This window comes from Phaseolus vulgaris, chromosome 4 (genome assembly GCF_051622355.1).
Source record: "Phaseolus vulgaris cultivar YP4 chromosome 4, ASM5162235v1, whole genome shotgun sequence".
In the NCBI taxonomy this organism is placed as follows: domain Eukaryota; kingdom Viridiplantae; phylum Streptophyta; class Magnoliopsida; order Fabales; family Fabaceae; genus Phaseolus; species Phaseolus vulgaris.
In genome coordinates, this window is record NC_143501.1 from 21,600,062 (window position 1) to 21,672,150 (window position 72,089).

Consider the following 72,089-nt stretch of genomic DNA (forward strand, 5'->3'; position numbering starts at 1 on the left):
ATGACATTAAATATTTTAGGATATGGATATATTTAGAATTTTGAATCAAATTTTGGTTTAAAAATCATAAGATTTTGTATTTATTTAGGATTTTGAAAATCTTAGAAAGAAAGACAAAGTTTTGCAGTGTGGAAGTGGCGTTCTGCAGTGTACAAAGTTTTTATAAATTTTCATAACATCAATATAGAAGAGGTGAGATTAAAATTACAACATTTGCTAATAATTGCCTACAACTCTTCATGATACTAATACAACAACTTTTATGCACCCACAACAATTATGATATTATTATCAACAGAAATTACAATCCATGCTACAAATTCAGATGATACAATACTTCAAATGGTGCTGCATAGGATAAATAAAAATAAGTTAGGACAAATAAAAATAAGTTTTCAGTTGAAGTTGGAAAAACAAAGATTTTCTCAAAGATATTCTAACATTTTTAATTTTTTTTAACTTACAAAAAGACACTTTGTAGCATTTTCAATATTTTATTAGTTAAAATTTGAGAAGGGTATTTTCTGAATAAGAGTTGTAAGAACAAGAACGCTGTTCATCAAATCTGAAGCTGAACCTAACCTAGCAGAGCAGACACAGTACCCAGCGGAAGCTGCCGCTGCGACGTCGTTTCGATTCAATCCCTAACACTTCCGTATGTTCATCATCGTTCACACTTTACGAACAATTCACGACTGATTCATGAAGCGTCTTGCTAGAGTAGAATTGTTTTTGAGAACCACGGTTTTTGTGATTTTTTCGAATTGTTGTATGCATCAAAATTCTGTTTGAATGAATGATTTCTGTTAAGTTCGTTATGGTGTTTATCGGATAGTGTGAAAAAATCTCATTGTGAAATGTTGAGTTAATGTAAATTCAATAATGTGCTGCAGAGCTATAGATACGTATTATGCGGCTGTGGTAGGTACAATAGGGATTTCTGTGTATGGTTTATTGAGATAATTCTGTAACTACGTATAGATCCAATTTTTGTTTTTCAATTTTCTTGTGCCAAGGGCCTTTAGGGCATTTTAGTTTAGTTACAGTTATGGGCAAAGTGGTTCTTGCAGGTATATTGATTTTACTTCCTTTATGTGAATTTAAGGATGGTTGTCTTATTTGTCAATTATTGGTGTTGGTGATGAGAAGTTACATGGAATTAATCTATTAGTTTCTTAGCCTATTTGTCAGTCTATTGCCAAGCTATAGAGCACAAAGCATCAACTGAGTTATATATTTTTTTTAAGATTTGAGGCTTTCAAAGGACCAAACTATTAAAAGTTAGTTTAGGTCTACTTGGAAGATGATGTTTGCTGTCATTTATATACTATAAATTTGGTTTACCTCTAATTGATGTGAGATCTCCAATACATCTCTTATAATAGACCCAATAAACTTTCCTAGGTTAGGCTTTGATACCAATTTGAAAATGAATTTACTCTATGATTTTGATTCATATTATTTGTATACAGATACACTTTTCTTATAGTATTCTACTTCTATAAATTAGGACTAAATTAAAGAAGATCTTATACATTATTTTATAAAAATCTATAATTTAGCTAATCAAATATCTTCATCTTAACACACACAACTAGCACCCTTTATGTTTTCAGTGGGTAGACTTTAAATTCCCTTAAAATGACAAGAGAAACTGAAACAGGCCAAATGGGTGAGACATAGTGAGCCGCCTTGCCCTAGCAGGCAGAGAGGCAGAAACTGAACTAACGCAGATAAGGAAAAAAAAGACAATGGTATTACATTAGAGATTGAATTGAAGAATAAATTTGAAAATAACCCTGTACATAAGTGTAGTTTCACTTTCAAAATTGCACCAAAACCTAACAGTTCCTTTTGATGATGATATTTATATTTTCTTGTAACATTTATCAAAAGCCCCGGGACTTTTGCAATGTGAAACAGTGAGTGTTTACTTGGTGCTGTAGGTTGCAGTCATGGTGCAAGAAAATGGTAAGAGGAAGAATCCAAATATTCTGGTGACTGGAACACCAGGGACTGGAAAGACAACCATGTGCACTACTCTAGCCGAAGCCACCCAACTCCGCCACATCAATATTGGAGAATTAGTCAAAGAAAAGAACTTGCATGATGGCTGGGATGATGAGCTTGATTGTTATGTTCTTAATGAAGACTTGGTAAGCTGCCAATTTATGTATTTTCAACCATTTCTGTAGGCTTTTGTTATTTAGCTCCTCTAAAGGAAGGAAACATGTAAAGTGCAAAACTAAGAAAATAGTTTACTCGACATTGATTTAAATTGGCAGGTACTCTTATTTTACTCATCTCAATTGTGAATAGTCTAAAAGATTTTGAAATGTTCTTCTTATAAGTTCATTTTGTTTGAAGGAGGAGGTGTTGATAGTAGGTCAATAGATTCTAAATTATAACTAAATGATGATCCTTGTTAAAACTTGAGGTGGAAGATATATTGAACATTGAATTGGAGACTATCTCTTTGTACGTCATGATTCCATTGGAGCAATTAGCTAAGGTTCATGCTACTTAATGGTACAATATTCCTGGATCAGTTTCTAAAAGCTCTTGGAGATTGCTAACGAGATTGGGGTCCAAGGTACTGAGAAAAGTTGAGACTCTTCTACTCAACTCTTTAGTGAAGGTAACATCCTGAAGTAGGAGTGTTCCAGATCCTACAGTTCATAGACTCCAGTTCTGGAGTAACATATCCTTGCCATTTATTCTGAATCCCCTGATGTGTAATCCCTTTAGCTGTCCTTTATACCTTTCTCTCCTTGATAACAACTCCTGAAATTATTACTACAGTGCATAAATGTGCTGAACTTCCTGTGGTACAAACTGAATCTAATTTTTCTTCTGAATTTTCCTTGAGTTTAGTTGTTTATTTATATTATTGATTATGTACATTTAGTTGTGATTTTTAGGGGCTTTTCATTGCCAAAAGAATATGGAAGCTTCTTTCTTTTCTATTCTTTAGAATAATTGCGTTAATACTTTAGTTTGACGAAAGCCTGGATGTTACGTTGGATCACATGAAGCAATTTTAATACTATCTTCATCATTTACAGTTTCTTGCCATCATGTGTATCTTGCTTGATTTATATAGGTTTTATAATTTCACATGGTTTCTGTAGGTCTGTGATGAACTTGAGGATGCTATGGAAGAAGGGGGAAACATTGTGGATTACCATGGCTGTGATTTCTTTCCTGAGCGATGGTTTGATTGTGTGGTTGTACTTCAAACTGATAACACCATTTTGTATGACCGTTTGAGTAGGAGGTATGAAAACACTTGTTTCTGTTATTGGACGTTGAATTTGCTACTCTATTATTGGCTTCATAATAAACTTTCCCCCTATATGTAACAGGGGTTACAAAGATTCAAAGCTTTCAAACAACATTGAATGTGAAATTTTCCAAGTTCTGCTTGAGGAGGCTAAAGAAAGTTACTCGGAGGAGAAAGTGATTGCATTGAAGAGTGATAATATCGAAGACATTAGTAGAAATGTTGCATCTCTGACAGATTGGGTCAGAAATTGGTCTTTACCCCCACCAGCTTAACAAAATTATAGGAGTAGTTTGTATATACCCATTTTGGCACGAGTGTGGTGAATTGTCATGATGAACTGCTACCTTGAAGCAGATCTGCAGTGTAGCTGAATTCTCTTACAAATTTACTTTATGGGTTTTAAATTTGACAACTGAAAGGACAAATTTGACTGAGTTTTGTGATACTGGGTTTGAATTAGTTCAGGGATGTTTAATTAATCTAGATGCAATTTAGTATCCAGAAGTTGATGCAAAATCCAATAGGTTGATAGAACAAGGTATCCCCTCAACAGTTTGTCAAACACCACTGCCCACTGCCCTATTTTACCATCACTACCACTACCACTTCACCTGCATTGTTCAATGTCATATAAACCAGGCACCATCAAGCTGAGGGGGATCACTTACTAATAGTAATGGATCATAAGCATTCAAATAATCTTTTCACCCTTCTCTATATCTTTAGATTCCACAATTAAGCGCCACCATTTTTCATAATTTAATCACCCTTTTCATTTCATCTAAAAAAAAATAAAATAGTGAAGACCATTTTTGTCCATGGAAGATGAGCGTTAAGTGTTTACTCAGTATATTTAACTAGAGTTTTCTTATCAATAAAAATACATTCTGTTCTTTATTGAGACCCTTCTAAAAACAATTGTTCTATCTTTGTAAATGATGCTTTAATTTTTTTCTTCTTAAATATCCTTAATCAAAATGTTTTTACTAAAGAAACTTCTTAAATATTCAAAATAAATAATATAAAGTTGATCTCTTATAATCTAATTTGATAAACGAATCATTACATATATCAAAATCTCACTCAACTTTAGAATATGACAAGGATAAATAAATAAAAATTATTGAGCCATTATTATTTTTAACTAAATTTCTTTAAAGGGTGTAAATTAGTTAAAAGGTTCTTATGAATATTAATTTAAAGTGAACTTAAATTTAAATTCAATTATTATACGTAATAATATTTATTGCTTTAATAGATAACTTTTTTTATTCTTAAAGTTGAGTTAGCTGGAGAAACGAGTAAGACATTTTGAGCAACTTTGAATGTAGAACTCTAATGAAAAAGTTGCTTCATAATTTTAAATTAAGATTTGTCAATTTAATTTTTTTAACATTATTTCATTTTTATTATTCATATTTTAAATCAGATTAATTGATTCTAAAAATCATATTCAATATAAAGCTTATGAAACCAAACTAGTGACCAAAAATATAAGAACGGTTTCATGAAAAGGTACAAGTTTTTTTTTTAATTTTTTAAGAAATTGATTAATGGTGGATAAAATAGTAAGAAGGTTGATTAGTGATTCTTAATTATTCCGGCTAAGCAAGTTAGTTCACTTTTCAAAACTCCAGATAAAATGTTCTTTGTCCTTAATTATAAAAAAACATTTTAAAATTTTCTTATACCTTTATATGAACCAGTCTTCTAATTGTTCATCACATTAATTACCTTTTGAATCAAAATATATTTAATTATTATAGTTCATAAATGTTATATGTTACGAATTGTATCTATTTTGTTTTAAAAAATTGAAACTCCTATTCTATACATTATTTATTTAATAATTTTGAAAATATTATAATTTCATAAAATTCAACATAATATATATAATTTTGACATACATATAAATAAAGACGGAATAATAAATATAATTTTGATATACCAAATATAAAGATTTATTATAAAATAATTAGAAATCACTCAAATAACAAATTATTAAAAGTACCATTTTCAAGTACATGATAAAGTAAAAAAACCTTTACTTATTAAATTGAAACTGATAAGATATAACTAATCAAAATAATCACGAACCTACAAATGATAACAGAAAAACATAACACACTGCCAACAACATTAATCAGCATCATTCAATAAAAAAATGTGCCATAGACATGAAGCAAATATACAATAATTGATCAATAATCACGAAAAGAATTAAGGGTACAGTACAAGGACACAGTATTAAAAATAGTGATAAAAATATAATATAACAAGGTAAAATAAAGAATTGAGCAAGTACAAAATAAAATAAAAGGGGTGCAGAAAAACAAGTACATAAATACAATGAATGAAGCATTACATTTTAAAACAAGAAAAACTTGATGCATGGTAATGATGAAGCAATAATCATGACAAACAAACCCAAATTTGAAAGACAGTAAGCACTTGTCAAGACAAAGGATCCATGCAAATTGGACACCTTGCTCATGAGGGTGCACGGATAGTTTGCTACCACACAACTTTACAAAACATCATCATCAAAATTATGAAGTAAAATTTGCAGAATATAGAAAAGTATGAAGATAGTGTACAGAGTTGTGCTGCAATTGTTTAATCTAAGTAAACTTTACTTCATCAAACTGCAGCAGAAGCAGGTGATAGACATTTGTAAGTCAAGAAAGCAAGCCGTATGCACAAACATAAATGAATACAATGCAGTGGACTAGACTTAACAGGAAGGAATAAGAGTAAAGAAAACTTCTGTAGTTGAAAAAATGTCAAATAATTCTATTTTCTCCCTTTAACTTACTATTGTGCCAGAGTTACCTTGGACCAGATAACTCAACTGCATGTAGATTTTCAGTTGAGTCAACAATCCAATCAGAACTGGGATGAGGGGCGAGCTCCACTTCCTGACGCAGAACCTCCACCTTTTGCCACTCGTCCCATCTTTCTGCCAAACCGTCACCTTCAAGCATTCGCACCACTTCCGACATCTTAGGCCGGTCCATAGGGAAACCTTGTGTGCAAAGCAGTGCAACCTGAATTAACTGTTCTACCTCAGCATCTATGTAATTGTTATGGAGATCAGGGTCAACAAGCATTTCTAGCTTCTTTTCCTTCAAGAGTCCTTTAACCTAAGAACATACTCAGCTGTGTCAGATTTGGACATGACATTACTATAAAAAAGTATGCATTTAGAGACGTAAGGAATAGGTGCTCAACTATGAAATTCCTGTCCACAGGTAACATGGACTATAATTTAACAGTTGTGATTGTTTCATGGAAGATCATGACTCACCGTTCGAATAAGTACATGTCAATGTACAACATCATGCTAATCCTTCTTTTCCAATTAGAGGTATAGCCTATTATTTTCCCTTCTTTTCCAATTAGAGGTATAGCCTATTTTTTTCTTCCCTAAATCAGATCACGCTAAATTATAAAGGTAGTAACTATCTTTCAGTACTGACAGCAGCTAATGAATTGGTAACATTAATCTTAGACTAATTTTCTTAGCTTGCACTCAAAAAGTATTATCAGATAGAACTTGCTTTCTCCTGCAAGACCCAGCAGGCCACATTTGATGTCATACATACCACTTTCAATAAAAAAACAACAGTTGAAGTATTTAGAAGCACAAAAAACATTGAAATTAGTAGTGGTGGCAAGGGAAATGGAAAAATTAAAATGGAAAAATTGAAATATGTTCCGCATTCTACTATCTGCAGGCATGAATCATGATTACTGTTCCTGTGCCACCCTTATCCGTAGTAATGAAGGAAGGAAAAAAAACACTTTTAAGGGTTGAATGAATGAAACTCAACAGTAAACATAAATGTAATTAACAAACATAAGGATAGGCTTTTACAGTCAACATACCCAATCCAGCAACATAACATCATCATCATTTGCAAGACGAGCTAAGTCAAAAGCCCTTTGTCCAGTGATCAGCTCCAGAAGCATTATACCATACCCAAATACGTCAGTTTTCTCTGAAGATTTACCAGTAGATAGGTACTCTGGGGCTATGTGCCCAATTGTGCCTCGTACAGCAGTCGTAACATGGGTGTCCTTGTAGTCCATCAGTTTAGCCAACCCAAAATCCCCAACAACAGCCTCAAACTCCTCATCCAACAATATGTTTGCAGCTTTTACATCACGATGGATAATCTTTGGGTCACAATGATCATGCAAATATGAAAGACCCCTTGATGATCCCAATGCTATTCTTTTTCTTGTTGGCCAATCAAGTGGTTGTTGATGTGCCGGTCGCTCTAGAATAATGCAAATGTAAGATAATGAGACAACACAAATTAGGGAAAGATAATGTAGAGGACTCATGTTTGACATAAATAAAATATAGAACTCAGTTAGTGGCACAAGTTCAGTTGACTTGTGGTTTAAGCCAAGTCCATTTAACTTACTGTAGCATAGAATGTTACTAAACATCATGGGTCTTCCATTGTAGTGAACATACTCAATTTGCATAAATTGGGCTGAGTTTCTTTATCTTATGATTGTACTTTATTTCTCTTTTTTAGTTTTAGTGTATATTTCATACATACTTTCCACATGGAATTGTAAAATCAAGTGCCGAATCATTTTCCAAGCCAAAGGATAAAAAAATCAATTAGTGAAGTTAGTGGTAGTTAACACTTAATCCAAAAATGGGGCCTGAAATTCGGTGCTTTGATGTAGACATGAATAAACAAAAAAGAGAGCTAAAGATAGAGTGGGTTTTTTTTTACTAATTTTACCTTATACCTGACTTTTCTTAACATCATATTAGAGAAATAACTCTTAGGACTTTGGAACTAGAAGTCTCTTTGAAAGCACAGACAAGTAAACTTTTGGCAAACCACATGTGTCTACAAAATTAAACCCTAATTATTAGTATTCTTTCGACATACCAAAGCTGGAGCACTAAAACTATCTATGTCCTTTAATTGCCAGTAGCAACAGCAAGGACTGATAGAATTTGAAAGTTGAGAGGAATAACTGGCAATGACGGTAATCGAGAAAGAAGAGTGCACAACAGTTAAAAAACTAAAAAGTCAAACTGATATTATATGTAAGTTGTTGCCATGCCCTGAAAAACTGAACTCAAAGTCACTAGTATACAAAGCAAAAATAAAGTAAGGTATAAGTCATGTTCTACTTTGTTGCTATGCCAAAGACTGGAGAAAAAAGCAAATGCCATACCTCTTAAGCATGAGGCAACACTTCCATTAGCCATGTAAGGATATACAAGTAGTCTTTCAGTTGTTGTCATACAGAACCCCCGTAAACGGAGGAGATTTCGGTGCACAGCCATGCTGATCATCTCTACTTCAGTCTGAAACTGAAGCTCCCCACCAGGCGTGCGCTCCTCTTTCAATCTTTTCACAGCAACCAGTGAACCATCTGCCAAGCGTCCTTTGTACACCTTACCAAATCCACCCCTTCCAAGAATGTTCTTATTACTAAAAGTATCTGTTGCAACTTGCAGTTCCCTTAGTGAGAACCTCTTAAGCTGCCCAAGATGTACTTCAGGATCTTCTTCAGCTGAATTTAGATGTAAGGAGTCAAACTCCCTCCAAATATTCCACCAATGCACTAATAAATAGAATAGAAGGGAAAGCTCACCAGGTACATCAAAGAAAAATTCTTGTGGTTTCCTTCGACGCCACCATGCAAACGCAATTGCCGGAGCAGCAAATAACAGAGCAGCACCTGCAGCTACTCCTCCAGCTATTGCACCAGTGGCACTATTTCCTCCTGCAATTAGACAGAGGAAATCATGAAAAATAAGTGCTTCTTTTATATTGAGGTTTCCAAGAACACAAAATAACTGTAAACATGTAGCATAAATAGGGATTGAACCTATTAAAATGTATGACTGACCAGTGACTGGATAATAAAAGAATTTAATCTTCAAAACTTCACAAGACAATAAACAGTAGCAATGGAGAATGAACAATAAGTCTATGTAAATCTATACCAACTCACTAGCATGACAAAATAAAAGCCCTGACGTTCAATGGAATGAAGAAAATGTTAACACTTATAATTAAATTACAATAAACCAAAAATAGAAAAATCAGTACATGGAATATTGGCCAGTCATTATAACCACGTTATAAAAAGTTGAAATAGCCACCATGATGGGTATAGCATGGACTTCAAATTAAAACTCAGGTTAAGAAAAACTAAGAGCAACAGCTATAGAAGTTATGACAAATTTGTATATAACAGTGTTATCTAAATTTTAAAGCTCGAAATGCACAATAAAGACTACCTGGAGCTGAGATTGGGGATGGTGGTACAAAAGGAGGAGGAGGAGAAAATGGAGGTGACCCAGGACATGGGTGCCCAGTGACAGGGCCACATAGATCCAAGTTGTTGGTAAAGCTGCAGGAAGGGCAGTCCATTCAGAAACGTTTGCGGGTCAGAAGAATCACTGAAAGCAAGAATATCTCAAAGCTGAGCAAAATACCTGATGGGAGTGAATAGTGAGAAGGAGCCATTATCAGGAACCACACCTGAGAGACGGTTATTAGAAAAATCCCTACATTTCAAAGTAAATATTGAGAACAAAACATTAGCTTTGCATAAAAACATTGTGAAGATAAATAAACCACATGTTGAGGGAAATTGGCTCACAGCACTTGCAGAGCAGTGACATTAGTCAGTGACATGGGAATAGGACCAGTCAGGCTGTTGTTGTTAAGCCGGCTATCCTTAGACAAACATACCACGAAAACGGTATTAGATCTAATATTCTATAGTGGTTCAAAAAACAAGACACAGATCAACAAGCACAAGGCACCTTATTGAGCTTTTACAGTTCTAGCCTATGAGAAAAATAATAGCAATTTACATCCAAGTAATATAGTTTTCAGATTCAAGTTAATCCTTTTAAATATTTTTAAAGAAACAAGCAAGAAAAATTAAAAAAAAAATGTATTCACAAATGGAGAGTCAAGTGCACATGATTTAATTAACGATAATCAAATGTTATGTACTGGGAGGGATGAAGGAACAATTAGGAATGCAATGCTCCCTGAACGATTAACTTATCTAATTTTAACCTAGCATTTCAGTAAGCATTTTGAACCAAGAATGACACCTTTGGTTTAATTAATGATTACTTTACTTTTCATTGGCTTAAACTGTCAACTCTACTTTGAAAGACATATCTGTAATAGTTCCTAATTGGTTAACGGTGTAAAAATCTTAACAGTATCAATGTATGACATTAAATTATTATTAATAGCCAGAACACATGCACCCCAGTGCCAGTATATCTACACATCTATTATATTAAAATAATAAAACTTAAAAAAAAATTATGTGGTGCTTATTTTTAAGTGGAGAAGTTATGTAGTTACTTTTGAGAAAAGACATTGTGCAGTTACATATTTCATTAAATAAGGAAATTATTTTTATTTACTAAAGGATAAAATTGTCAGCTACAAAAAGGTGCGGAACATAGTGGTATAGATAGCCCCTAAAAAAAATTTATTGCCAAGGCGCTTCAGCATATTCATCTTTTCATTTACACTGATGGGAGTCATTCATAAATCATAATGCAAACCAAATATACTGATGATAGATAATGGAATTCAGAAAAAATATGCTTAAAAAATTCCACAATATATATATATATATATATATATATATATATATATACACACACACACATACATAAAACAAATCATCCCAACAATAAGTATACTCACAGGAAACGCAATTTTGACAACTTGCCCAATGACTCTGGGATAGGTCCACTGAAGTAGTTTAGATACAAATCCAAGCTCACCAAATTAGTAAGATTCCCCAGGTCGCTTGGAATTGGTCCACTAATGTTATTGCTATAAAGTTCCCTATTATGAAAAAAAAAATTACATGAAATAATATGAACATATCAGATATCCAAATTAATACTCTGTAAATTAGAATCTAGCTAAATCTTTTTAACAATTTCATTAAAATTTTATCACTAACTGCTAGGCTATTGCTATCATTCATTAAGAGTTATACAACTTTCAAAGTTAAAAGTTTCATTTAAAAAGTATTTAATGCAGATTCTCTGTTTTCTTCAGGAATACAACAGATGAACAAACAAGTATGGGAAATTTCTCTTGTAGATGAACTCTTAATAGGCTTTTTTTCAAATATATTAGAACATTTAGAATAAGATCCACACAATCCCAAAACACAAGAGGCCTTGGATTACCTCTTTAAGAAACTTCTGACCAAGTCAAATGCAACTGCTGAATCTCTCACAAACTCAAATAGATAGCAAAACCAAAGAGAACCTATGCACAATTATAATGCTAGTCAAACCACCCTTAGCCAAAACCATTTTCAATTTAGATAGTTTCTCAATAATCCAAAGCCAACAGTGTATAGACAAATATAAACTAGAACATTCTCAAGAGTCAAGATAACCCTCAATTCCCCCTTCCCTCCTAACATAAAAGTATGAAGAAACAAATTGTTCTGCTCAGAATCAAAACCAAACAATCACAAAAGCAAAAAGGAGTAAAGGTCCCCCTGAGAGAATCTCATATAAATTAGTGTTACCCCACTCCAAGGTTCTTATTGGCCAGTTACAAAGTGCGAGTAAATAACTCCCTTAATCAGTTGTATTCTGTTAGTTTGTTATAACTGCCATTGATTTCTCTTAATCACTCAGTTATAGCTGTCATTGTCAGGTTGATATATATATATAACTAACTTAGTCAGTTAGATGAGCTTCTCTAGACTAATATAGTAGCCGCAAACAGAAGCTCATTTTCTTGTTCAGACTATGATAATCAATACAAAGTTTTCTTTTCTCTATTTTTTTCTCAGTTATCATCTTAATATGGTTTCAGAGCCAGATTTCTCTAGGCAGAAGTTCATTACTTGTACAAACTCAGACGACCAATACAAAGGCTTTTCATATTATCTTTAATGGTACAAATATTAAGGGCTCAGATGCATTAGATAAAGTCACCAGTTACAGAAAATATTATAATTATTTTGAATAATAAACTAAATAACAATAATAAAATGCACCTATATAGTTCAGTATCTTATAAAACCTTACCACCTAAAGTCTGCATTGAAAAAACTGAATGAAATGCTATAGATAGGACATCTTCAAAAAGTGACGATAGACTATGTATCCATAAAATTGGAGATTTGATTACAAACATTGCCCATGACGACAGTCTTAAATACTATACTCTTTTGCTCTACATTATTGGAAAACCTTTCCTATGATAGTATTGAAATAGAAAATTAAACTGGCAAATAAAATATTCACAAAAAAGGAAACAAAATATGGTCATCCATTAACCAAGTTCATAAAAATATTATAAAAGGAGAACTAAAATATTGAAACACCAAAGGATGAGAGTATAACATACAAATACTGTAAGTTTTTGAGCTGGCCAAGCTGTGGAACAAGTTGACCAGACAAAGCAGCATTTCCCAGATCACTGATATTAGCATAGGAAATAAAAACACGTTAAAAAAGGATGAAATCAGGCTGTAAAAATACAGAACAAACATAAATGCTACAGATATCAGGGGGCAAACAGCTTACACTCTAATGACACTATTGTCGTTGTTGCATGTTACATGAAACCACGTGCATGGATTCACCAATGTAGGGTCCCAACTTTGCAAAACATTGTTAGGATCCTGTAAATTTGTCCTCAGGTTATGTAAGGCGTCACCTGTTTCATAATACAAGGACAAAAGATCAGGTGCTTTAAAGATTATCAACTCCAAAAATATTTGCTAGACACTGCATCTAACAAAACAACACCCTTTTTGATTGGATTGAGCAATACACCCCCCACCCCCCAACACACACAAACTGAGAGAGAAAAAAATAAATAAAAGAAAAAAAAAGTTCAGCAGTAGTTGAAGTATGTGAATCAGAACATTAGAATCAGGTCCCTATTAGACAAACAAGTACAAACAATTGAGGGACAATAATGAACACTGTTCATATTCCCTATGAGTGATCACTCAACACTTCGTTTATATTCCTTACTAAGGGATTTTAATAGAATCTTGTGGATACACAGAGGAAATGCATTGTCATCAAATGTTCTTTAACACAAAACCCATAAGGCTATTGGGACAAAAACAGTAGATAAAATATCTCTCAGGACGTTTGTACCCAAAACAAACTATGATCCCATCAAAACCATTCCAGCACTTAACATTGCACAACCACTAGACAAAAAGCATAACACAAACAATGAAACACCAACCAAAAGTTCAACCCAGTTATCTAACTCAAACACAACCAAAGCTTAAACTCCTCAGTAAATGAGCCACAAAGTAAAAAGAGCTTCAACACTCCCAAAAAAAAAATACAAACCTTCCATGTTAGCAGAAACCAAGCACAATGGGTGAACTAAGAACACCCACCAGAAGAAAACAAAACCCCACAACTCTCTCTCCATCAAAAACTAAGTCACCAGAACAAACCTCAGATCCAAATGGTAGCTCACCCCCCAACACACCATCACAAAACACCAACAACCCAAAATGCCATAAAACCCTAACCCCCAAAAAATCTCACATGCAAGTAACCACCATTACCAACCATCAGCACACCCAGAACCCGATCCCATCAAAACCAACCTTTTCAAAAACCACCTCCCAAAAAATCAAAACCCAAAATCATAACATTTTCCCACATTCTTCTTCTTTTTCCAAAAAAACAAAAATAATAAACTTTGCTTTTAACTTTTTCTCTCTTTGCTTATGAAAGAGCACACTTTATTTTTAATTTTTAATTGATTTCTGTTTTCTCTCTGTGTATTTATTTATGGTGAAGCGTGGTGAGTGTATTTGAGTGAAGCGTGGTGAGTGTGAGAAATGAGTGAGTGAGACTGCCCGAACGGTGCTGCCCGCTGCCCGAATCCAGTCAAAACGCCTTCGCGCTATATCGCGGAAAGCGACATGAGGCAAAACCCCTCCGTTTTGGGGTCAAAGAGCGTGTGACTTTTGTGGGTCCCACACCTCTCGTTTTTATTATGCTTTCACAATATCTTTAATATTCCTATATAATAATAATAATAATAATAAATTCTTCTTCTTATTATTATTATCATTATAATATATATCGATATATATTATATTATACTACATGTGATTATTGATTACAGTGACTTCTCTTTGACTCTTGGGGTTGATAATTTAGTTTACTGTTTTTTATTTGAACTAGCTTTTTTATTTTTCTTTTACTTTTGTTCTTGTATGTTGATTTATTTATTTTTTGTAGAAATTTACGTTTAAAATTACTTCCATTTGTACATGGACCATAGGTAAAAATTGGTTTGTTCCAGTTAAAAAAGATTATTTATGGTATGATGTATTTAGTTTTTTCTGGAAATTATTGTTTTTACTTTTAAGTTTATCTTGAATTAGATTGTTTTTAAATATAATTTTTTATGAGAATTACAATAACACAGTAATTAGAAATATTTGTTTATCATATCAATAACTAAGACTAATGTTAACCATAGACTTTAAGTATTTAGGTTTAAGCAATAAAAGAGAAAGCTTTTTAATTTGAATGCGAAAAGTGTGTCATTCTTTAGTTTTTTTTAATGTATTTTGTATGATAATAATATAAAATGAAGAGGATTTTTTTAATTGAAATGTAAAAAGAGTGTTTTATAATTTTTCTAATGTGTTTAATATATAATGAATATTTAACATTTTGATGTAATTATTTATATTTCAATTTTACTCTTAATTATATTTTAGAATTATAAAACTTATTATATTATAATAAGGATTTCTATTTTTATGAATCTATTTTATATTTTTATTTTATTTTGAACAATATTTTGAAATTAAAAAAAAGAATTATAATTTATAACAATATATACAAAAAAATACATATTTAATATTTCTATTTTAATTTTAATTGTATTTTAAAATTAAAAAGGAAAAATGACTTATTAAAATTAACTGTCATGTAATGAATAACTACTATTATTAATATATTTTTAATATATAAAGACACGGTCTTTTTCTACTAGTTTATAATAAACAAAATCATTTTCAATTATTTAACCAAATAGGTGATAAAGGAAATAAATTGGATAAATTATAATTCAAATTTTAATAAACAGGATAAAATTAAACTATTAGTTTATTTTGGTCTATTAAAATATTAAGTAAAAAAATGATTTATTCTTATCCATTTAATAAAATATATCCAAATTATTTATCAATATTTTTTCATAGATATTCAATCTATCCAAAAACTAATATTATCTTAATATATATATATATATATATAAGAAACAACTATTTAATTTATGAATATTTGTCAAAGTAATTAAAGTGATTGATTTTAATTAATAATAATGTTATAAATTTAAATTTTACTTCTAAGTAATCATAAAATTAAATATTATGTAAGAAACAAATATCTAATTTATGAAGACTAATCAAAGTAATTAAATTTATTCATTTTGAATTAATAACAATGTTATAAATTTAAATTTTACTTCAAATGTAATCATAAAATTAAATATTATGTAAGAACAAATATCTAATTTATGAAGACTAATCAAAGTAATTAAATTTATTTATTTTAAATTAATAACAATGTTATAAATTTAATTTTTACTTCAAAGATAATCACAAAATTAAATATCTTAAGCCCTAGTTATATTTAATGATACTATTTTATAATTCAATAATTTTTTTCAACAGACAAAAATGACTTATATAATTAATGAACTAATAAATACTTTCACAATAAATGAGTATATGTTCACAATTCTCATTAACTAATGATGAGCTTGCAATGCGGGCTACTCTGGATCCTATTCGTTCGGCTGGGCTGGAAATGGCTGCCTCACTAAAAATTTAAGAATTATACAATTAAAAATGTTTATATATTTGGCAGGAGAAAAAAAAATGCTCCTATTTGTTCATTATTATTATAGGACTCAAAGTAGTATATTTTAAATTTAATTATTCTTATTTTTAAGTTATTATTTATTTGAAATTTATTGAAATCTTATGATTTTGGTGTTCTTTGTTAGTTGTATATTTTGTAATACCCTCACAAAATTATATACTTTATTATAGATTCAAGAGAAGATCTTTAAAAAAAATATAGTATTTTAAATTACGAATTAAATATAATATATATAGATGCAGTTGGTAAGAATTAATGTCTTAAACAAGAGGGGTGAATTGTTTATCAAAGATTTTTGCAAAGATTGATTAGGAATGAAACTTTAACACAATGCAATCAAGGAATCACAAATAAAAGCAATTAAGGAAAGCAATCAAACAATGATTAAGAATCTGTTTGCAGAATTTCAATCGGTTGAAAATACGTTTTAACCGGTTGTTTATAGTAACAACAAAAGTAGAATTAAAACAAACAGTTATAAGGAGTGAGAGAGAGAGAGAGATTTACACAACCAATTTTATACTGGTTCACTCAACCTTGAGCTACATCCAATTCCCAGAACAACCACTGGGTTCCCCTAGTAATCACTCACAGTTTACAACAACACAACCACAAAGAGGTGACCTTGAAAACCACAAGACCCACTCACCCTCTTTGCAACCACACACCTCAAGTCAGAACACCCTCTGACTTTGCAGGATTTCACACACACTTACAAGTTTATAAAAGTACAATTACAAGAATCATGAAAGGAATAGAAAACACTTGAGATAACAGAAACCAGGAAACTCCTATGAATTAGACCTTGTACTAGTGCACAGCTAAACAACAATCTTGTAAAACTTTTGAAAAAACTTCTTTCAAATCAATCTCAATCTCACTTTGTTTGATGTAAAACTTGTGTATTTTGTTTTGAAAGAAAAGCTATATTTATAGCACACAAACTAGTCGTTCAAGGCAACATTTATTGCCAAAACAGTTTTGATTCACATCCAAAATAGATTAACAGGTTTTCAAAAAGTTATTATGAAATGTTACAATCAACCGGTTGAAAAGTTGTTTTAACCGGTTGAATCAGTTAGGCAGTTACATAACCAAGTCAAAAACAATTTTAAAACCTTTAAACAAGCCAAGTGACAAACAACCGATTATTTTGATAATTCAACCGATTGTTTTTCTCTTTTCTTAGAAAAACACTTTTCTTTGACAAAACAGATTGAGTAAACTTTGTGCAAGGGACTAGGAAAGATCTTACAAAGATTCTAAACACCCTAGACTAAACCCAAAACAAAGAGCTGCACAACTTCAAGCTTCATCATGGATTTGAAACATCAAAGCTCACATGTTCAACCTCATGTTCAACACAGTTGGCTAAAAATGGAAGGTTGAATGGAGCTGTAAATTCTTTTCACAACAGATGATGGAAGAGGCCCCAACACCCAAAAGAGCGTCTAAGACCAACCTTGCATGAAAGGCAACCAAGAGAGTGTCTAGGACCAACCTTGCATAGAGGGCACCCACAAGAAGCGTCTAGGCCACACAAGGAGCGTCTAAGAGATTTGACATCCTAGAAGGGTGACATCCAAGAAGGCCCAACAAAGTTTAGCTTAGTCTTATTTGTGGTGTAAATAGCATAACCTTATGAACCTTTGTTTAAATTCTGCAAATTAGGATTTAGGAGGAGTTAACCTAGATTAGCTATGGTTTCTAGAAGCTCTCCACTAATCTAGGACGTCCATGTGCAAGTTAGGAGGCCATGTGCACCCATGTGCCATGTGCTCCATGTGCCTCCATGTGCTCCTTCATTTGCATGTCATTTAGATTACATTTCATTTGTATTTGGCTCTCTAAATTCCAGCCCTCTAAACACTATAAATTGAGGTGCTTGGCTCATGTATTTGCAAGATTAAATTGAGTATTGTTATGCTGCCAAACTTGAGCCATACTTTACTCCCTCGGCTAAGATTTAGGTTTTAATCTTCAATACTTTCACCTTCCAAAGGGGCTGGCCGAACCTCCCTAAATTCCCTACTCTTCCTGCACCTCCAAGGCAGCCACACCTCCTAGGAGGGCCTTGATCCATCAACAAACCACTAAGCTTCCGCAAACCACCCAAAAATCACAAAAGAGAAGAGCTTAATGCCATCATTTGGTATCTAGAGCTATGGTTCTTCAAAGATGAGTATCTCTTTGCAATTTTCTTTTTGAGTTCTTCTTATTTCCTAGTTGTTCATCTTGATTCCAAGTTGTCTTGCTATTTTTGTGTTTTAATATGATTTGAATGCTTGTTTATTCATTTCAATTGGTGGGTTTGTTCAAAATTGTGTTTGAACATCTATTTTCAATTTTGTGTAGGATTCTTGATATCTTTGTGTTGCTGTTTTTATTTTTAGGTATTTGAGTCTTGCTTGAAATTTCATTTGGGTCATATGATGTTCTTGAGTCTTTTCATTTTATGAATCCATAAGTTTTGTCTAAGTCATGTGTTTCCATATTTGTCAACAAAACCTAGTAGTACTTTTCTTGGTTTATTTGTTTCTTGTTTTTGGTTTGAATGCTTGATCTGAAATCTGATGTGTTTTGATCCTTTGGTGCTTTTTTATTTTTAGTTTGAGTTCATATTTGTGTGTTAGATCCACACAAATTCCATTACACTAATTCCATTGTGTTTTTGTTGGTATATCATTCTGTTTTTGTTTCCAGATTTTCAGAATCCTCTGTTTTCCACCATTCTGTTTTGGCTGATTTTGCTTATGAAAATTAAATACAACATAAGAAAATTCCGAGCCTCTGGATTTCACTAGATTGAGGTGTTAGCAAAAGATCAAAAAAAGAATCAGTTGAAAAAATAAAATAGAAAAAAAAGATAAATATTACAAAAAAAGTGTGCAATCTTGACGCTACAACTAGCAGTTATAGGCACTGATTTTAAAAACATTATTAAAACTAATTGGTGCATGCGTTTGGAGTGAAACCAATGCCAAAAATTTGTTAAGATCTTGATTTGTTTGAGTATCAATTTTCAGAAGCAAATATTAAAGAGCCAGCTCAGCATAAATCTATGAAAGTCACGCATTCTGGACCACAACATTTTTGTTTCAGTGGTGCTGTTTTTGGTTTTTAAATCAAATATAGTGCTATTCCATAGGTTCCTTTTTGTGTGCCCTCCTTTCTTTGAGTGCCTTTTTATTTGCTTGTCTAATTTCATTTGAACTCTTTCTAGTTGTGTCACATTTAATTCCATTTGTGTGGTACTGTGTTTTCAAATTAATTTGTTTCTTGCTTTCTTTCTTTGACCTCTAAGCTTTGTGGTGGATTAAATATCAATTGGTAATTGTTGAGTGGGAATTGACTTAAGGGGAGTCTAGCTTTGCTTAATAGGTGCTGGATTGAAGAATTTAATTACCTAATTCCAAGAGGATCAAAGGCAAGGGGCAGCAACAAACACATACTAAATACACCACACACCTTGGAAGGCCCAACAAAAGAAGAAACAACAAAGGGAGTGCAATTAGAAAAACAACAAAGGGAGTGCCATTTAATTTCTTTGCAATTTAACTCTTGCTAATTACTTGTTAATCACGCAATTAGACGGTGAGTGTGTCTTCAAGGGCTCCAAGTGTCCAAGAAGCCTCACCTAGGGCCGACTAGCTTAAACTTTCAAGCTTAACATTTGTTAATTGCTTTAATTACGCCAATTGCTTTTGTTTAACTTCGCTTAATTGCTTTTGTTTAGTTTTGTTTTAAGCTTTGATAATTTTGCTTGGGTTGTTAGATAGCTTGCATTGTTTCTTGCATTAAAAATTTGATTTCTACATCCTCATTGTGTTTTAAGTGATTTACCTAAAGAAAGATTTGTGTGAAGATCTCGAGTGATAGTTTTTGACTAAGGAAAAGACTTGGTATTTAAGTAGTCCATTGTGACTCACCTCTCTTACCTGGAAAACTACCTTCATTAACTTCCCTCATCTTTCTTAAAGTAAAACATTTCTAAACACAAAGTTTTAGTCATGTCTTCTCACTCCTCTAAATCTCTTAAAAGTGATGTGAAATCCTTGAAATCTCTTTTAAAACAACTTTCCAAGGATATTCAATCAATTTCATCTAAACAATTGGAGAATGAGATCAAAACTAATGAATTGACTAAAGCAAAGGATGAAAAGTCCCACATTTCAAAAAAATTACCTTCTCATGCATCTATCTCTAAAGATCGTGATTCTTTTGGGGAGGGAAGCCTTAGAATAAATGATTATTATCAAGCATCCCCTAGAAGACATAGAAGAGATAGAAGAGAACAAGAAAGCCCAAGAGAGGTTAGGGTAGACCAACCCCATTTCTATGGAAAAGAAAATGTAGAAGCTTGCTTAGATTGGGAAATGAGGGTAGAAAAATTGTTTGCTTCCCATAAAGTAAAGAAGGAAAGAAAGATACAAAAGAAAAGAGAGGAAGACGAAAGGGAAGCTAAAGAAAAAGAAAAAGAAAAACCAAGTGAGGGGTGGTGTGAATCTAGAAAGAATGAGGAATATCTTATAACACCCCTTACAAGCAAATTAAAAATAGAAAATCAAGATAAAACCCTTGAGAAACAAAAGGCGTGGGAAAAGAGTGTTCCTTCCCACAAGGTCCTTCGACAAGAAAGAAAATTTGAAAATACCTTTGAAAACATGCTTCTTGTTGAAAAACCTAGCCTTACCTTTTGTGAAGGAACACTTGCAAGCATAGTCACAAAAGAAGAAACCTTAAAAGAGGCTTGCATAGATAAAGATGAGATAGATTATTTCTCATATGTGCTAAGATATCACCAAGTGAAGGTCAAGTTATCTATAGGCATCTACAAAGACAAATTTTTATGTGAGCTAGTGCCTAAAGAAACTTGTCATGTCTTATTGAGACAACCATTTCAAAATGTACAAATTCTCATAAACAATGGTTGTAACAACAAGACTACCTTTACACATAAGAGAAAAATTCTTCATGAAGGAGAACTCATGGGCCAAATTAGAGTTGATAAAACTCTAGAGCTTTTAAAAGGAAAACTTTTGTCACCCATGAGAAAGGAGGTTCAAAGACATTACCCTAGATACATTTCTTGTTTTAAAACTACACCTAAGGCAATGTCTCATGAACTCTATACTCCTTCACCTTTTGCAAATGATCATTGGGAAGACACAAGCCTAAATTTCATATTAGAGCTTCCTAGGACAACAAAAGGTTTTGATTCCATTTTCATGGATATGGATAAACTCTTCCTTAGAGAAGTGACAAGTCTTCATGATTTATCTTCAAACATAGTGTTGAATAGAGCTCCAAAATTTGAAAACCATCATTTGAGGATTCTCTTGGGAAAATTTGAAACTAAATTGTTCTTTTCGAAGTCTTATCATCCTCAAAAGAATGGTCAAAATAAAATAGAAAACATAGCTCTTTCTACTATGCCTAGAGAAATCATGAGAGACAACTACAATTCCTGGGATGAGTATCCTTTTCCTATTGAGCATGCATACAATGGAGTAGTCCACAAAATTACTCATCTTTCTCCATTTGACGTTGTATGTGAACATAGTCCTCTTTCCCTTTTTAAGTTGTTACCACCTCCTAAAGGAATTATGCCTAAGGAAAAAGTAACTACTATTGGAGATTTTATAAAACATAAGAGGATTAAAGGACACATACAACCATGAAAAGGGAAATATTGTGAAAAGTTGCCAAAAACAAAAGAAAAACAAAAATGGCAACTTCACACAATTAAGTTTTCTCCAATTGCTCACACTAACTCCTTTGTTTTGTTTCAAGATTCCCATAGATGGACGTTTGATCCAGGAGGACAAGCCTTGACGAAGCAAGAGGCTGCTATTCGAGATCAAGTCTGTAGATCTGAGGATAGATCTTCTCAAGAAGGAGGAGATGATGGACAACATCCAGCCACACTCATCCCCCTAATTGATGAAAAAGCATTGGATTTGAGGACAAATCCTTTTCAAGAGGGAGGGGATGATGGAAGAGGCCCCAGCACCTAAAAGAGCGTCTAGGACCAACCTTGCATGAAAGGCAACCAAGAGAGTGTCTAGGCCACACAAGAAGCGTCTAGGCCACACAAGGAGCGTCTAAGAGATTTGACATCCAAGAAGGGTGACGTCCAAGAAGGCCCAACAAAGTGTAGCTTAGTCTTATTTGTGGTGTAAATAGCATAACCTTATGAACCTTTGTTTAAATTCTGCAAATTAGAATTAAGGAGGAGTTAACCTAGATTAGCTACGGTTTCTAGAAGCTCTCCACTAATCTAGGACGTCCATGTGCAAGTTAGGAGGTCATGTGCACCCATGTGCCATGTGCTCCATGTGCTCCTTCATTTGCATGTCATTTAGATTACATTTCATTTGTATTTGACTCTCCAAATTCCAGCCCTCTAAACACTATAAATTGAGGTGCTTGACTCATGTATTTGCAAGATTAAATTGAGCATTGTTATGCTGCCAAACTTGAGCCATACTTTACTCCCTTGCCTAAGATTTGGGTTTTAATCTTCAATACTTTCACCTTCCAAAGGGGCTGGCCGAACCTCCCTAAATTCCCTACTCTTCCTACACCTCCAGGCAGCCACATCTGCTAGGAGGGCCTTGATCCATCAACAAACCACTAAGCTTCCGCAAACCACCCAAAAATCACAAAAGAGAAGAGCTCAATGCCATCAAATAGGCTAATAAGAACCAATCAAATTGTCTAGGTATATAATCTAATTGATCATCTAACAAATCATTTAACCAAGAGAAGAGAGTAAATAACAAAGCATGAACAACAACAAGAGTAACAAGAGTCACAAGCAAAATTCTAATATCTTCCAAATGTTGCTCCTGTACATGTAACTATTTATGCTCATGTACATAGTATAGTTATCACAAATCACAATACAAATAACAATATACAAGGATAAGGTATTGAAATAAATTTTCAATGTAAGAAAATGTATATAAAGAAAATGATAAGTGTCAAATTTACTTGTCCATATACTTAATTTACATCACTTTGAATATTTTTATGCAAAAAGAACTTTGATCCGCTCTAAAAAATTGAATATGTACTTTGCTTGATAGAAGTTACTTGAAATGTATGGTTTTATGTTCTATAGGTTTGGGTGCAACAAAAATAGTTAATTTAGTTGATCAATTGGGTAGATTTGGGCTAGCCCTGGAAGTTTTGCTCAACACAGGAGAATGGCGTTGAGCATAATTTAGACAGAGCGCAACCCTAATGGAGGATCACCCACAAGTTCCAAGTCACCAAATACAAAGACTAAGAATAGAAGAATGTACATCATAAAATATTTGTTTTAGTTTGTAAAAAGTAGTATAGTTATTTTAGATCTTGTATTACTGGACCATTTTCTATAGTAGAATTAAATAAAACAATTACACTCTAGAAACCCTCACTTGATATACAAGCAAGGGTTTCTAGAGCACAAGAACACAAGTACTCACGACACATTGCCTTGGTTAAAAGCTCCAAAAAGCTCACCATGGTTAATAATGTTAACCAAGGTTAAGGTAACTTAAACCCTAAGCTACCTTAAGCAATGAAAGCCTATATAAAGGAGCTTCTTCCTCTTTGTAATTCAGATTTGAATATTATACTGAATGAGCATTTTGAATTCAAAACCATTATCTCCCAAATCTCTCTTTGATAGTGAACCTAGAGTCCTCGTGAAACCTTAAGGAGTTGGTCAAACCTCTCCTTACCTTCAAGCACCTCAAACATAACTGAAATCCTTCATCATTCCATTCGGTGCGACTCTTCCAATTTCTATTCCATCTTCACTTTAATCCATCCAAGGCACACCTTGGACTACATCAGGTGGATCAGAGCACATAAAAATCCGACCATGCTTCATCCAACTAAGTCAAAATCTAAAAAAAAATTCTATTTAGTCTTGTTCTTCACGATTTCTTCATTGTTCTTGAGTTTTCTTCTATAATTCTTTGTTTTCCGTCGTTTATAACCACTTTATACTATTTAGAATCATTTTCCACCGATTGAAATCACTTTTCTACCATTTATTTTCATTCAAACCTTCATCAGACACTTTTTAATGTTTTCCATTGCACAACCTACTTAGTTCCACTTTGTTTTGACTTTTCCTGTTGTTTTCTACCATTTAATCGGTTCAATTTGTGTTTTAATTGTTGTTTCACCGTTTAAACTCTCTTATATACATTTTAAAAGATTAATCTTGTGTTTTGTTTGGTGCAAATTGATTCATCGTGCTTCATAGACGTTCCACAAGAAAAGCTACCAGAACCGCATCTGTTCATTTAGTTTTTAATTTGTTGTTCTTTAATTCTTGTGTTTTAATGTTTAATTCACTTTTCATTTTCATTTAGGTGTTGTATTTTGTTTCTAATCCTTGCATGTAACTTTTTACGTTTAAATCTTGCTTTAATTATCCACATTAATCAAAGTATTCAGATGTATGCAATGTGTTTGATTAAATGATTCTAATGCACATACAGTGTTTGTGAAAAGTCTTTTGTGTTAAAAATTGAGTATAAGCTTTTATGCATTTTGTTTTTCACATTTTAGAGTCTCTATACTTTGTATTAGTCCATTAGTAATTTCTTTGCTTCAATTTTATTACTCGTCTTGATGTTTTTTTTCCTCATTCATTGCAAATTTAGGTTTTCGTTGAGTTTCCAGATTTGTAGTAATTTTACCTAGTTTTGCAAATTTATTCTAAACGCATCCTACATCCAAATATTATAAAAACATTTATGTAATAGCCTTAGTATGTTTACAATATCCAGTAAAAAGGCAAGTCCTAATATCAAATACAAAAAAAGTTATAAATCACAAAAATCAGGACGCTATTGTTGTTTGAAAACACAAATTCAGTGAATTTTTGTTATCGATTTCATTTTATTACACATATTTAGATTAGTGTTTCGCTTTGAAATTTTTACCACATATTCATTAGTATGTTACCTTGATCTATTTAAAATTTCATTCTCTAATCCACAATACAAAAATTGTAATAAGTTTTACAATCAATTCTGCCAGCGCTAGAATTACATTGTTTTCTAGTGACCATAAGCTTGTGCTTTGTCTCAACTTGTGTGATTTGTTTCTCAGTGTATACATATCCATTTGACCTAAAATTTATGGCATTTTATCACTTGTTGAGTTGAGAATATAACATAAAAATTTCAACCTCAAAACACTGTGAAAAAAATTAATACAAATTATGGAATAGTCAGTGTCAGACCACTCTAGATTTTCATTTTTTTAATCAATTCTAGAGCATTTCATAGGTTCCTATTGTTTGTGCATGCCTTTATTTTGTAGACTTAATATTTGGTTGTCTTTTTTGGCTTTCCCTTTCTGTTTTTCATATTAATCTCCATTTGAGTTCAACTTCCAAATTTTTTAGCTTTTCTTACTTTATTCCACGCCTTCCTTTTGGTACAAAATTTAGTGCTTTGTGGTGTTAAAGGTTGATGTGAGTTGATTTTAGAATTTCGCATATTTTTAGGATTTTCACTTGGATTATGATTTTGATTGCCAATAATAAGTGAAACTCAGTAAGGATTGACATTGGACACGAACTTAACCAAGTGATTAAGTAAGTGTGAAGGTTCTCTTCAAAAGAACAAAGAGAAAATACAATTAAGATGATGAAAACGAAAATAAAAGCAAGATAAGAAGAAAATAAAGGGCGAAAAACAATAAAAGAAAGGCACCCTATTTATAGCCTTTTGTGACTTGGTGGGCAAGAGAGAAAGGAAAAGGGCGACACATGTAAGGAGAATTCTAGAAGCCAGGGTAAGTGAAGGGTGTTGCACATGCTTAGGAATCCTTATAGAGAATAGGTTAAAAATGACCTTTCTAGAAGCTAGGTTAAAAGAGAAGAGATCATGGGTGGCACATGGGTATTTTCTAGAAGCTATGTCTTCTATAAGCCTTAAGCTAGCTTATTTCTTCTTCTTGGGCCAAAGTAAACCCAATTACATTTTATTCTTGTCTTGTAAGAAGATTAGAAGGAAGAACAATTAATATTCTGGTTCATGTTCGGGTGTTCTGCTTCTGAGAATCTTTTGAGGGATGGTAGGGCCTTGACTTTTCTCCTGAGATGACTGACTTAGGTGTGAATAGTCTTGTGTGCCCTTGGTCATCTGCTTATAAAGTTGAGTTGTATCAAAGGTGGTGCAAAAAGGAGTAATTGGACTTAACTTTTTTTGGGTGAGACACTCTGACCTTCAAGACTCTTTATCAAAGGGAGACATAATGATCAAAGAGAAGCAACTTTTTAGCCTCATTCATCACATATTCAGTGCCGAGACACCAACACATTTCAAGAAACACCTTGTCTACCAATTTTATATACTTTTTGTTATGTTTTCTTGTATTACAAACTTTTGAATAGCTTGTAATTTTTTTGTTTCGATTTGTCTTTACTTTTCATTGTTTGGGAAAATTCTCTAAAGACAATCCCTATAAACATTGTAATAATTCCCATGCATTAGTGTGCCAGTGTGTCAATGAACTCTAAGTGTTTATTGCACTGTCACTTTAGGATTCATCTAGTTTTAGTTTTCACTTGCATTTCTTTCCTTGCTTTCTTTTTCGTATTATATTCCTTTCTTTACTTTTATTGTTTTTATGTCTCTATGATACCTAGGAGTTTTATTACGAATAATAGACCTTCCTTTCGTGTTAGGATCATTTGAGCATTCACACACACACTTTTTTGTTTTCAAATTGTTTTGAAGTTTCTCGAGGAGACTTTTGTGAGACCTATTTGAGGTAAGCTCTAGCTAGGCAAGATTTAGTTCTTAAGTAGTTCATTGTGACTCACCTTGCTTACTTGGGAGTGAACTCAGAGAATTCTCACTCTAGATTCCTTATCTAATTTCACCATAAAATATAAAAAAAATATTTTATAAATTTTGTTTGGTGATTCACTTCTGTTGGATTTTCAAACCAATTGTGAAAAAAAAAATCATTCAACCATGAGTGATCCATCTCATCATTCTAATGTAAATGGGACTCTTAATGATCAAACACAAATCAATATCAATTTAAGACTAAACCAATATGAAAAAAATATTGTTGAAATAAAAGATCTTCTAAACAATTTTGTTATAAATAGGGATAGAAAAACTCATTGGTCTAGGAGTAGACACGGGGAGGGTTCTAAAAAACATTTAAGTATTCACCATTATAGTACTCCTCATAGTAATGATGATTGTAGTAGTCACCATAATACTGACTACTATCAAAACCCTCCTAGATATCATAAACATAGATCCTAATATGTGCTTAGAGAGCCTAAGATCGACCTTCATTCTTTCTATGGTTTAGCCAATATAGATGATTAATTGAGTTGGTAGATGAAGGTATAACAAATTTTTGAATGTCACCAAGTAGATCATGAGAAGAGGGCCACATTAGGAACCCTTAATTTTCAGGATGTTGTCATGACTTGGTGGACTGCATACACTAAAGATATTAGTCTTCACCACAACCCTCCAATTAAATACTAGAATGAATTAAGATCTACCCATAGGAAAATATATATACCATCATATTATAGGGATAAAGTTGAGTTCCTTCTAGACTGGTCTTAATTTCGAAAATGGGAAAAAGTTGAACTCCTTCCATATAATGATTTTAATGATTTAGTGAAACTTTGTGTTAGGGTAGAGGAATAGATAAAGAAAAAAATTAAGTTTTAGACGAACCTCTTCATCTATTTATCCCCCAAAAGAATATAAAAGAAATAATTTCTCTCATGACAAAGAATGACCACAAGATAAAGAGAGGGATAGGGCACAAGCTAAATATACACATAATTATATTGTTCCTTCTAAAGAAGTTAAGACTAAACAAGTTTAATGTTTTAGGTGTCTGGAAAAAGGACATTATGCTTCTGAATGTTCTCACAAGAAAACTATGATTTTAAAAGAGAAGGACACTCAAATGCTTGAGACTTCACCTTCTTCCTCTGAAGAAGAAGAAGTCATAGCTTCTAAAGAAGAAATTCAACCATGTACAAGTGATTTATTCAAAGCCATCCCCTAGAATTAGATCAATCACAATGAGAAAACCTATTCCACACACGATGTGATGGATTTCCTATGAGCTCTTCTTGGATGTTTAGTTGAAGATGGTGCGAAAGCTTATGGATGAGAGTGGGCAAGGTCCTCCTAAGAGGTGTGGTGACCTTGAAGGTGCATGAAAGGTAGGGAAGATGGGAGTGGTTCGGCCAACTCCATTTGGGGTGAAGGTTTGAAGATTAAAAGCCTATTCCTAAGAGAGTTTAGGCAAAGAGTGAGAATGGCACAATTTTGGCAGCATTTCACTATTCAATTAATCTTGAAAATACAAGGTGTAGGCTCCTCTTTTTATAGGCTAAAGAGGACCAGATTTGATGACCCAAATGCTACACAAATGTAAGCCAAATGAAATGTAAAGAAGTGGCACATGGAGGCACATGGAGCACATGGCACATGGCACATGGGTGTACATGGCCCTCCAACTTACACATGGCCGAACTTGATTAGTGAAGGCTTTTAGAAACCTTTAGCTAATCAAGGTTAACTCCTCCTTAATTCTAATGTGCAGAAAAATAAACATTTGTCCACATGGCTATGCCACTACAAGAAAATCATGAAATAGAAACCAATTTTTAGAGACCAAAATAATTAGTTACAATAAAAACTAAAATAGAGACTATTTTAGAAACTAAAAAAAAATTGGTTTCTAAATTAGTTTCTATTATTTTCTATTATTGTTAAATAGTTTCTAAATTGGTATCTAATTAGCAACTAAGGTTTTAGATACCAATTATTTAGTTTCTAAATTTAGTCTCTAAAACCTTGGTTACTAATTAGATACCAATTTAGAAACTATTTAACAATAATAGAAAATAACAGAAACTAATTTAGAAACCAAATTTTTTTTTAGTTTCTAAAATGGTCTCTAATTTAGTTACTATTGCAACTAATTATTTTGGTTTCTAAAAATTGGTTTCTATTTCATGATTTTCTTGTAGTGTGCTATTTACACCCCAATTAAAACTAGGCTACACTTGATGGGCCTTCACGGAACATGTACCAATATGTCATTCTCCCATTCATAGCTTGATCCAAGTCTTCTTGTCCTAGACGCTCCTAGCTTGGTCTTAGACGCTCCTAGCTTGATCTTAGACGCTCCTAGCTTGGTCTTAGACGCTCCTAGCTTGATCTTAGACGCTCCTAGCTTGGTCTTAGATGCTTGGCTTGGGTCTAGACGCTCTTGACTTGGGGTCTAGCCTTTCATGGGAGGTTGTGCTTGGCCCTCCTCCATCATCCCCTCCCTCTTGAAAAGGATTTGTCCTCAAATCCATTTTTTTTGCTTCCTAGGGGGATGGTTGTGGCTGGATGGTGTCCCTCATCTCCTCCTTCTTGAGAAGATCTATCCTCATATCTTCAGACTTGATCTCGGATAGCAGCTTCTTGCTTTGAGAACTAGGATTGCTCTCCCGGGTCAAACGTGTACCTACGGAAATCATCAAATAAAGCAGAGGTGTCAGTTTGAAAATTAATTTCACTAAGTTGCCATTTTTGTTTTTCTTTTGTGTTTGGCAACTTTTTACAATATTTCTTTTTTGATTGTTGTATGTGTTCTCTAATCATCTTATGCATTTTAAAATTTTCAATTGTGGTTACTTTCTCCTTAGGCACAAATCCTATAGGAGATGGTAACAACTCAAAAGAAGAAAGATGATTTAGCCCACATACAACCTCAAAAGTAGAAATATAAGTAGTTTTGTGAACTACTTTATGGTGTGCTTGCTCATCTCTAGAGTTGTGTTTGTATTTTATGATTACTCTAGGCATAGTGGAAAGAGCTATGTTTTCAATTTTATTTTGACCATTCTTTTGAGGATAAAAATTTGAAGAGTACAACTTAATTTCAAGTTTTTCTAAAAGTATCCTCGAATGATGGTTTTCAATTTTTGGAGCTCTATCCAACACTATGCTTGAAGATAAACCATGGAGACTTATCACTTCTCTAGAGAAGAGTTTATCCATATCCATGGAAAAACCTTTTGTTGTCCTAGGAAGCTCTAAGATAAAATCGAGGTTTATGTCTTCCCAAAGATCATTTGCAAAAGGTAAAGGAGTATAGAGTTCATGAGACATTGCCTTAGGCGTATTTGTAAAACAAGAAATGTATCTAAGGTAATGTCTTTGAACTTCTTTTCTCATGGGTGACAAAAGTTTTCCCTTTAAAAGCTCTAGAGTTTTATCAACTCTATTTTGTCCCATGAGTTCTCCTTTATGAAGAGTTTTTCTTTTATGTGTGAAGGTAGTCTCGTTGATACAACCATTGTTCATGAAAATTTTAATGCTTTGCAAGGGTTGTCTCAATAAGACATGACAAGTTTCTTTAGGTACTACCTCACATAAAAAATTGGTTTGGTAGTTACCTATAGATAACTTGACCTTCACTTGGGGATATCTTGGTATATATGTAAAATAATCTATGCAAGCCTCTTTTAAGGATTCTTCTTTTTTTTCTATGCTTGCAAGTGTTCCTTTACAAAAGGTAAGGCTTTGAGGTTGTTCAACAAGACACATATTTTCAAAGGTATTTTTAAATCTTTTGTCTTGTTGAATGACCTTGTGGGAAAGAACACTCTTCTCCCACGCCTTTTGTTTCTCAAGGGTCTTCTCATGTTTTTCTTTTTCTTTAGCTTCCCTTTCGACTTCCTATCTTTTCTTTTGTATTTTTCTTTCCTTTCTTTCTTTATGGGAAGCAAACAATTTTTCTACCCTCATTTCCCAATCTAAGCAAGCTTCTATATTTTCTTTTCCATGGAAATGGGGTTGGTCTACCCTAACCTCTCTTGGGTTTTCTTGTTGTTTTCTATCTCTTCTATGTCTTCTAGGGGGTGCTTGATAATAATCATTTATTCTAAGGCTTCCCTCCCCAAAAGAATCATGATCTTTAGAGATAAATGTATGAGAAGGTAATTTTTTTTAAAATGTGAGACTTCTCATCCTTTGCTTTAGTCAATTCATTAGTTTTAGCCTCATTCTCCAATTGTTTAGATGAAATTGATTGTATATCCTTGGAAAGTTGTTTCAAAAGATATTTCAAGGATTTCACCTCACTTTTAAGAGATTTAGAGAAGTGAGAAGACATGACTAAAACTTTGTGCTTAGAAATGTTTTACTTTTAAGAAAGAGGAGGGAAGCTAATGAAGGTAGTTTTCCAGGTAAGAGAGGTGAGTCACAATGGACTACTTAAATACCAAGTCTTTGCCTTAGCCAAAAACTATCCCTCAAGACCTTCACACAAATCTTTCTTTAGGTAAATCACTTGAAACACAATGAGGATGTAGAAATCAAATTTTGAATGCAAGAAAACAAGGCAAACTATTTAACAAACAAAACAAATAATCAAAGCTTTAAACAAGACTAAACAAAAGCAATTAACAAAACAATTAACAATTGCTAAGCTAGAAAGTTCTAAACTAGTCGGCCCTAGGTGAGGCTTCTTGGACACTTGGAGCCCTTGAAGACACACTCACCGTCTAATTGCGTAATTAAACAAGTAATTAACAAGAGTTAAGTTGAAAAGAAATTAGATGAACTCCCTTTTGTTGATTTTTCTATTTGCACTTCTTTTGTTGTCTCTTCTTTGTTGGGCCTTCCAATGTATGTGGTGTATTTAGAAGGTGTTTGTTTCTGCCCCTTGCTTTTGTTCCTCTTGGAATTAGGTAATTAATTCTTCAATCCAGCACCTATTAAGCAAACTAGACTCCCCTCAAGTCAAATCCCACTCAATCAAGTACCAATTGATAAATAATCCACCACCAAGCTTAGAGGTCAAAGAATTAAAGCAAGAAGCAAATTAATTTGAAAAACAGTACCACACAAAAGGAATTAAATGTGACAACTAGAAAGAGTTCCAATGAAATTAGACAAGCAAATAAAAAGGTACTCAAAGAAAGGATGGCACACAAAATGGAACCTATAGAATAGCACTAGATTTGATTTCAAAATCAAAAAACAACACCACTGAAATAATTGTTGTGGTCCAGAGAGCGTGATTTTCACTGATTTATGCTGAACTGGCCTTTTAATATTTGCTTCTGAAAATTTATATGCAAACAGATCAAGATCTTAACAAAATTCTGGCGTTGGTTTCACTCCAAACTCATGCACCATTTGTTTTTAATAAATTTTCTAAAATTAGTGTTCAGTTACGCCAGTTGTAGCGTCAGGATTGCACACTGTTTTTATAATATTTATCATTTTTTTTCTATTTGTTTTTTTGAACTGATTCTTTTTTTGTCCTCTTGCTAACACCTCAATCTTGCAAAATCCAAAGGCTCAGAATTTACTTATGTGTAAATTAATTTTCATAAGCAAAATCAGCCAAAACAGAATGGTGTAAAACAGGGGATTCTGTAAATCTGAAAAAAACAGCAAGATATACCAAAAGAAAAACACAATGGAATTGGTGAAATGGAATTTGTGTAGATCTAAACACAAATATGAACTCAAGCTAAAAATAAAAAGCAACAAAGGATAAAAAACACATCAGATTCAGATCAAGCATTTATACCAAAAACAAGAAACAAATAAGCCAAACAAAGTACTACTATGATTTGATGACATTTTTGGAAGAAACATGACTAGACAAAACATATATAGATTCAGAAATTAAAAGACTCAAATGAACATAATATGAACCAATTAAAATTGCAATAAGGACTCAAATACCTGAAATAAAAACAGCAACACAAACTATATGGAATCCTACCAAAAATTGCACAAAGATTGCTCAAGAACAATTGAACAAGATGCACCGATTGGAATTTCCAAACAACACACCAATTCAAAACAAAAATTAAAAAACAGCAAGACAATATGGAAGATGAAGAACAACATGGATTTAAGAAGAACTAAAAAAGAAAATGACAAAGAGATACTCATCTTTGAAGAACCATAGCTCAGGATACAAAATGATGGATTTCCTATGAGCTCTTCTTGGATGTTTGGTTGAAGATGGTGCGGAAGCTTATGGATGAGAGTGGGCAAGGTCCTCCTAAGAGGTGTGGTGACCTTGAAGGTGCATGAAAGGTAGGGAAGATGGGAGTGGTTCGGCCAACTCCATTTGGGGTGAAGGTTTGAAGATTAAAAGCCTATTCCTAAGAGAGTTTAGGCAAGGAGTGAGAATGGCACAATTTTGGAAGCATTTCACTATTCAATTAATCTTGAAAATACAAGGTGTAGGCTCCTCTTTTTATAGGCTAAAGAGGACCAGATTTGATGACCTAAATGCTACACAAATGTAACCCAAATGAAATGTAAAGAAGTGGCACATGGAGGCACATGGAGCATATGGCACATGGCACATGGGTGCACATGGCCCTCCAACTTACACTTGGCCGAACTTGATTAGTGAAGGCTTCTAGAAACCTTTAGCTAATCAAGGTTAACTCCTCCTTAATTCTAATGTGCAGAAAAATAAACATTTATCCACATGGCTATGCTATTTACACCCCAATTAAAACTAGGCTACACTTGATGGGCCTTCACGGAACATGTACCAATATGTCATTCTCCCATTCATAGCTTGATCCAAGTCTTCTTGTCCTAGACGCTCCTAGCTTGGTCTTAGACGCTCCTAACTTGATCTTAGACGCTCCTAGCTTGGTCTTAGACGCTCCTAGCTTGATCTTAGACGCTCCTAGCTTGGTCTTAGACGCTCCTAGTTTGATCTTAGACGCTCTTAGCTTGGTCTTAGATGCTTGGCTTGGGTCTAGACGCTCTTGACTTGGGGTTTAGCCTTTCATGGGAGGTTGTGCTTGGCCCTCCTCCATCACGATGTATGGTTCTTGATAACATTTGTTCATTAACTGTGGATAGTGGTTCTTGTTGCAACTGTTGCAGCTCTAAATTAATTCAAAAGTTATCTTTAAAAACACATCCAAACCCTGCATTATACTGATTAGACTAGATTAATCAACATGATGGTGTAGTTTTCAAACATCAAGCAAGTGTGCCAATTCACATAGGATCACACTAAGACAACATTTTATGTGATATTATTCCTATGAAAATTGAACACATTATACTTGGTTGACCTTAGCAATTTAACCATAATACTTTCTATGAAGGTCGTACAAATAAAATCAATTTTACTTTCCAAAGTCATAAATTCACTTTATGTCCTCTTACATGATGGAAGAGGGCCAAGCACCACTTTAAAGGAAGGCCAAACACAAAGACATATTGGGCCAACTACAAGGGCAATGGCTAAGAGGCTTGATGAAGATTGGGACACTGCCACTGATGGCAGAGAAACTTACCTTTACATGTTCCAAGAGGTCCAAAATCAAGCGTAGCATAGTCTTTAAATTCTTGTCAAAGTAGTATAGGAATTTTCTTTTGTAAAATGTAATTAGGATGAATTTTGGTTCTTAAAAACCAACCTAAGTTAGATTAAGGTTACTAGAACCTTCTATCTAACTTAGGCCGGTCACCTAGTGTGCGCTTGAAAAATCACTTTGGCTCACGCTTGCCATGTGACTCTTTAGGCGTCACATTTGCATTTCATTTGGCTAGCATTCCATTGTCATTGACTCTTCATTTCCGGTCCTCCAAGCCTATATAAGGAGGAGCCTCCCTCATGTATTCTTAAGATTAATTTGAGTAATGAAATGCTACCAAAATGTGCCATTCTTACTCCTTTGCCTAAATTCTCTTAGGATTTAGGTCTTTAATCTTCAAACCTTTCACCTACAAAGAGAGTTGGCCGAACCTCTCTCACCCTCCTACTTCTCATGCACCTCCAAGGCTACCAAAACTCTTAGGAGAGCCTTGTTCCACCAACAATCCATTGAAGCTTTCGCAAATTCCACCTAAAAAACGCTAGGATGAAGAGCTCAAGCTATCATTTGGTATCTAAAGCTATGGTCTTCAAGAGATAAGTGTCTCTTTTCATTTTTCTGTTTGAGTTCTTCTTATTTTCATGTTGTTCATCTCTTTTTCACGCTGTCTTGCTGTTTTTACATTTTTAATTTGATTTAGATGCTGTTCTAAGCATTTCAATCAGTAGAAATTGTTGAAATTGTTCTTGAGCACCTTATTTTCAATTTTTGTGTAGGAATCTATGGTGAATTGTGTTTCTGTTTTGGTTTTAGGTTACTTGAGTCTTGTTTGAATTTTTGTTCGGTGCAATATGATATTCTTGAGTCATTTTATTTTCTGAATCTATATGTTTTGTCTAGTCATTTAATTCCAAGAATGTCAACAAATCTTAGTAGTACTTTTCTTGATTCATTTGTTTCTTGTTTTGATTTGAGTGTTTAAATTGAATTCTGACTTGTTTTGTTCCTTTGGTGCATTTTTCCTTTTAGTTTGAGTTCATATTTGTATGATAGATCCATAAAAATTCCTATAACATTCACTCCATTGTGTTTTTGAAGTTTCTTTTTCTGTTTTTAATTTCAGAATTAGGATTCCTCTGTTTTTACAAATTCTGTTCTGACTATTTTGTGTTATGAAAATTAAATACATTGAAAGAAAATTTTGAGATTCTGGATTTCAGTGGTTTGATGTGTTAGAAAAAGAAGAAAAAAAGAATTAGTTGAAAAGGCAAAATAGAAAAAAAAAGATAAATCACACCAAAAAAAGTGTGCATTCTGGCGCTAAAAATTGACGGTAATTGGACAGTGAATTTGAAAAATTTATCACAATTAATTGGTGCATGTTTTTGGTGTGATTCCAGCGCCAAAAGTTTGCCAAGATTCTGAATCGTTTGTGTTTAAATTTTCAAAAGCAAATTCAAAATAGCCAGCTCAACATAAATATTTTAAGTCACGCTTTCTGAACATCATTTTTTCCAGTAGTGCTGTTTTGGTTTTTCAAATCAATTCTAGTGCCTTTCTTTAGGTTCCTTTTGTGTGCCTACCTTTGTTGAGTGCCTATTTTTTATTTTGCTTGTCCAATATCATTCTAAACTCTTTCTAGTTGTATCATATCATTAAATCCAATTGTCGTGGTGCTGTTTTTAAAATTTAATTGTTTCTTGCTTTCTTTTCTTGACCTCTATATTGTTGGTGGATAAATTTCAATTGGTGCTTGTTAAGTGGAAATTGACTTGAGGAGAGTCTAGCTTTACTTAGTAGGTACTGTTTTGGAGAATTTAATTGCTTAAATCATAAGAGGTTCAAGGCAAGGAGCAGCAACAAATACAAATACCAAAAACAAACCATACACTTTGAAGGGCACAACAAAGAAGAGCAAAAACAAGCCAAAGGAGTGCATATATTAGCAAGCTGAAATTAAATTTGTGCAATTCAATTTCTTTGCATTTCTTGAGTTGTAATTACATTTCACTTTTGTTAATTAGTGGATTAATCACGATTAGACGGTGAGTGTGTCTTCAAAGGCTCAAAGTGTCTAAGAAGCCTCACCTAGGAAGCGACTAGTTTAAGCTTTGTAGATTAGCAATTGTTAATTGTGTTAGCTAGATTATTTTACGTTAATCTTTGCTAGCTTTGCTTAAAATTGCTTACGTTTATCTTTTGTTTAAAGCTTTGATAAATTGCTTTATTTGTTAAATAGCTTTGCATTGTTTTTCCTTGCATAAAATTTGATTTTTCATTCCTCATTGTGTTCTAAGGAATTTACTTAGAAAAAGAATTGTGTGAAGTTTTTGGCTAAGGCAAGACTTGGTACTTAAGAAGTCCTTAGTGACTCACCTCTCTTACCTGGAAAGCTACCTTCACTAACTTTCCTCTTCTTTCTTGAAGTAAAACACTTTTAAACACAAAGTTTTAGTCATGTCTTCTCACTCCTCTAAATCTAATGAAAGTGATATGAAGTCCATTAAATCTCTTTTAAAACAACTTGCCAAGGACTTTCAATTACTTTCATATAGACAATTGGAGAATGAGGCCAAAATTAATGAATTGACTAAAGCAAAGGATGAGAATTCTCAAAAAAAAAAAAAAAAAAAAAAATACATTCTCATGCATCTATCTCTAAAGATCATGATTCTCTTGGGGAGGGAAGCCTTAGAATAAATGAGTATTATCAACCACCCCCTAGGAGGAATAGAAGAAGAGAACAAGAAAGCCCAAGAGAGGTTAGGGTAGACCTACCCCATTTCCATGGAAAAGAAGATGTAGAAGTATACTTAGATTGGGAAATGAAGGTAGAACAAATTTTTGCTTGCCATAGAGTGAGTGAAGAAAGAAAAGTGCCCCTAGCCACTCTTAGTTTTCAAGGAAACGCTATGTATTGGTTGACATCTTTAGAAAGAGATAGGCGTCTTCATAGGGAGCCTCCCATAGAGTATTGGAATGACCTTAGGGGAGCCCTAAGACGCTGCCATATACCCTCCAACTACAATAGGGAGTTAATGGACAAGCTCCAAAGACTCCAACAAAGAAATATGAGTGTAGAGGAGTATAGGCAAAAGATGGAGCTATACATGATGAGAGCCTCCATTAGGGAGGATGAAACCACCACCATAGCTAGATTCCTAAGTGGGCTCAATCTTGAGATAAGATATAGGGTTGAACTTTTACCTTATCAAGACTTGAATGATTTGGTTCAACTTGTATTAAATTTGAACAACAAAATTTAAGAAAAGCTTCAAGTCAAAGAGTAGGTTCATATCCTAACTTGTATCCCAAGAGAGATTTTAAAAGGGAGGGTAGCGCATCCAAAGAGATACCTTCACTCCACCCATTCGTGCTAGGGACACCAAATGTTTTAAATGCTTTGGAAGAGGACATGTGCAAGCACAATGTCCAAACCAAAGATGTTCTTAAAAGGAATAGATGAATACACTAGTGGTGAGGACGAACCTAGTGAAAAGGAAGAGGAAGGGGGAGATGATGAGAGAGTAAATCCTTTAGAGGGGGAATTATTGATGATTAGAAGAACCCTCAACAATCAACCTAGTGCAACCATGGAAACACAAAGAGAAAACATCTTTCACACAAGATGCAAAGTTTTAGAAAACATATGTTCTCTCATTGTGGATACTGGTTCATGTTGCAATTGTTGTAGCACTAGGATGGTTGAAAAGTTAAGTCTACAAGTAGTTCCTCATCCTAAACCTTACAAATTACAATGGATCAATGAGAATGGGGAACTAAGTGTAGATAAAGAAGTGGAAGTCAAGTTTTCTATAGGTAACTACAAAGACAAAGTTTTATGTGATGTAGTACCTATGGAAGCTTGCCACATCTCATTAGGTAGACCATGGCAATTTGACAAGAAAACCTTGCACAATGGTCTAACTAACGAGATTTCCTTCACCCATAAGCAAAAAAAGTTTGTACTTAATCCTTTACCACATTCTCAAGTGGTAAGCGATCAAATACAAATGAAACATAAGAGGGAGGAGGAGAAAAAAAAAACAAAAATAGAAAAAGAGAAAATCCTTAGGGATAAAAAGGTGTGGGAGAAGAGTGTTCTTTCCCACAAGGTTATTCAACAAGACAAACCTTTTGAAAACACCTTTGAAAATATGCTTATTGTTGAACAACCTAACCTTATCTTTTGTAAAGGAACACTTCCATGCACTGCCACAAACCTTGAAACTTTGATTCTACCTCTTCAAGTTAAAAATCTTTGAAGTGAATTTGATGATATATTCTCTAAAGAGGGACCCATAGGACTTCCTCCTTTTAGAGGTATAGAACATCAAATTGACTTGATTCCGGGGGCAAGCCTACCAAATAGGGCAGCATATAGAACTAACCCCAAGGAAACAAAGGAGATAGAGTCTCAAGTTCAAGATTTGTTGGAGAAGGGTTGGGTTCAAAAGAGCCTAAACCCTTGTGTTGTACCTGTCTTGTTGGTGCTTAAAAAGGATGGAAAATGGAGAATTGTTGTGATTGTAGAGCAATCAACAACATCACCATCAAGTATAGGCATCCAATCCCAAGGCTTGATGACATGCTTGATGAACTACATGGGTAAATCATATTTTCTAAAATTGATCTTAAAAGTGGGTATCACCAAATTTGAATCAAGGAGGGTGATGAGTGGAAAACCGCTTTTAAAACCAAGTTTGGATTATATGAATGGTTGGTGATGCCTTTTGGTCTTACTAACGCACCTAGTACATTCATGAGGCTAATGAATCATGCCTTGAGAGATTGTATAGGTAAATATGTAGTAGTATATTTTGATGATATTTTAGTGTATAGTAAAAACCTAGAAGACCACCTAAGCCACCTTAGGGATGTTTTTCTAGTACTTAGGAATAATAGTTTGTTTGCAAATAGTGATAAATGTACTTTTTGTGTAAATAGCATAGTTTTTCTAGGCTTTATAGTAAACAAAAAGGGGGTACATGTTGACCTCGAAAAAATCAAAGCCCATCCAAGAGTGGCCAACTCCACAAAATGTAAGTGATGTTAGAAGCTTTCATGGTTTAGCTAGCTTCTATAGACGCTTTGTGCCAAATTTTTCAAGCATAGCTTCACCTCTTAATGAACTTGTAAAGAAAGATATTACATTTTGTTGGAATGAAAAACATGAACAAGCCTTTCAAAGGCTAAAGACTCAACTTACCAATGCACCCATTCTAGCTGTACCAAATTTTGCTAAAACTTTTGAGTTAGAATGTGATGCATCGGGGGTTGGCATAGGTGCGGTTTTGTTACAAGGTGGGCATCCAATTGCTTATTTTAGTGAAAAACTTCATGGAGCCACCCTTAACTACCCCACCTATGACAAAGAGCTCTATGCACTTGTGAGGGCCTTAAAGACTTGGGAACACTATCTTGTTTCAAAAGAATTTGTTATTCATAGTGACCATGAGTCTTTAAAAGATTTGAAAGGCCAACACAAGCTCAATAAAAGGCATGCAGAGTGGATGGAATTTCTTGAACAATTTCCTTATGTCATCAAATACAAGAAGGGAAGCACAAATATAGTGGTGGGTGCTCTCTCAAGGAGACATGTGCTCTTTTCAAAACTTGGTGCTCAAATTCTTGGATTTGACAACATAAAAGAACTTTATCAAGAAGACCAAGACTTTGCATCTATCTTTGCTAAATGTGAACATAGAGCACAAGAAGGTTACTATGTGACCGAGGGGTATCTTTTTAAAGAAGGCAAACTTTGTATCCCCCAAGGTACACATAGAAAACTTCTTGTAAAAGAATCACATGAAGGGGGTCTCATGGGCCATTTTGGAGTTGACAAAACTCTTGATCTTTTAAAAGGAAAATTTTATTAGCCACACATGAGAAAGGATGTCCAAAGACATTGTTCTAGATGTATTTCATGTTTAAAAGCAAAATCTAGAACAATGCCTCATGGACTATATACCCCTTTACCGATTGCAAATGCTCCTTCGGAAGATATTAGCATGGATTTCATCTTAGAACTTCCTAGGACTGCAAGAGGTCATGACTCCATCTTTGTGGTAGTGGATCGCTTTAGTAAAATGTCACATTTTATTCCTTGCCACAAAGTGGATGATGCTCAAAACATTTCTAGACTCTTCTTTAGAGAAGTGGTGAGACTTCATGGTTTACTAAGAAGTATAGTATCCGATAGAGATCCAAAGTTTATAAGCCATTTTTGGAAAACCCTTTGGGGAAAACTTGGCACAAGACTACAATTTTCAACATCTTGTCATCCTCAAACGGATGGCCAAACCGAAGTAGTCAATAGATTTCTTGGTACTATGCTTAGGGCAATCATGAAGGGTAATCACAAATCTTGGGATGAGTACCTTCCCCATATTGAGTTTGCTTACAATAGAGTAGTTCACAAAACTACTAATGCTTCTCCTTTCGAAGTTGTATATGGATTTAACCCTCTTACTCCTTTGGATTTGTTACCCCTTCCTAATCCACAATAATTTGTGCATAAGGAAGGAGTTATCAAAGCCGAATTTGTTAAGAAATTACATGAGAAGGTTAAAATACAAATATGATCCTGCCTGTTGACCAGAACGCTGGAACCTGCCTCGTCAAAGGATCGACGTGTGCACCGCTTCAAACCTCCGTCCTTCTTCGAGATCCACCTCAAGAACCTGCAAAAGAACAGAGCGGCGCCGCTGCGGCCGATCACACTCCAACGCCCAAGTCAGTGACCGAACCACCAAATACTAAGAGCAAGAACACTCAAGAAATCTCAAGGAACCGTGCAATGTTCTCTCTCACAGTCAGCTCTAGAACTCGCAAGCGTAAAGAGTATAATCTGAACGTGCGTACCTCAGAAGGTTCGTTGAGAACTCTTATATACCTGGTCACTTTCTCTCTCCTAGCAGTTACAGACCTAGACACGTGGCTCGCATCCAGTTGTACACGTGCCATCATCTGGAGCCTCCTTGACTTGGGCACTGCTTCTGACTCTCTTTTTGGCTAAGTTACTTATGCATGGTACTGCTCAGTGCATAGCTAACTTGGGAACGCGATCTCTACTGGAATTGGCGAATTAGGGTGCTCTCGTACACCTTCCCTGTGGTCTCGCTGGCCGCCTTCATAATCTGCATCACCTTCATCTTCGGCGATGTGCTTGCTCTGGCGATCTCCAATCACTTGGTCGCCTGAGTTTACCATCTGGCGACCTCATCTTCAACTGGGCGATCGCCTGGTATGCTGGAGATCGGAGCACGCCAACTTAATAACTGGCGACTACACGAGCCCCCCGACTTCCTTCACTTCTGCGAATCTGGCGCCTTGTCGACACGCCTACACCGTAGCTTGGTGCTGCGTCATCACCTCCGACTACCAGGGCGGTACACAAGCCCCCCAGTCTTAAGCGAAGACTTGTCCAGCGAAAAGACTGAAAGAGTCACGTCAACACCGATCTACGTGGCACTGGCACAGAATTCCAAGCGGTTGTACTTTCTGCTTCTCTGATGCTCCACCAAACCCCTCACCCATCGCTCGACACGTGGCTTCATCAACGGTTACCTTCAGTTACCGTTTGGCTTCCCAAACCCACTTCAAAAAACCCTTAAACCCATTTTTCGCTCCACTGTTCCATCACTTTTCTTCGTATTCTCAAACGCTCTAACTTTCTTCTGCAAAAAAGCTCTCAGCGTTCTTCAACATTCTGAATCACCAACATCTTTCATCGCCTTCCTGATCATAAAAAGGTACTTCATTTCCTTCTTCTGCTGGTTTTTCCTGCATTTTAACCGATTCGCATCATCCTGTAACTGTCTGGTGCATACGTTGTGGGTTGTTTTTTCCATTTCTCCTTTCTCGTAACTTAGGGCTTCGTCAATCGTTGCAACGAAAATACGTTCGTTCGTTTTTCACCCTTCTCCCATGATCGAGTCAGCCTCTGCGAACCCTGATCATTTTTCCTTTTCTTCTTCCTTTGCAGCTTCGACAATGACTCGCTCAAAGATCACCCCGAATCCTCCTCCTTCATCGCGAAACCCCTCTTCTCAAGCACTCAACCCACCGCGAGCACGCGGTGCTTGGTCTTCCCAGGCTGAGAGGCCTGCACCTTCCCGCCCCAACCTGGCCCAGGCGACTCCGCCTGTCACCGGAGGAGCCCCCGTCCCCCCACCAGACTTCAAAAAACTCTATCCCTGGGCCAACTTGACCCTGTTGAGGGAAACGTCTTCCGTGAACACTGCTGGGGCAGTTTTGCGATTGACTAAGGGGGATGAGCCTCACCAAACATTCCACAAGGAGCACGATGAGAAGATGACAGTGCTACCTTGCCCCCCCGACCTGCCAGTTTGCGCCGACGATAAGGCGAGCAATGACGGGCCCTTCTGCTTCGTCTACACAACTCTGTTCAAGAAGGTGAAACTAAAGTTTCCCTTTACTCGTTTCGAGAGGGAGCTCCTCACCGAGCTCAACATCGCCGCCGCCCAGCTCCATCCCAACAGCTGGGCGTTTGTGCGAGCATTCCAAGTTATGTGCGACCACCTGGGGTTGCCAGCATCTGTAGATGTTTTCTTATTCCTCTTCGAAGCCAAGCACCCAGGAGATCGCCTGTGGGTAAGCTTGAATGGGATTGCTGGGAGGTCGATCCTCTCCATCTTCCAGCAATCCTATAAAGACTGGAAGGGGAAGTTCGTCCAAGTGCGCCCCAACGACAAGGACGCTTCCCTACTCGACGGTTTCCCCTTGTACTGGGTGAACAAGGGGAACAAAGAGTCCAAGAGCTGCTTCAGGAGACCCAGAAGTCCTGATAGCATGGGCGCCTTGGACAGAGATCTCTGTTTCTTTTGGAAGAGTGTGGCGGACGCCAACATCACCTTCCTCACCACCACACTCATCAGCTTCGAGTTCTTCGAGGACCAACTCGAAATTCGAATAGGTTAGAACGTTTAAGCTCTTGTTCTAATACTGCTTCTGTTAACTGTTTCTGGGCGTCTTGTGCGTTGGGCACAAGACTTTGGCTTTATTTTTCTGCACCCTTTATCTACTTTGCTGTTGCATACTGCCTTATGCATTTATCTTCTCTCTGAACTAACCCATGCATTTTTGCTCTATGCAGATAATATGTTGGGCCAGGGCAAACTCGCTGAATTGAGGGCGCTTGCCCGAACCCACGGGTTGGCAACGGGTTCTCAAACAGTGCCAAACTCGGTGGTGGAGATCGCCGCCGCACAGGGCCGATCGCCACCTAAGGGCCCAGCTCCCTCCGATGTCCAACCCGCCGCCCAACGCAAAAAACTTGTCCTGAAAAGGCCCAAGAGGAAAGCTCCCCAGGTAATCCACGAGGAGGAAGAGGAGGACGACGAGGCCACTGAAGATGGCCTTGTCACGAAGAGGAAGAGGGTGGCACCTTCTTCACCACCTGCACCACCTCCTCTTCCCACATCAACGCCGCCATCTAGGCCTGCTCCTCCTCCATCATCGCCACCCCCACAAGCTCCTGCTTCACCAGTCCAAGCCATTCCACTGGCAACTGCGCCACCTGCGGTTGAGGCCCCCGAGCCAAACTTCATGGAGGACCCCCCGAGCGCCTCCACGCCGTATGTATCAGCTGGAGGGGGTCCTCCTTCAAATGCCTCAGCCGCAGACGTTGCTCCAATCGGGGATGAGGTTGCCCATACCTCTCCAATTCTGACTACCGAATCCCCGACGTCGCCATCACGCCCAGAAGCGCCTACTGATGAACCAACTAAAGAAGGTGGCGACGAAAACAAACAACAGGCCCACCCGGCGCCTCTACAAGCAGCAAACCTCCCTCTTGAGGTCACGAGGATGTGGGAGCCTTTATCTGCCAAGCTGAAGACGATAGCAGAAGAAATCCCCACCATCATAACTAGAGCTGTGGAGAGCTCCACCAGGAAGCTCCAGGATGACCTCTTCAACCTTAGAACTGAGAATAGCACCATGAGGGTTGAGGTGGAGAAGTTGTCCTTCAATCTGACACTCGCGGAGATTGAACACTCCCGAGTAGAAGACGCAATGAGCACCGAGCTCAGGGTGATGCGCAGGAGGCCACTGAACTCCGCCATAAGGTGCAGCAACTGGCTCAAGAAAAGATCGAACTAGAGAGCAAGATTGTTCCTTATCGCGTCAAGGTGGCTGACCTGGAGGCTCTCATAAAAACTGACGCCGCCAAGGTGAAGAAACTGGAGCAAAGGTCAGCCGACCGGGAGATCTTCCTTGGTAAGGTGGAGAAGGCAAGGGATGACGCCATGGCTGAGCTTGCCGAGGCCAACAAAGAGAAGGGGAAGATCGCTGCTGAATTGGACCAAGTGCAAGCAGAATCCAAGAAGGTTGCTGAAGACCTTCTCCAGGCTCAAGAAATCAATGAAAAACTCAAGAAGCAAGTTGAAGAGCTGGAGCAGCAGAACAAGGGGCTGAAGGAACAAACTGAAGAACTCAAGAAGCAGATTGAAGAACTTAATCTGAGTTCTGCCCAAATTCTGGCTGCTGGATTCGAAGCTGCACGGGAACAGTTCGCCTGCTTGTTCCCCGATCTGGATCTCAGCATGGTGTCCCTTAATAATGAGGTGGTGGATGGGAAAGTGGTTCCCGCTGAAGACTGATCAGTTTACTCCATCCACTGCCTTTATACTTTCCTTTTGTGTATAACTTGTAATAAACTTTATATCTTCCCGTATGTACCGCCCTGGTAGTCGGGGGTGATGACGTGGCATCCTGCTACAGTATAGGCGTGTTGACAAGGCGCCAGGTTGGCAGAAGGGAAGGAAGTCGGGGGGCTCGTGTAGTCGCCAGTTGTCATATTGGCGTGTTCCGATTTCCCGCTTACCAGAATCGGCGATCACCAGGTTAAGGATGAAGTCGCCAGATGTAGATTCAGGCGACCTAGTCATCGGAGATCGCCAGAGCAAGCACATCGCCGAAGATGAAGGAGAAGCAGATTATGAAGGCGGCCGACGAGACCACAGGGAAGGTGTATGAAGGCCCCTAACTCGCCAGTTCCAGTAGAGATCGCACTCCCAAGTTAGCTATGCACTGGGCAGTACAATGCATAAGTAACTTAGCCAAAATGAGAGTAGAAGCAGCGCCTAAGTCAAGGAGCCTCCAGATGATGGCACGTGTACAGTTGGATGCGAGCCACGTGTCCAAGTCTGTAACTGCCAGGAGAGAGAAAGCTACCAGGTATATAAGAGTTCTTAACGAACTTTCTGAGTACACACGTTCAGATTATACTCTTTACGCTTGCGAGTTATAGAGCTTACTGTGAGAGAGGATTTGCACGGTTCTTGTTCTCTTAGTATTTGGTGATACTGTCACTGACTTGGGTGTTGGAGTGCGATCGGCCGCAGCGGCGCCGCTCTGTTTCTTTGCAGGTTCTTGAGGTGGATCTCGTAGAGGAACGGAGGTTTGAAGCGGTGCACACGTCGATCCTTTGATGAGGCAGTTTCCAGCGTTCCGGTCAACAGGCAGGATCATCAGGCGCCCACCGTGGGGCCGTGTAAAACTTGCTCCCATCCACAACGTGAGTTTTTGGAGGTTTTCGAAGTTTTCTGTGTGGTTGTGTGCTGGTGCAACCATCGTCCGCTGTTTGTTTGAGTTTCGTTCGGTGAATTCGCATTTTGTACCGTTCGTTTAACTTTTCGATCGGTGGAATGAGGTTTCCTGCTGTTTACGCGTGATTCGTTCGGTGGAGTTTGAGTTCTTTCGCTCAATCGGTTGTTCGTGGGGAATCGGTGGTTTCTGGTGAAGTTGAGGTTTTTTTTGAAGGTTTACGGTGTTCTTGAGTTTTCTTGCGCGGTTTCGCACTGTTTTCTCCGATTGATCGCTGATTCGATCGTGGTTGAAGTGTCGTTCGCTGCATTCTGAGATTCGCTGAGTTCATGAGAAAAATGAGAAGCAATCGTTCAAGTCCAGTTGCGCCTGTTGCTGACGAAGGCGCCGCCGTCATGACCATGGCGCAGATGGCAGAGATGATGCGCTCGTTGCAGGCAACTGTGGAAGCCTCGCGCGTAGAGCAGGCGAGAATGCATGAGGACCTGGTCGCCTCTCGCGCCAGGAACGAGGAGCTCAGCAAGGTGACTGAGGAGCTGCGTCAAGCTCTTCAGGAGCAGCAAGGGCGTTCTTCTGCTGAAGAGGTGGTGCCGTCATCGCCACCTCGTGTTTTCCCAATGCCTTTTGTTCAGGCGATTACCGACACGCCCATTCCTGCGAGCGTGGTTCCGGTTAAGGCTGTTTTCACCGGCGTGGAGGATCCTGAGGCTCATCTCACCATGTTCCATACGCAGATGATGCTGTCGGGAGGATCGGACGCCGTCTACTGCAAGATGTTCGTGAGTACGCTCCAGGGAACGGCGATGGAGTGGTTTGTGAGCCTGCCTAACGGCCACGTAACCAATTTTCAACAGTTCTCGAAGATCTTTGTTGAGCAGTACATCGTGAATAAGGCACCGCCCAGGGTGTCTTATGATCTGTTTGATATAAGGCAGTACCAGGGAGAGTCCCTCAGAGATTACCTGAATCGCTTTGGAGCGCAGATGGTCAGATCGCCGGCCAAGGATGAAGAAATGCTGGTCTATGCCTTCAAGAAGGGCGTGCAGCTGGGACCATTCTGCGAAGCCCTGATCAGGGCTCACCCCGCGACGTTTGCTGAAGTCAGGCGACTTGCGGTGGCTCACATCGCCGACGAGAATGAAGTCGCCGAGAAGAGAGGAAGCGTGGCTCCCGCCAGGCCACGCGCCCAGACCAGGGTTCAGCCGCAGAGGGTGCTGGAGACAGCAGCGGCGGCCAGGAAGGACCAGAGGACTCGCCATCCTTACGATAGGAGGAACAAGGGAAGGAGCCAAGCACGCCAGCAACCAGCACGCCGGGAATACAATTGCCCGCCTAAGCACAAGTTTGTCATGGGACTGGCGGATCTGATCGCCATTCCTAGCATATCTGCTAGGTTGAAAGCGCCTAAGAAGGTGGGCGACAAGGTGCTGGGGCCAAAGCCCGATGCCTGGTGTGAGTTTCACCAAGGCTTTGGCCACACTTTGGACTCGTGTTTGTCTTTGGGATATCAGCTCGACGATCTGGTTAAGAGCGGGTTCCTGAATGACTATCTGCTGGACAGGAGGACGGGGGGAGCGTCGAGTTCCCAGCCAGCAGGCGGAGAGGCCCAGCAACAGGAGATACCTATCCACGGGGAGATCCACACCATTGCAGGGGGTTTCTCAGGTGGTGGATGCACCGCATCGCAGAGGAAGAAGTACGCGCGATCGGTGATGACAGTGGATATGTTTGAAGATCACTCGTCGGAAGTGGACATCACGTTCACCAAGCAGGATCTTCGGGACGTTGTGCCTCATGACAACGATCCCATAGTCATTTCGTTGGTTACGGCGGGAAGGAAGGTCCACAGAGTTCTGGTGGACCAAGGAAGCTCGGCAGACGTGATGTTCTGGCCGACTTTCACGCAGCTGGAGTTGCCCCTTGACCAGCTAAGGCCCTATGGAGGGTGCCTATATGGGTTCGCTGGTGACCAGGTGGAGGTCAGGGGGTACATTGAGCTGAGAACCACGTTTACAGATGAGGCTGGGTCGAGGACGGAGAAAATCAAGTACCTCATTGTGAACGCTCCTTCAGCATACAACATCCTGTTGGGAAGGCCCACGCTTAACAGGATAGGCGCAATCCCGTCGACCCGGCACATGAAGGTAAAGTTGCCGTCTATGGAGGGGGTGGTGATCACGATCAAATCTGATCAGAAAGAAGCGAAAAAGTGCTATGAGAATAGCCTGAAAAACAAGAGGTCGGTGAGTTATGTAACAACTACCCCACCTCCCGGTGTGAAGCCCAAATCGGCGGTAACAGAGGAGGCCGCCGGAAGAGATGTGGAGATGGTGGACGCTGAGCTGGGGGAGAGGAATGCTGGTCTGGGGGAGGAAGAGGCGCGGAATCGCCCTGAGGAAGCGAGGGAGCAGGGAATCGCCAGGGCGGTGATCGCCAGAGAATCCAGGCCAAAGCCTGTCGAGCAGTGGCTCGAAAAGGAGATCGGAGGAAAGATCTTCAAGCTGGGAAGATCTCTGGAGGTCGAGCTCCAGGACCAGATCGCCAAGGTGATTGAGCGGCATCTGGACGCGTTTGCATGGTCCGCTTCGGACATGCCCGGTGATGTGATTCCAATAGCCACATAGAACAAGATTCTTGACACTTTGAGGAATCACCTTGAGCTGGAAAATATAGAGGCACTTTCTTAGAAGTTGGATCATGGTTCTAAAATCAAGAACTCACCAATAACAAGTACCAAATCCCAAACTCATTTGGATGAACCAAATATTGTCAAATTGAATCAACAAAGGAGAATGAAAAGAAGAGACCGAACAGAATTGAATTAAAAACAAAAGTACCGAACAGAATTAAGAAGCAAACAGAAAATAGGTGCTGGAAAATTAAAGGAACCAAAACAAAAACAACTCAAAACTCAAGGCTACATGAACAAATTGAAGAAGAAGAAAGGAAGGAGAAGAGAATGCTCATGAAGATGGAGGAATGGTTGGATGATCACGCCACTAGAAGAATGGATGCTCCTAGATGAGTGTGCAAGCCGCCACTTGAGGAAACCATGGTCCTTCAAGATAAGACTAGAGTAGAAGCTCAAAAGCTCTCCAAATGCTCACTCCAATTTTGAGTATAGTTTCTTTAGATAAAATCAAATCTAAATTTTACAAAGGAAGCACCTCTATTTATAGCCTAAGGTGCTGAAAAATAGGTGGGAAATTTCAAATAAACTCATTTGAAATTCCCACCAAAAACAAGTCACATGGGAGGTGTGACCTTTTTCTACTATGACACCTCCCAAAAACTACACCTACACCTATCTACTAATACACCCCCCTAAAGGTCCTATTTAAAACCTAAAAGATGCTATAACAAAAGAGGTTTCTAAGGTTTCCCTCTAAGCACCTTCAACTAAAGACACTACAAAAAGAGAAAATAAATGTCCTCTTGCTCCCAAGGCTTTGAACATGCTTCTTGTAATCCTTTGAGGTGGACTTTGACCTCCATGGGCATCCTCCATTTGTGCCTCCACCTCTTCTTGAGCTTGATGAGTGGCCTCCATGTTCTCTTGGGCTTGATCTCCATCATACTCCCCGAGTTGGAGAGAATTCGACCACGAATTCTGGAGACCTACAGAAAAAGGAGTTAGATCGCTGACATTAAAAGTATGACTACCTAAGAATGTATCAGGCATATCTAACTCATAAGCATTGTCATTAATCCTCTTGAGGACTTGGAAAGGTCCATCCCCTCGAGGCATTAGTTTGGACTTCCTTTGAGTAGGAAAACGATCCTTCCTCAAGTGAAGCCAAACCCAATCGCCCTCATCAAACAACAATGCTTTTCTCCTCTTATTGGCAAGTTCAGCATACTTGCCAACCTTCTTCTCAATTCTCTTCTTGATGTCTTTATGCAAAGTTTTCACAAAAGAAGCCTTTTCATCCCCATCTTTGCACAAGACATCGTCAAGAAGGGGAATAGGAAGAAGATCAAGAGGTGTTAGGGGATTAAACCCATAGACCACCTCAAAAGGAGAATGGGAGGTGGTAGAATTTACTACTCGGTTATATGCAAACTCAACATGGGGTAGTAAATTCTCCCACACTCTAGGATTCCCCGAAATAAAGCATCTCAATAGTTGTCCCAAAGTTCTATTTACCACCTCGGTTTGACCATCGGTTTGTGGGTGGCAAGTGGTAGAAAATAAAAGCTTAGTTCCAAGCTTGCCCCACAAGGTCTTCCAAAAGTGACTCAAGAACTTAGGATCTCTATCGGACACTATAGACCTAGGAATCCCATGCAAGCGAACCACTTCTTGGAAGAAGAGGTTTGCAATGTGGCATGCATCATCCACTTTGTGGCAAGGAATAAAGTGAGCCATTTTTGAAAAACGATCCACTACCACAAAAATGGAGTCCTTTCCCTTTGATGTCTTGGGTAAGCCTAAGATGAAATCCATAGATATATCTACCCAAGGCATTGAAGGGATAGGAAGAGGAGTATAAAGACCATGGGGATGCATTTTAGATTTAGCTTTGCGGCAAGCTATGCATTTATCACACAAACTATGAACATGTTTATGCATATGAGGCCAAAAGAAATGTTCATGCAACACATCCAAAGTTTTAGCAACCCCAAAATGTCCCATTAAGCCCCCCTCATGAGCTTCTCTAACAAGAGATAATCTAATAGAGCATTGGGGAACACAAAGACGTTTTCCTTTAAAAAGAAAGCCATCTTGAATAAAAAAATCTTTGTGTCCTCCCTTAAGACACTCTTGATAGAGGAGAGAAAAATCAAGGTCATCATGATAAAGTTCCTTAATGTGATCAAAACCAAGATATTGAGAGGTTAAAAGATTTAGCAAGGTGTATCTTCTAGAAAGAGCATCCGCCACAATATTTATTTTGCCTTGCTTGTGTTTGATCACATAAGGAAATTGCTCAATGAATTCCACCCACTTAGCATGCCTCTTGTTAAGTTTGTTTTGGCTTTTCAAATATTTAAGAGATTCATGATCACTATGTATCACAAACTCTTTGGGAAAAAGATAGTGTTGCCAAGTAAACAAAGCCCTAACAAGTGCATATAATTCCTTATCATAGGTGGAATAGTTGAGATGACTTCCCTTCAATTTCTCACTAAAATAGGCTATGGGGTGGCCCTCTTGAAGGAGAACAGCCCCAATACCTATGCTTGAAGCATCACACTCAATCTCAAATGTCTTAGTGAAATTAGGAAGGGCCAAGATGGGAGCATTAGTCAATTTTTCTTTCAAAGTATCAAAAGCATTTTGTTGTGCTTCTCCCCAATGAAAGACCACATCCTTTTTCACTATGTCATTGAGTGGTGCGGCAATGGTACCAAAGTTTGGGACAAATCTTCTATAGAAAGAAGCAAGCCCATGAAAACTTCGGACCTCATTCAAAGATTTCGGTGTAGGCCACTTTTGAATGGCCACCACCTTGGTTTTGTCCACATGGACCCCTTTACAACTCACAACAAACCCTAGGAATTCTATATGATCAAGAGCAAACATACATTTAGCAAGGTTAGCATACAAATGTTCCTTCCTAAGGGTTTCCAAAACTTGCCTAACATGCAACCTATGGTCATTCAAAGATAAGCTATAAATGAGAATGTCATCAAAGTAAACCACAACAAACTTACCAATGAAAGGTCTAAGAACATGATGCATGAGGCGCATGAAGGTACTTGGTGCATTAGTTAAACCAAAAGGCATAACTAACCACTCATATAAACCAAAGTTGGTCTTAAAAGCCGTCTTCCATTCATCACCCGGTTTGATACGGATTTGATTGTAGCCGCTTTTAAGATCAATCTTTGAAAAGATTTTTGAACCATGTAATTCATCCAACAAATCATCTAATCTAGGTATGGGATGCCTATACTTAATGGTTATGTTATTTATGGCCCTACAATCCGAACACATTCGCCATGTGCCATCCTTTTTTGGCACTAAGATGATAGGCATAGCACAAGGACTCATGCTATCTTGCACCCACCCTTTTTCAATCAAAGCCTCAACTTGTTGGCGAATTTCCTTGGTTTCACTTGGATTGGTCCTATATGCGGGACGATTTGGTAAAGAAGAGCCCGGTATCAAATCAATTTGGTGCTCAATCCCTCTCAAAGGTGGAAGGCCATTTGGAGGATCTTGAAACACATCTTTGAACTCTTCTACCAAATTTTCCAAGCAATGAGGACTATCAACAAGTGTTTCTATGCTAAGAGTTCTAGGGATGGCTAAAAAAAGAGGATGATGAGCCACTATTTCCCTTTCAATGTCACGCCTAGACACAAGGAGTGTAGGCTTAGAACTCTTATCTTTTTTATCTTTTTTATCTTTTTCACTCTCCCTCTTTTTCTTCATGATAACTTGGTCCTCATGGACTTCTCTTGGAGAGAGAGATTTTAAAGTAACCTTGTGACCATGGAATTCAAAAGATAATTTGTTGGTAAAGCCATCATGTAAAACTTTTCTATCAAATTGCCAAGGCCTTCCCAAAAGAACATGAGTGGCTTCCATGGGCACAACATCACATAATACCTCATCTTTGTATTTTCCAATGGAGAAATGGATGAGGACTTGTTTATTAACAATTATTTCTCCTACTTCACTAAGCCATTGTAATTTGTAGGGCTTTGTATGAGAGATAGTAGGCAATCCAAGCTTATCTACTACTCTTGTACTAGCCACATTTGCACAACTACCCCCATCCACTATCAAGGAACAAATGTTGTTTTGAATAAGACATCTTGTATGGAAAATATTTTCCCTTTGACTTTCATCAAAAGGTTGTGAAACTTGTCCAAGAAGTCTTCTCACAACTAACAAGTCCCCTTCAAGTGGACATTCACTCTCTTCCTCACTAGATGCATGAGAATGCAATGAATGCTTTGAAGAATCCGAATCATGCTCACTAACTACAATGCCCTCATGCATGTACATACTTCGTTTTGAAGGACAATTTGCAGCAATATGACCATAACCCATACATTTAAAGCATTTAGTGTTAGATGTTCTAGTGGGAGACTTAGGTCTAGATGTTGATGGCTTAGATTCCTTGGGTTTGAAAGAAGAATCTTTGGAAGGATGTTTTGAAAAAGAAGTTTTGTTTCTCCAAGACTTGGAGTAGTATCCATTATTGGAAGCATTTTTAAAAGAGTTTTTCTTAGCAAGTTGGGCTTCCACCTTCATTGCAAGATGAACTAAAGAGCCCAATGATGAATACTCTTGTAACTCAACAATGTCTTGGATATCCTTCCTAAGACCACTCACAAACCTAGCAACCATGGCTTCTTCACTTTCTTCTAATTCAATTTTAAGCACAAGCGTCTCAAGCTCCTTATAATATTCATCCACATTTAGCGTGCCTTGTTGAAACCGTTGGAGTCTCAACATGAGGTCTTTCCTAAAATGTGGGGGCACAAACCTAGCGCGCATATGATCCTTTAAAGAGTTCCAAGAGTCCACGGGAGGACCCTTGTGATAGATAATGTCCTTTACAATCCCATGCCACCATTTCATGGCATAATCACTAAACTCTAGGGTGGTTAGCTTGAGCTTATGCTCATCTTGGATCTCATGGATCTCAAAAATTTGTTCACACTTAGCCTCCCAATCTAAATACACATTTGGATCACTAGAACCATTAAAACAAGGTAGTTTGACCGAAGGAAGCTTGGACTTTGCATCATGGTAGAAGCCATTGCCGTAGTGAATTCTTTCCCCTTGGTGATGATGTCTTTGTCCATGGACTTGGGGTGGAGGTCTCCTTCTCCTATGCTCATCTTCACGGCCAACATCATTTGAAGAAGCTCTTGAAGATGGTCTATGAGAATGATGTCCATCATGGATAGAAGGAGATGGTCTAGTTTGTTTGACCTCCATCTTTTGCAATTTCTCTTCCAACCTTCTAATTGTTCTTTGAGCTTCATGTAATTCACCAAGAATTGAAGCTTTGGAAGGAGAATTCTGCTTGGAGGATGCATCACTTGAAGATCCAGCCATTTGTAATTAAAAAACAGCAAACACACAAAACAGCAAACAAGTTAAAAATTAGCAAAAACAGTGAGCTTTCCAATTGAAACTGCCGAAGTGAATTTAAGGCTGAAAAGATATCACTCTCAAAGAAATAATGTTCTTGCACCAATCTGATCTTGAGGCCTTGGAATCCTCAAATGAAATATGTCAAAGCAAGCACACCAATCTTAAGAGCAAACCACCACAAAACCAATGAAACAATAAAGACAAACAAGAAAAGGTATAAGCAAGGAAAGGTAATTGCAAAAGGAAAACTATGTGTAAGACAAACTCAAAGAGTAAGAATGAAAGACAATCAAGAAAATAAAGAACTCAATGAGAAAAGTAGGCACACAAAAGAATACCTAAGGAAAAGCACTAGAGTAGATGAAGAAAACAAAAAAAATTTAGCTACTGGAAATTTTTTTTTAATGCAAACTGTGTTTGATATTCACTGATTTAACTGGAACGTTGTAGAGCGAACTGGATTATGAAATTTATACCACAGAAACTTCAAGATGTTAACTCAAAAATGGCACTGGAATCAATTAAAAACAGTAAGCCAATTGAGAGAAATAAATGTTTTAAAATCACTGCCAGATTACCGTATTTTTTTCGGCAGGAATGTACACTTTTTTTATTTTATTTATCATTTTTTGTGTACTTCATATTTTTGAATGATTCTTTTTTCTATTCTTTTCTAACACTTTCAATATCTCAAATCCAGAATTTCAGAATTTTACAGTACGTAAATCAATTGCAATAAGGAAAAACAGTAAGCACTTTTTTCAGAAACAGAGGAATCCTAATAGGAATAAAAAAACAGGATGATGAACTAGCAAAGACATAATAGAAAATGATGTATTGGAACTTGTATAGGTCTAGAATACAAGTATGAACTCAATGCTAAAAAGAAAATGCTCAAAGGATCAACATCAATTCAGAAAAAAATATAACACCAAAGCAAGAAACAATCAAAACAATAAAAGTACTACTAGAAGTAATGACATATATGGAATAACATGACTAAGACAAAACTTAACAAGATTCAAAAATTAAAAGACACAACACAAATTGTAACAAGTGGAAGGAAGCTTAAGGTAAACTCTAGGAAGGATAATGCCATTCCAAAAGAGCAACCATACTCATAAGAATTATGAGTGCCATAAACCTTTCCACAAACACTTGGAGCAAAAGAAAAACAGCAAGAATACTCAATTAAAATTCTAAAACAGAAACTTAAATTGCAAGAAAAATTAAAGAGCTCTTGAAATAAAGTGCACACAACTCAACAATTAAACAAGAATGAACCTAAGACTCATGATACCACATGATGTGATTCCAATAGCCACATAGAACAAGATTCTTGACACTTTGAGGAATCACCTTGAGCTGGAAAATATAGAGGCACTTTCTTAGAAGTTGGATCATGGTTCTAAAATCAAGAACTCACCAATAACAAGTACCAAATCCCAAACTCATTTGGATGAACCAAATATTGTCAAATTGAATCAACAAAGGAGAATGAAAAGAAGAGACCGAACAGAATTGAATTAAAAACAAAAGTACCGAACAGAATTAAGAAGCAAACAGAAAATAGGTGCTGGAAAATTAAAGGAACCAAAACAAAAACAACTCAAAACTCAAGGCTACATGAACAAATTGAAGAAGAAGAAAGGAAGGAGAAGAGAATGCTCATGAAGATGGAGGAATGGTTGGATGATCACGCCACTAGAAGAATGGATGCTCCTAGATGAGTGTGCAAGCCGCCACTTGAGGAAACCATGATCCTTCAAGATAAGACTAGAGTAGAAGCTCAAAAGCTCTCCAAATGCTCACTCCAATTTTGAGTATAGTTTCTTTAGATAAAATCAAATCTAAATTTTACAAAGGAAGCACCTCTATTTATAGCCTAAGGTGCTGAAAAATAGGTGGGAAATTTCAAATAAACTCATTTGAAATTCCCACCAAAAACAAGTCACATGGGAGGTGTGACCTTTTTCTACTATGACACCTCCCAAAAACTACACCTACACCTATCTACTAATACACCCCCCTAAAGGTCCTATTTAAAACCTAAAAGATGCTATAACAAAAGAGGTTTCTAAGGTTTCCCTCTAAGCACCTTCAACTAAAGACACTACAAAAAGAGAAAATAAATGTCCTCTTGCTCCCAAGGCTTTGAACATGCTTCTTGTAATCCTTTGAGGTGGACTTTGACCTCCATGGGCATCCTCCATTTGTGCCTCCACCTCTTCTTGAGCTTGATGAGTGGCCTCCATGTTCTCTTGGGCTTGATCTCCATCACCCGGGATTGATCCCGACTTCTTGTGCCATCATCTGGCGATGGACAATTTGGCGAGACCGGTGCGACAAAGGAGGAGAAAGTTCAACGAGGAGAGGAGGCAGGCGATCAGGGACGAAACACAGAAACTCCTCGCTGCAGGCCACATCAGGGAAGTCCAGTACCCTGAATGGTTGGCAAATGTCGTGCTGGTGAAGAAGAGTAACGGGAAATGGCGCATGTGCGTCGATTTCACCGACCTGAACAAAGCTTGCCCAAAGGATTCGTATCCTTTACCAAGCATTGATGCCCTGGTTGATAGTGCTGCAGGGTGTAAGTTGCTGAGTTTCCTGGATGCCTTCTCAGGATATAATCAGATCAAGATGCATCCCATGGATGAAGAGAAAACAACCTTCATGACGGAGAGATCGTGCTACTGCTATAAGGTGATGCCGTTTGGGCTGAAGAACGCGGGGGCCACGTACCAGAGGCTGATGGATCGAGTACTTGCACCAATGCTGGGAAGGAACGTGCAAGCCTACGTCGATGACATGGTCGTGACCTCGCAGGAAAAAAGCAAGCACGTTGCAGACTTGGAAGAATTGTTCACGACGATCGCCAAGTTCAAGTTAAAGCTCAATCCGGAGAAATGCATTTTCGGCGTGGAGGCTGGAAAGTTTTTGGGTTTCCTCTTGACTGAAAGAGGAATAGAAGCCAACCCAGACAAGTGTGCCGCCATCTTGGCGATGAGGAGCCCAGCTACGGTGAAAGAAGTCCAACAGCTAACAGGTCGGATGGCAGCCCTATCTCGCTTCGTGTCAGCTAGCGGAGAAAAGGGGCATCCCTATTTTCAGTGTCTAAGGCGTAACAATAAGTTCGTTTGGACGAAAGAGTGCGAGGAAGCTTTCGTCAAACTGAAGGAGTATCTGGCGAGCCTGCCGGTTCTGTGCAAACCGCTGGTGGGAATCCCTCTCAGGTTGTATTTTGCTGTAACTGAGAGGGCGGTGAGTGCGGTGCTCGCCCAGGATCAAGATCAGGCTCAGAAGCCTATTTATTTCGTGAGCAAGGTGTTGCAGGGCCCAGAAACGAGATATCAGGCCCTGGAGAAGGCTGCGCTGGCTGTGGTGTTTTCGGCGAGGAGATTGCGCCACTACTTCCATAGTTTCACAATACTGGTGATGACTGACCTGCCCATCCAGAAGGTCTTGAAGAAGCCCGACGTTGCGGGAAGGATGGTGAAGTGGGCGGTAGAGTTGTCAGAATTTGATATTAAATATGAGCCCCGAGGCCCGATCAAAGGGCAAATCTTTGCAGATTTCGTGGTTGAGCTCTCATCAGAGGCGACGCGGGTTGAAGGAGACGATTTCCGTTGGGTACTTTCGGTGGATGGATCGTCGAACCAGCAGGGCAGCGGTGCTGGAGTCATATTGGAAGGGCCCAACGGCGTGCTGATCGAACAATCTCTGAGGTTCGCCTTTAAGGCCAGCAACAATCAAGCAGAGTATGAGGCGCTGATCGCCGGAATTTTGCTGGCCAAGGAGATGGGAGCTAGGGTGCTGATGGCTAAGAGTGACTCGCTGCTAGTCACGGGGCAAGTAACAGGCGAGTTCCAGGCTAAAGATCCACAAATGGCGGCTTACTTGGCGTATGTGCAGGAATTGAAGAGTTCCTTTGCCTTCTTTGAAGTAGTGCATGTCCCCAGAGAGCAGAATGCCCGAGCTGACTTGCTTGCTAAACTCGCCAGCTCAGGCAAGGGGGGTAGGCAGAGGACGGTGATTCAAGAAACTCTGAAGACGCCAAGGGCATTTGTAGCAGATCACCTGGTCCTTCAGGTAAGCAAGTCGATGGAGAAAGCAACGAGAAGCCATAAGTCCTTGACGCAAGAAACTCTGAGATCGCCGAGAATTAGAGCGTGTCGAGGAGAGAAGGTGAATGTGATGCAGGTCTGCGCCACCCATGAGCCAGACACTTGGATAACACAGTACAAACGGTGCCTGGCAGATGGCCTCCTCCCGCTGGATCCGACAGAAGCTAGGAAGGTAAAGAAAAATTCCAGCAAGTACACATTGATTGATGGCGATCTGTACAGGTTTGGGTTCACTCACCCACTCCTGGAATGTATACACGGCGAGAAGTGCACGAGAATCATGGCGGAGCTCCACGAAGGTATATGCGGAAGCCACGTCGGGGGTAGAGCTCTGCCGCGAGGACTCTCCGTGCAGGCTACTACTGGCCATCCATGAGAGAGGATTGCAAGAAATATGCCCAGTGTTGCAAACAATGCCAACAGCACGCCGATTGGCACAAGGCACCTCCCGAGGAGTTGAATTCGATCTATAGCCCTTGGTCGTTTCATACTTGGGGAATCGACATCCTGGGACCTTTCCCGCTGGCGATCAGGCAGATGAAGTACTTGGTGGTGGCGATTGAGTATTTCACCAAGTGGATTGAAGCAGAACCAGTGGCCCAGATCACCGCACACAAGATCGAAGGTTTCGTATGGAAGAACATTGTGTGCCGGTTTGGAGTGCCTAAACGCCTGGTGTCGGACAATGGGACGCAGTTTGCAAGCCACCTGTTGAAGAAGCTTTGTGAAGGGGTGGGAATTCAACAAGTGTTTGCATCCGTCGAGCACCCTCAGACAAATGTCCAGGTGGAGTCAGCTAATCGGGTGTTGTTGAGAGGTTTGAAGAGAAGGCTTGAGAAAGCCAAAGGAAGTTGGGCTGAGGAGGTACCCCGTATAGTCTGGGCGTACCACACCACCGAGCAGTCAGGAACCCATGAGACCCCGTTCAGCTTGGTCTATGGGTGTGATGCCATGATTCCAGTGGAGATCCAGGAGAGCTCGCCGAGATTCCAGAACTTCGTGGAGGAAGACTCGAATGAGGAGAGAAGGCTAAACCTGGATCTACTGGATGAAGTCAGGGAAGAGGCGAGGTTGAATGCTGAAGCCGTGAAGAGAAGGGTCGAACGAAGATACAACTCGAAGGTGATTCCAAAGCAGTTTAGAGAAGGCGATCTGGTGATGAGGAAGGCCCACCAGTACGAGATGGAGAATAAACTGTCACCCAAATGGACTGGACCGTTCAGAATAACCGAGGCGCTCGGGAACGGAGCCTACCGCTTAGAGACGCTGGAAGGAGGGGCGATTCCCCGCACCTGGAACGCCACACACCTGAAGTTGTACTATAATTAAGAGCTTTGTAAGTAAAGACAAACACAAATGTCATATTACAATATCTCTGATGAAACAGTTTGAAGGGGGCACTCTTTTTTCCCTAAGGAGGGTTTTTAATGAGGCCACCCAATAAAAGAAGAGTTTTCGAAGTATAAGGCGTTTTCTGGTTGCATGTTTGCTGTTTTCCAAAAGTTTTGAAGAAAGACCTTGTCACTTGTAAGTGATTTAAGGCAAGAAAAGATATATCACATGTTTTCCAGTAAAGTTTTTAAGTCCTCATCGTTTTTCGGCGATTGGAGGCATCATTTAAAGTTTAAAGTCCTCATCGTCTTTCGGCGATTGGAGGCACCAGTTAAGTTTTAAAGTCCTCATCGTCTTTCGGCGATTGGAGGCACCAGTTAAGTTTTCAAAGTCCTCATCGTCTTTCGGCGATCGGAGGCACCAGATGAAAGACCTCAACGCCCTCGCGCGTTTTGAGGCAAGTTAAAGACCTCCTCGCCGTCGAGCGAGTGCAGGCGAGAAAGAGTAAAAGTCCTCCTTGTTTCTGGGGGCGAGAAGATGTAACCCCTGGGGCAATGTAGAGGCACCAGTAAAAGTCCTCCGTGTTTCTGGGGGCGAGAAGATGTAACCCCTGGGGCAATGTAGAGGCAAGATAAAGACCTCCTCGCCGTCGAGCGAGCGCAGGCGAGAAAGAGAAAAGGTCCTCAGTGCATCCAGGGGGGAGGAGATGTACACCCTGGGCAAGTTGAGGCACCAGATAAAGACCTTCTCGCCGATGAGCGAGTTCAGGCGAGTTAAAGACCTTCTCGCTTATATGCGAGCTTGGGCAAGATAAAATCCTTCTCGTCTCGAACGAGTTCAGGTATGGTGCAGAGGGTGGAAGAAGTTTGGAAGGTGGCTAAGGTAGGTTCGAAGAGAACGCCTAGTCACCCGGTCTTTCGTTCTGAAGTTCAGGGAGGTAAAGAAGGATCCCAAAAGGCGTTTCTACCCCCATACAAAGAAACAATTGCCAAAGCATGAGGCCAGAAAGAGGCTGATATTACCAAGAGTTCTTGGCGATCGGGAAGAGTTCAAACAAGCGGCGAGAAGGTCGAAAAACCTGTTTGATAAAGCAGGTCGAGTGGGACGGTGTTTTGAGCCAATAACTGGGTTACAGTTCGTGGTTTGAAGGGTATTCTTACGATAAGGTTAGTGCCTTAAGAGTACAAGTTGGTTAAAGTGATTATTGCTTAAGTTTGAAGTGGTTCGAAGCAGTTAAGTCAAAAGTCGTGTTTGCAAGATCGTTATGTTAAATCCGACGAAGTTAAACATGCAAAGAAGGTTAAAGTGCCTAAAGAAGTCAGGAGAGGGAATATCCAAACTTTGTCATTAAGATAAGCATCTGTTAAAGGCACATATACAAGAGTTTATTACAAGGTATATACAAGGGAAAGCACAAAAAGGTGGCAGATGAAGAAGAGTTGATTAGTCTTCAGCAGGAACGACTTTTCCATCTACTACTTCATTGTTCAGCGACACCATGCTGAGATCCAGTTCGGGGAATAGGCAAGCGAATTGTTCCCGCGCAGCTTCGAATCCAGCAACCAGAATCTGAGCAGAGTTTAGCTTAAGTTCTTCGATTTGCCCCTGAAGTTCCTCAATCCGCTTCTTGAGGTCTTCAGTTTGCTCTTTTAGCTCTTTATTCTGCTGCTCCAGCTCTTCAACCTGCTTTTTGAGTTGTTCGTTGGTCTCTTGAGCCTGGAGAAGATCTTTAGTAACCTTCTTGGATTCCGATTGTGCTTGGGCCAACTCAGCAGCCACCTTTCCTTTCTCTTTGTTGGCCTCGACGAGATCAGCCATGGCGTCGTCCCTCGCCTTTTCCACTTGCCCAAGTAGTTTCTCCCGGTCGATCGACCTCTGCTCCAGTTTTTGCACCTTAGCGGCGTCAACTTTCATGAGAGCCTCCAGGTCGACTGCCCTGGCGCGAAGAGGCACAATTTTGCTTTCCAGCTCGACCTTCTCTTGGGCAAGTTGGTGCACCTTGCGGCGAAGGTCAGTGACCTCCTGGCGCGCCAATCTGAGCTCGGTGCTCATTGCGTCTTCTACTCGGGAGTGTTCCATCTCCGCGAGTGTCAGATTGGCGGACAACTTCTCCACCTCGACCCTCATGGTGCTGTTTTCGGTTTTGAGGTTGAAGAGGTCGTCTTGGAGCCTCCTGGTTGAGCCTTCCACAGCCCTGGTTATGATCGCTGGGATATCCTCTGCTATGGTTTTCAGCTTGGCAGTTAGAGGCTCCCACATCCTTGTGACCTCAAGGGGAAGGTTTGCGGCTTGGAGAGGCACCAGGTGGGCCGGTTGTGGGTTCTCGTCGCCACCTTCCTTAGGAGGTTCTTCAGTGTTTGCTTCCTGGCGTGGCGACGGGATCGGGGATTCGGTGATCAGAATCGGAGAGGTATGAGCAACCTCATCCCCGATTGGAACATTTTCTGCAGCTGAAGCGTTTGAAGGGGGGCCCCCTCCAGCTGACACATATGGCGTAGAGGCGCTTGGGGGGTCCTCCAGGAAATTTGGCTCTTGGGCCTCAGCTGCAGGTGGCGCAGTGGCCAGTGGAACCGCTTGGACTGGTGAGGGAGGAGCCTGTGGTGTTGGCGATGCTGGAGGGGGAGCAGGCGTCGATGGTGGTGTTGAGGTTGGAAGAGGGGGTGGAGCAGGTGGTGAAGAAGGTGCCACCCTCTTCCTCTTCGTAACGAGGCCATCCTCGGTGACCTCGTCATCCTCTTCTTCCTCCTCATGGATGACTTGAGGGGCTTTCCTTTTAGGTCTCTTAAGGACCAGTTTCTTGCGTTGGGCAGGTTCCTTGGGTGGCGATCGCCCGTGGACGATGGCAGACTCCACCACCGAGTTGGGTACCGTTTGGGAACCTGTCGCCAACCCGTGGTTTCGGGCGAGCGCCTTCAGTTCGGCGAGCATGCCTTTGCCCAACATGTTGTCTGCATGCAACGAAAATGCATGGGTTAACTCAAGGAAAAAAATAAGTGCATAAGGTAGTAAAACAGCAAAGCAGATGATATGTGCAGGAAAGGTAAAACCAAAGTCTTGCGCATAACGCACAAGACGCCCAGAAACAGCTAAACAGAAGCAGTATCAAAGCAATAGTTCAAATGTCCTAACCTATTTGAATTTCTAGCTAATCTTCGTAGAATTCGAAGCTGATAAAGGTGGTGGTAAGGAAAGTTATATTGGCGTCCGCCACCCTTTTCCAGAAGAGACAGAGGTCTTTGTCCAATGCTCCCATGCTGTCAGGACTTCTGGGCCTCCTGAAGCAGCTCTTGGACTCCTTCTTTCCCTTGTCCACCCAGTACAAGGGGAAGCCATCGAGAAGGGAGGCGTCCTTGTCATTCGCACACACTTGGATGAATTTCCCCTTCCAGTCTTTGTACGATTGCTGGAAGATGGTAAAGATGGACCTCCCAACAATCGCGTTCAAGCTGACCCACAGGCGCTCTCCTGGGTGCTTGGCTTCGAAGAGGAATAAGAACACGTCCACCGACGCGGGCAACCCCAGGTGGTCGCACATTACTTGAAAAGCTCGAACAAACGCCCAGCTGTTGGGGTGAAGCTGGGCGGCAACAATGTTGAGCTCGGTCAGAAGTTCCCTCTCGAATCGGGTGAAAGGGAACCTGAGCTTGACCTTCTTGAATAGAGTCGTATAGACAAAGCAGAAGGGCCCGTCGGCGCTTACTTTGTCATCAGCACACACGGGCAGATCGGCGGGGCAAGGCAGCACCATCATCTTCTCGTCGTGCTCCTTGTGAAACGATTGATAGATCTCGTCCCCCTTAGTCAGCCGCAAAACTGCTCCCGCAGTGTTCACGAAGGATGTCTCCCTCAGAAGGGTCGAGTTGGCCCAGGGATACAAAGTTTTGAAGTCGGGCAGGGGAACGGGGGCTCCTCCAGCGTTAGGTGGAGTCGCCTGGGCCAGGACAGGTTGGGAAGACGCAGGCCTCTCAGCCTGCGAAGATGATGCGCCACGAACTTGTGTTGGGTCGTGTGCTTGTGAAGGAAGGTTTCGTGCTGAAGGAGGAGGGTTCAGGGTAATCTTTGTGCGAGTCATGATAGCAGCTGCAAAGGAAGAAGAAAGGAAAAATGATCAGGGGGTTACAGAGGCTGACTCGATCATAGAAGGAAGGTGAAAAACGAACGAGTGTGGGTTCGTTGCGACGATTGACGAAGCCCTAAGTTGCGCAGAAGGAGAAATGGAAAAACAACCCACAGCGTATGAACCAGGCAGTTACAGGATGATGCGAATCGGTGAAAATGCAAGAGAAACCAGCAGATGAAGGAAAGTAGGTACCTTTCGATGATCAGGAGGACGATGGAGGAAGATGGTGATCTAGAGCGTTGAAGAGCGTTGAGAGTTTTCACAGAAAGAAGTTAGAGCGTTTGCAGGCACGAAGAAAGTGATGGAACAGTGGAGCGAAATGGGTTTAAGGGTTTTTCGAAATGGTTTTAGGAAGCGCAAACGGCAAATGAAGAGAGCCGTTGATGAAGCCACGTGTCGAGCGATGAGTGAGGGGCTTGGTGGAGCGTCAGAGCAGCAGAGGGTACAACCGCTTGGAATTTTGCGTCAGTGCCACGTAGATCGGTGCTAATGTAGGCTCTTTCAGTCTTTTCGCTAAACAAGTCTTCGCTTAAGACTGGGGGGCTTGTGTACCGCCCTGGTGGTCGGGTGTGATGACGTGGCATCCTGCTACAGTATAGGCTTGTTGACAAGGCGCCAGGTTGGCAGAGGGGGAGGAAGTCGGGGGGCTCGTGTAGTCGCCAGTTGTTGTATTGGCGTGTTCCGATTTCCAGCTTACCAGAATCGGCGATCACCAGGTTAAAGATGAAGTCGCCAGATGTAGATTCAGGCGACCTAGTCATCGGAGATCGCCAGAGCAAGCACGTCGCCAAAGATGAAGAAGAAGCAGATTATGAAGGCGGCCGGCGAGACCACAGGGAAGGTGTATGAAGGCCCCTAACTCGCCAGTTCCAGTAGAGATCGCACTCCCAAGTTAGCTATGCACTGGGCAATACCTTGCATAGGTAACTTAGCCAAAATGAGAGTAGAAGCAGCGCCAAGTCAGGGAGCCTCCAGATGATGGCACGTGTACGGTTGGATGCGAGCCACGTGTCCAAGTCTGTAACTGCCAGGAGAGAGAAAGCTACCAGGTATATAAGAGTTCTTAACGAACTTTCTGAGGTACGCACGTTCAGTTTATACACTTTACGCTTGCGAGTTAGAGCTGACTGTGAGAGAGGATTTGCACGGTTCTTGTTCTCTTAGTATTTGGTGATACCGTCACTGACTTGAGCGTTGGAGTGCGATCGGCCGCAGCGGCGCCGTACTGTTTCTTTGCAGGTTCTTGAGGTAGATCCCGAAAAGGAACGGAGGTGAGAAGCGGTGCGCACGTCGATCCCTTGACGAGGCAGTTTCCAGCGTTCCGGTCAACAGGCAGGATCAAACCTCAAGCACAGTTTGCATAAAAAATATTTTCCAGTAGCTAATTTTTTGTTTTCTTCATCTACTCTAGTGCTTTTCTTTAAGTATTCTTTTGTGTGCCTACTTTCTCATTGAGTTCCTTATTTTTCTTGCTTGTCTTTTGTTCATTAATCTTTTAGTTTGTCAAACATCTAGTATTCCTTTTGTTCTAGCCTTTCATTGCTTATACTTTTTCTTGTTTGTCTTTATTGCTTCATTGGTTTTGTTGTGGTTGGCTTTGAGATTGGTGTGCCTTGCTTTGACATCTTTCATTTGAGGATTCCTAGACCTCAAGATCAGATTGGTGTAGGGACATTATTTCTTTGAGAGTGACCTATTTTTCTGGCCAAATTCACTTCGGCAATTTGGTTGCCAAACTCATTGTTTTTTTTGCTAACTTTGTTTCTTGACTTGTTTGTTGTTTTTGTGTGTTTGCTGTTTTTATTTGCAAATGGCTGGATATTCAAGTGATGCATCCTACAAGCAACACTCTCCTTCCAAAGCTTCGGTCCTTGGTGAATTGCATGAAGCTCAACGCACCATTAGGCGTTTGGAAGAGAAATTGCAAAAGATGGAGGTGCAACAAGCTAGGCCATCTCCCTCTATCCATGATGGGCATCATTCTCATAGACCTTCTTCAAGAGGTTCTTCAAATGATTTTGGCCGTGAAGAGGACCATAGGAGAAGGCGAACTCCACCCCAATACCATGGCCATAGGCATCACAACCAAGGGGAGAGACATCACCATGGAAATGGCTTCTACCAAGATGCAAAGGCTAGGCTACCTTCGGTCAAGTTTCCTTGTTTTAATGGCTATAGTGATCCTAATGTGTATTTAGATTGGGAGGCTAAGTGTGAAAAAATATTTGAGATCCATGAGATCCAAGATGAACACAAGCTTAACTAGCCACCTTAGAGTTTAGTGATTATGCCATGAAATGGTGGCATGGTGTTGTAAAGGACATTATCTATCACAAGGGTCCTCCCGTGGACTTTTGGAACTCTTTAAAGGATCAAATGCGCGATAGGTTTGTGCCCCCAAATTTTAGGAAAGACCTCATGTTGAGACTCCAACGGTTTCAACAACGCACGCTAAATGTGGATGAATATTATGTTGAACAAAGTGGTGTTCAATGTTTTGAAGAATCCAAATCCTTTGAAGGATGACGAAGCCTCTGCTTTGCTTGATGCTGCTGTGCTGGTTTAAGCTTTGTTCTGGGGTAGTTTAATGTTGTAATCAACCCTTAGATTAAATCTCAAAGCAATTAGCATCTCAATTTTAACAAAGCAAAATGTTTTTCAAACTAAGTTGAAACAACCGCTTGTTTTGTCGAAACAACCGATTGTTTACACTTAGATGTTTTTAGAAAGTTTGAAAACTGTTTTTGAATGGTGAATTTTGTTAAGTAACAAAACAACCGATTGATTCGAGAAAACAATCGATTGTTTGTTTTGAAATGATGAGAATAAAAAAGATGTTATCAATAGAAGAAATGGACAAGGGTCAAAGCATTTAAAGTTCTTCTTATTAGTCTTTGCAAAAGATGAGGCCCAAGCCCAAAGCCCAAGAAGGCCCAAGCCCAAGAAGCCCAAGTCCAAACCATGAGGGGCAAGGTCAAGCATTAAATAAAAGAGCATCATTTGAATGACTCTTGTAGGAGGTGTGAATATTAAATAAATAGGTGTGAATGTATTAGAGAGAGTCACATTGTCCATGTGACTTAGTAGGGGGTGTAGGTGTAGTTTTTAGGAGGTGTCATAGTAGAAAAAGGTCACACCTCCCATGTGACTTGTTTTTGGTGGGAATTTCAAATGAGTTTCATTTGAATTTTCCCACCTATTTTTCAGCACCTCTTAGGCTATAAATAAGGTGCTTGCCTTTGTAAGATTCAGAATTGGAAATTAGAAGTAGAGAAACTATACTCAAGTTTAGAGAGAAATTGTGAGTCTTGTTGTCTTCTTCTTCCTTTGCCTTATCTTGTGTGCCAATGGTGAGCTTCAAGTGGCGGCAACCTTTCACTTATCTTGGAACAAGACTCCAAGTGGCGTGAATGCAGTTCCAAATTCTCAAATCCAACAAGCTTCATTCAATAAGTGTTCATTCTTTCATCTCTTGCAATTTCAATCCGTAGTTTCAAATGTTTTAGTGTTCTTCATCCTTTTCACCGTTTGAATTTGTGTTTCTTAGCTTGTTCTTCAATTTCTGTTCGGTTCTTGTTGTTTCTGTTTTTCAATTGCGTTTATATCATGTTCCATGGTTGTGTAAAAGGAAATAGCACTCTTAATGAGTTTGGATCATCATTTTGGAAGGCTTGGTCTCCATTGATGACTCCTTAAGCTTCTTTGCACCCATTCTGTTTTCAGCTTGTTGTTTTTGTGATTCTGATTTCGTTTCCTTTATTCTAAGCACTCTTTGATCCTTTAATTGTTGTTATTCTTCTCCTATAATGTTGTTTTCAAGAGTTCTAAAGTGTCTATGTTCAAAGCAACTCATATCATGAAACCATAACAGAAAAACTGTTTTCTTTGACTGAGCTTTAAATGCTTTAACTGAATACGCTCCAGTCATTAAATGCTTTGACCAATCTATTTTAAATGCAATTAAGAGTTTGTTAAGATTTGATAACAAACTATATTCTTAGATATATTCTGAAAAACTGTTTTGATGTTTTAAGAATCTTGAAACAAAGTTTTGATCTAAGAGTTTTTCTAAGAGTTCTGAGATTGCTTAAGAGTTGAGAGATTGATCAAGGTGCTGAATAGGATTCTACTTGTATAGATTTCAAATATTCATCTGTAACAAGTGTAATCTTTGTAAACTGCTGAACATTTCGTGTGTGTGTTTTGCTGAGATTGGCTGTGTGTTCTTGAGGTGTTCAAGATCAACAATCTTAGTGTTGGCCAAGGAGAGTGTGTTTCTTGAGGTGTTCAAGGTCATTCTCTTGGTTGTGGTGTAAGTGATCAAGTGGTAATTGCTTAGTGGATATCCTCAGGGTTTCTGAGAAGACTGGATGTAGCTCTTGTGTGGAGTGAACCAGTATAAACAACTGTGTACAATTTCTCTATCCCTATCTCTTTAATTCAGTTTTGATATTTTGGAACTGGTATAAACAACTGATTGTTTCGCTAAAACAATCGATTGTTTTTCAAGCTTTGTGCTTTTGCTATTTGTTTTGGAAAAACTGAATCCTTAATCAAGGTTCTATCAAAGAATTTTCATTCTAAGTTTAAAAGTTTTCAAAAATCCTTCTTAAACAATTCACCCCCCCTCTTGTTTAAGGCCATATATTCTAACAATTGGCATCAAGAGCTTGGTTCTTGAAAGTTATTCAAGTTGATCTAAAAATATTTTTTCTATGGCTGGAAAACTATCTTTTGAGGAGGGTGCTTCAATCTACAAACCACCTTTATTCTGTGGATTGAATTATAAATTTTAGGAAGCAAGAATGAAAATCTTTATTGAATCCATTGATCAAAGAATTTGGGACTCAATTGAGAATGGTCCTTACATTCCAAAGTTCAAAAAGGAAAATGCTTTCTTTACAAAACCTTTGTCCAAATGGACAGATGATGAATGTAAGGTGACTAAGCTTGATAAGTCTGCTCAAAATATTATAGCTTCTACACTAGAAACTAATGAATTTTTCAGAATATCAAAGTGCAAAGCTGCTAAGGAAATGTGGGAGACACTCAAGGCTGCTCATGAACCAAAGGAAGCAATGACAAAGAGTCAAGCAAGAAGAAAGAAAAGGCAAAACAAGAAAAGCCTCAATCTTTGCTTAATGGCCAGAAGGGAGGATGACTCATGTAGTGTAAGTTCATCAAACTCTTCAAACTCTGAAAATTATGGTCAATTGCTTCAAGCCTTTCAAGAAACTCATGAAGAAGCCAACCGATTGGCTCTCTTGAACAATCGGTTGAAAGAAAAGAATAGCTGGCTTGAAAACAGAGTAAAGGCACTGGAAGAGGATTTAGAAAATTCAAAAATGGATTTTGAAAATCTGGAAATCATTTACAAAAACTCCTCTTGCAAGTGTGATACTCTAGTTTGTGAAAATTGCGAAAATCTTGAAAAGAAGGTCCACTATCTTGTTAAAACAGTGGATAAGCTTTCTAAAGGCCAATCTAACTTTGAGAGTGTGCTAGCATCTCAAAATTGTGTTTTTGGAAAATTTGGATTGGGTTTTAATCCACAAAACAAGCAAGATAGATTTTCAAAATAATTTTCGAAAATGCCAGAAAAATAATCGATTGGACCATCGAAACAACCGATTGTTACATGCTTCTATTGCATGAAAAGAGGTCATTCTGTGCGATTATGTAAAATCAGAAAACATGATGTTCCTAAAGGGCTTATGAAGTGGATTCCCAAGAAAAATAAAGCTTGTATTGATGAGTATAAACCAGATGGACCCACATTCATAAGGGGACCAAACCTATGTACTTGAAAATCTTTTTTGTAGGACATCTTGGAGGAAAGAAAACAACTTTGGTACTTGGACAGTGGATGCTCCAAGCATATGACAGGGGACAAATCAAAAGTTCCTGAGAATATCCTTCAAGCAAGAGGGTCATGTCACCTATGGAGACAACAACAAAGGAAGAATTCTTGGAAGAGGATCCATAGGAGATGAAAGCATCTTGGTGATTCATGATGTGCTCTTTGTTGAAGGCCTAAAGCATAATCTTCTGAGTATTAGCCAACTATGTGACAAAGGGTATCAAGTGATGTTCAAGACAAACACATGTGAAATCTGTCTACCCAACACCAAAGAGGTAATGTTGGTAGGTAAGAGAGTTAATAATGTGTATCTTCTAGATATCTCTTCACCATGTTCAATTGGATGTCTTCTATCCAAGCAAGATGAATCTTGGCTTTGGCATAGAAGAATTGCTCATATTCACATGAATCATTTGAACAAGCTAATATCAAAAGATCTTGTGATTGGGCTGCCAACACTCAAGTTTGAGAGGGATCACATTTGTCAAGCTTGCCAAAAGGGGAAACAAGTGAAAAGTTCTTTTAAAACCAAAAATCTTGTCTCTTCATTGAGACCTCTTGAACTCCTTCACATGTGTTCCGACCGGTTGACCGGGACCGTCTTTGTACGTGGCTTGTCCTTGCGAGCTAGGGCACCTTCGTTTGCTTCGTCAAAGACACCTGAAAAGAGAAGTGAACAAAGGGGCGCCCTCGCGGCCGTTTGCGCTCCGACGATCAAGTCAGCTAGCGAGAAACATCAAAGAAAAACCGCACTGAATGATTGAAACTGTGTAACTAGAACTGTGTTGCCCTAATTGCCTCGTGCTCACAGTGAGTGTGCCGCGAAGACAACTAGGGTTTTTCTCTTTGTATCTCTGTGTGTATTAGGTTAAAACTCGGTCCCTTTTCAAATTCCCCAAGGTCCCTTTTTATACACCTCTAATCTTAAAAGCGCGTTAAAGCGCATTGAAAGCGTATAAAAACATTCCTTGGAACATTCGAATCTTAACTGAATTAACGCGTACCTTGGCAAACTTTCCCTGAAACTTTTAATGAGCACGTGGGTATTGCCACGTGCCCTTTTGACTTGATCGTTTATTTTGCGCAGAGGGTCCCACAGCGCCGCCACCCAACTTAGGGTTACTTCATCATGTGAGCCCTATTTTCTGCGAAGTTCTTCTGTTACGTGAGTTGACCTTTTGGGTGCCAACCCTTGCATCCTAATCACTGATTGCTTGCCTTGGGGGTGTATCTACCTTTCTCTCGTACCACACACGCGGTTCTCCCCTGGTCGTGGCCCTCTCATGGGTCGTATCTATACCAGGGTTTCCCAGCGGTGACGTGGGTACTTCACGAGTCAGGTTTTTTCCCCTATTGGCACTAGAACTTATGGCCTTGAAGCCACCTTTCTTTGTTACTGTTCTGAACTCTCGAGGCCCGAAGCCTCCTTGGGACGCCCTTTCTTGGGCGATGCTTTTCCTGGGCGATGCTTCAACTTGGCGATGCCCCTTGTTTGGCGACGCTTTCTTGGGCGACGCCTTTCTTGGTCGATGCCTCAGCTTGGCGATGACTGAAGTGGTCAGTATGTTGACTTTCTTCCCTGGGTCCCTCGAGGGGTCCCACCATGTGTTGACTCTGACCTTTGGTCAACGCCCGGGGACGGGACGGTACAACATGGATCTCTTTGGACCCTCTAGAACTATGAGTCTTGGTGGAAATTATTATGCTCTTGTTATTGTTGATGATTTCTCTAGGTACACTTGGACTTTGTTCTTGGAATCAAAGAGTGATGCCTTTGCTGCATTCAAAAAGCTAGCAAGAAGGCTTCAAAACACAAAGAACAGCAACATAGGCTCCATAAGGAGTGACCATGGAGGAGAATTCCAAAATGAGAAGTTTGCAAAATTCTGTGAGAAGTTGGGGATTCTACATAATTTCTCTGCTCCAAGAACACCACAACAAAATGGAGTTGTAGAGAGGAAGAACAGATCTCTTGAAGATCTTGCAAGGACAATGCTTAGTGAGTCATCACTTCCTAAGTATTTTTGGGCAGATGCAGTGAGCACCTCTTGTTATGTGATGAATAGGGTGCTTATAAGGCCCATTTTGAAGAAAACTCCATATGAACTTTTCAATGGAAGGAAGCCTAACATCAGTCACCTCAAAGTCTTTGGTTGTAGCTGTTTCGTTCTCAACAATGGAAAGGAAAGCTTGGGAAAGTTTGATGAGAAAGCTGACCTTGGCATTTTCATTGGTTATTCACTCACAAGCCATGCTTATAGAGTCTACAACAATAGGTTGATAACTGTAGAAGAATCAGTTCATGTAGTCTTTGATGAGGTAGATCGCAGAACCAGTGAGAACCCACAGATCAGTGTTGAGGAAGACGAACAGAGCATTAGTTTGGAAAATCTGGATATCTGTGCAGAAAAA

General features: G+C 38.7%; 2 protein-coding genes across 5 annotated transcripts; one reads left to right on the forward strand and one right to left on the reverse strand.

Moving 5' to 3' along the window:
* The first annotated feature begins 477 nt into the window (after window positions 1–477).
* AAK6 (P-loop containing nucleoside triphosphate hydrolases superfamily protein) lies at window positions 478–3,729 on the forward strand. Of its 2 annotated transcripts, none has more exons than XM_068646511.2 (4): window positions 478–655; window positions 1,947–2,156; window positions 3,132–3,277; window positions 3,366–3,729. In XM_068646511.2, the coding sequence occupies exons 2-4, from the start codon at window positions 1,956–1,958 to the stop codon at window positions 3,556–3,558; spliced, it is 540 nt and encodes a 179-aa protein (XP_068502612.1). In that variant the 5' UTR covers window positions 478–655; window positions 1,947–1,955; the 3' UTR covers window positions 3,559–3,729. The 2 variants fall into 2 exon arrangements, with proteins under 2 accessions (XP_068502612.1, XP_068502614.1); XM_068646513.2 differs by having other exon boundaries at window positions 524–655; window positions 1,954–2,156.
* A 2,083-nt stretch (window positions 3,730–5,812) lies between these two features.
* LOC137837505 (somatic embryogenesis receptor kinase 2) lies at window positions 5,813–14,188 on the reverse strand. Of its 3 annotated transcripts, XM_068646510.2 has the most exons (12): window positions 13,662–14,000; window positions 12,873–13,005; window positions 12,694–12,765; window positions 11,514–11,595; window positions 11,017–11,160; window positions 9,938–10,009; window positions 9,771–9,842; window positions 9,573–9,685; window positions 8,921–9,052; window positions 8,498–8,839; window positions 7,175–7,569; window positions 5,813–6,429 (listed from the first exon to the last, which is right to left on the reverse strand). In XM_068646510.2, exons 3-12 carry the CDS (start codon window positions 12,752–12,754, stop codon window positions 6,115–6,117), a joined length of 1,728 nt encoding a protein of 575 aa, XP_068502611.1. In that variant the 5' UTR covers window positions 12,755–12,765; window positions 12,873–13,005; window positions 13,662–14,000; the 3' UTR covers window positions 5,813–6,114. The 3 variants fall into 3 exon arrangements, with proteins under 3 accessions (XP_068502611.1, XP_068502610.1, XP_090157989.1); XM_068646509.2 differs by lacking the exon at window positions 11,514–11,595 and having other exon boundaries at window positions 13,662–14,188; XM_090301863.1 differs by lacking the exon at window positions 11,514–11,595 and having other exon boundaries at window positions 9,938–10,014; window positions 13,662–14,029.
* Between the last annotated feature and the right edge of the window lie 57,901 nt (window positions 14,189–72,089).

What these genes read in the sequence shown, in the direction of transcription:
- AAK6 (XM_068646511.2), top strand. Translation starts at nt 1,956, where the DNA reads ATGGTGCAAGAAAATGGTAAGAGGAAGAATCCAAATATTCTGGTGACT. An exon ending in ATGTTCTTAATGAAGACTTG is followed by an intron (nt 2,157 to 3,131) that starts GTAAGCTGCCAA and finishes TGGTTTCTGTAG; the next exon opens with GTCTGTGATGAACTTGAGGA. An exon ending in TATGACCGTTTGAGTAGGAG is followed by an intron (nt 3,278 to 3,365) that starts GTATGAAAACAC and finishes TATATGTAACAG; the next exon opens with GGGTTACAAAGATTCAAAGC.
- LOC137837505 (XM_068646509.2), bottom strand. Translation starts at nt 13,746, where the DNA reads ATGGAGAGAGAGTTGTGGGGTTTTGTTTTCTTCTGGTGGGTGTTCTTA. An exon ending in CTCAAAAACTTACAGTATTT is followed by an intron (nt 11,161 to 12,693) that starts GTATGTTATACT and finishes TTTTCATAATAG; the next exon opens with GGAACTTTATAGCAATAACA. An exon ending in GTCACTGCTCTGCAAGTGCT is followed by an intron (nt 9,843 to 9,937) that starts GTGAGCCAATTT and finishes TTTGAAATGTAG; the next exon opens with GGATTTTTCTAATAACCGTC.